The 71,730-nt window shown below is 47.0% G+C and overlaps 1 protein-coding gene across 2 annotated transcripts; it reads left to right on the top strand.

The window, feature by feature from the left end:
• The first annotated feature begins 21,811 nt into the window (after positions 1-21,811).
• On the top strand, positions 21,812-69,924 carry NAGPA (N-acetylglucosamine-1-phosphodiester alpha-N-acetylglucosaminidase). Of its 2 annotated transcripts, XM_030185769.1 has the most exons (10): positions 21,813-22,249; positions 22,402-22,887; positions 33,273-33,412; positions 37,710-37,818; positions 41,092-41,220; positions 43,038-43,243; positions 48,752-48,799; positions 55,623-55,754; positions 60,387-60,462; positions 69,554-69,924. In XM_030185769.1, the coding sequence occupies exons 1-10, from the start codon at positions 22,098-22,100 to the stop codon at positions 69,777-69,779; spliced, it is 1,704 nt and encodes a 567-aa protein (XP_030041629.1). In that variant the 5' UTR covers positions 21,813-22,097; the 3' UTR covers positions 69,780-69,924. The 2 variants fall into 2 exon arrangements, with proteins under 2 accessions (XP_030041630.1, XP_030041629.1); XM_030185770.1 differs by lacking the exon at positions 55,623-55,754 and having other exon boundaries at positions 21,812-22,249.
• Positions 69,925-71,730: the final 1,806 nt, after the last annotated feature.

Below are 71,730 nucleotides of genomic sequence, written 5' to 3'. Positions count from 1 at the left end.
CCACTGGTTCTCATACTGAGAGTGAAGCTCTGGCCGCTGGTACTTGTAAGTGTTGCCAGAGTAGAGCTGGGAAACACTGTTGATGAAGGTAACTAGTGAATTATAACTGAAGCAGTCAGGGTTATTTTGTCCCTGCATTTTAGGTTAGCATTTGCCACATAAGACAGGCCAGTCATAAGAAGAAAACAAGTAGCATGCTGTGCCATCCATTCCAGCATCATCTGACAGTGGCCTGTTCTTTTTTTTTTTTTTATTAAAATGTTTATTGAATTCTGACTGCATACAACATTAAATGCAAATAGCAAGTCTAACAGTAAGCATAACAGGTAATGTATTGCATAAGTAGACCATACTCAAAACATTCAGTGTGCAGCGGCATCTAAGAAAGCAAATAGAATTTTAGGAATTATTAGGAAAGGAATGGAAGACAAAAATGAGCATGTTCTAATACCTTTGTATTGCTCCAAGGTGCAACCACACCTTGAATACTGTATGCAATGCCTGATCACCAATTCTCAAAAAAAGAAATAGCAGAATTAGAAAAGGTACAGAGGAGGACGATTAAAACGACAAAGGGGATGGGATGACTTCCCTATGAGGAAAAGCTAAATAGATTAGGGCTCTTCAGCTTGGAGAAGAGATGACTAAGGGGAGATATGATAGATGTCTATCAAATACTGAGTGGAGTGGAACGAGTAGAGGTGAAAACTAGACTAGTGGGCACGAAATGAAGCTACTAAAACAAACCAGAAAAAAATATTTCTTCATTCACCGTGTAATTAAACTCTGAAAAACAGTTAGCTTAGCAGGGTTTAAAAGGATTTGGATAATTTTCTAAAAGAAAAGTCCATAAGCCATTATTAAGATGGACTTGGGAAAATCCACTGATTATTTCTAGGATAAGCAGCATAAAATCTCTTTACAATTCTGGGATCTTGCCAGGTACTTGTGACCTGGATTGGCCACTATTGGAAATAGGATACAGGGCTTGATGGACTTTCGGTCTGGCCCAGTACCACATCCTAAGCAATGTTCCAATTCTAATAGTATCATACTTAAGGGCTCTTTTACAGAGTGGCGATAAGCCCAACACAGGCTTACCGCTCACTCTTCCGGGACTACCACCAGCCCGACGAGGCCACAGGCAGTAGTCCCGCCCCTAGCATGCACCATTTCCAGGGAAAAAAGAAATCCCCCGGAAATGGCTTGCACAGCGGTAACCCAGCGGTTAGCGGGCATCGCTGCACACTGCCGGGTTAGTGCGGGAGCCCTTATCACCACCTCATAGCCACACAGTAAGAGTTCTCTCACTGCATGGCCATTTTCTTGGGGTGGGGGGAGGCATTTTTAACTGGTTACAGAAAAAAGGGCCCTGCCACTACTGCAGGGCTCTTTTTGCCACAGCTTAGTAAAAGGACCCCTTAATTAAAATAGTTTAAGATCTTTCCTTATATTAGGCACATACTGTTTGATTAGCTGTTTGTGTACCCCAAACTTTAAGTACCACTGGATATTCTCACCACATATGGAAAAATGGCTGTCTGACCACACACCCTCTCCAGCATAGCCCTGTGCCCTGTCTACATAGTTATTCTGCTAAGTTTCAGAGGTATAGGTATGTTCTATATAGAACTTTATATCCATTTTCTATTAAAGTTGTAGAGATATGATGTCCTTACAGTACATTTCTGAACATTTGCGACCACTCCATATCTTGTAACTTACTCCCAATGTCTGACTCCCATGCCTTCAGATGTAAGACAGTTAAAAAGTCCTGATGCCCCATGATTTTATATAGTACAGGCAAGATATGCTTGGTCCATCTTATAAACATTTTCAAAGAAAGATTCTTTCCTACTACGATCTGTTTTATTGTGGAGGAGGGCAATATAATTTAGCACTTGTCAGCAGTGGGGGGGGGGGGAAACCCGGCATCCCTGACTGGAGTTCTAAAGAGGACCCTCTCTCAGCTTCCATTATCTTAGGAAATATAGCCCTTTTACTAAGCCATGGTAAAAAGTGGCCTGCAGTAGTGGAGATATTTTAGGCCAAGTGCCGGGCCAGTTTTTACTGTGTCTGCAATAAAGCGAATGCTACATACCTGTAGAAGGTATTCTCCGAGGACAGCAGGCTGATTGTTCTCACTGATGGGGGTGACGTCCACGGCAGCCCCTCCAATCGGAAACTTCACTAGCAAAGTCCTTTGCTAGCCCTCGCGCGCCCGCGCGCACCGCGCATGCGCGGCCGTCTTCCCGCCCGAAACCGGCTCGAGCCGGCCAGTCCAGTATGTAGCAAGACAATACACTTCAAGGGAAGACACAACTCCAAAGGGGAGGCGGGCGGGTTTGTGAGAACAATCAGCCTGCTGTCCTCGGAGAATACCTTCTACAGGTATGTAGCATTCGCTTTCTCCGAGGACAAGCAGGCTGCTTGTTCTCACTGATGGGGTATCCCTAGCCCCCAGGCTCACTCAAAACAACAACCATGGTCAATTGGGCCTCGCAACGGCGAGGACATAACTGAGATTGACCTAAAAAATTTACCAACTAACTGAGAGTGTAGCCTGGAACAGAACAAACAGGGCCCTCGGGGGGTGGAGTTGGATCCTAAAGCCCAAACAGGTTCTGAAGAACTGACTGCCCGAACCGACTGTCGCGTCGGGTATCCTGCTGCAGGCAGTAATGAGATGTGAATGTGTGGACAGATGACCACGTCGCAGCTTTGCAAATTTCCTCCATGGTGGCTGACTTCAAGTGGGCTACCGACGCTGCCATGGCTCTAACATTATGAGCCGTGACATGACCCTCAAGAGCCAGCCCAGCCTGGGCGTAAGTGAAGGAAATGCAATCTGCTAGCCAATTGGATATGGTGCGTTTCCCTACAGCCACTCCCCTCTTGTTGGGATCAAAAGAAACAAACAATTGGGCGGACTGTCTGTGGGGCTGTGTCCGCTCCAGATAGAAGGCCAATGCTCTCTTGCAGTCCAATGTGTGCAGCTGACGTTCAGCAGGGCAGGAATGAGGACGGGGAAAGAATGTTGGCAAGACAATTGACTGGTTCAGATGGAACTCCGACACAACCTTTGGCAGAAACTTAGGGTGAGTGCGGAGGACTACTCTGTTGTGATGAAATTTGGTGTAAGGGGCCTGGGCTACCAGGGCCTGAAGCTCACTGACTCTACGAGCCGAGGTAACTGCCACCAAGAAAATGACCTTCCAGGTCAAGTACTTCGGATGGCAGGAATTCAGTGGCTCGAAAGGAGGTTTCATCAGCTGGGTGAGAACGACATTGAGATCCCATGACACTGTAGGAGGCTTGACAGGGGGCTTTGACAAAAGCAAACCTCTCATGAAGCGAACAACTAAAGGCTGTCCTGAGATCGGCTTACCTTCCACTTGGTAATGGTATGCACTGATTGCACTAAGGTGAACCCTTACGGAGTTGGTCTTCAGACCAGACTCCGACAAGTGGAGAAGGTATTCAAGCAGGGTCTGTGTAGGACAAGAGCGAGGATCTAGGGCCTTGCTGTCACACCAGACGGCAAACCTCCTCCAATGAAAGAAGTAACTTCTCTTAGTGGAGTCTTTCCTGGAAGCAAGCAAGATGCGGGAGACACCCTCTGGCAGACCCAAAGAGGCAAAGTCTACGCCCTCAACATCCAGGCCGTGAGAGCCAGGGACTGGAGGTTGGGATGCAGCAGAGCCCCTTCGTCCTGCGTGATGAGGGTCGGAAAACACTCCAATCTCCACGGTTCTTCGGAGGATAACTCCAGAAGAAGAGGGAACCAGATCTGACGCGGCCAAAAGGGAGCAATCAGAATCATGGTGCCTCGGTCTTGCTTGAGTTTCAACAAAGTCTTCCCCACCAGAGGAATGGGAGGATAAGCATACAGCAGACCTTCCCCCCAATCCAGGAGGAAGGCATCCGACGCCAGTCTGCCGTGGGCCTGAAGCCTGGAACAGAACTGAGGGACCTTGTGGTTCACTTGAGATGCGAAGAGATCTACCAGGGGGGTGCCCCACGCCCGGAAGATCTGTCGCACCACACGGGAATTGAGCGACCACTCGTGAGGTTGCATAATCCTGCTCAACCTGTCGGCCAGACTGTTGTTTACGCCTGCCAGATATGTGGCTTGGAGCACCATGCCTTGACGGCGAGCCCAGAGCCACATGCTGACGGCTTCCTGACACAGGGGGCGAGATCCGGTGCCCCCCTGCTTGTTGACATAGTACATGGCAACCTGATTGTCTGTCTGAATTTGGATAATTTGGTGGGACAGCCGATCTCTGAAAGCCTTCAGAGCGTTCCAGATCGCTCGCAACTCCAGAAGATTGATCTGTAGATCGCTTTCTTGGAGGGACCACCTTCCTTGGGTGTGAAGCCCATCGACATGAGCTCCCCATCCCAGGAGAGACGCATCCGTGGTCAGCACTTTTTGAGGCTGAGGAATTTGGAAGGGACGTCCCAGAGTCAAATTGGAGCAAATCGTCCACCAATACAGGGATTCGAGAAAACTCGTGGACAGGTGGATCACGTCCTCTAGACCCCCGGCGGCCTGATACCACTGGGAGGCTAGGGTCCATTGAGCAGATCTCATGTGAAGGCGGGCCATGGGAGTCACATGAACTGTGGAGGCCATGTGGCCCAGCAATCTCAACATCTGCCGAGCTGTGATCTGCTGGGACGCTCGCACCCGCGAGACGAGGGACAACAAGTTGTTGGCCCTCGCCTCTGGGAGATAGGCGCGAGCCGTCCGAGAATCCAGCAGGGCTCCGATGAATTCGAGTTTCTGCACTGGGAGAAGATGGGACTTTGGGTAATTTATCACAAACCCCAGTAGCTCCAGGAGGCGAATAGTCATCTGCATGGACTGCAGGGCTCCTGCCTCGGATGTGTTCTTCACCAGCCAATCGTCGAGATATGGGAACACGTGCACCCCCAGCCTGCGAAGCGCCGCTGCTACCACAGCTAGGCACTTTGTGAACACCCTGGGCGCAGAGGCGAGCCCAAAGGGTAGCACACAGTACTGGAAGTGGCGTGCGCCCAGCTGAAATCGCAGATACTGTCTGTGAGCTGGCAGTATCGGGATGTGTGTGTAGGCATCCTTCAAGTCCAGAGAGCATAGCCAATCGTTTTGCTGAATCATGGGGAGAAGGGTGCCCAGGGAAAGCATCCTGAACTTTTCTTTTACGAGATATTTGTTCAGGGCCCTTAGGTCTAGGATGGGACGCATCCCCCCTGTTTTCTTTTCCACAAGGAAGTACCTGGAATAGAACCCCAGCCCTTCTTGCCCGGATGGCACGGGCTCGACCGCATTGGCGCTGAGAAGGGCGGAGAGTTCCTCTGCAAGTACCTGCTTGTGCTGGAAGCTGTAGGACTGAGCTCCCGGTGGACAATTTGGAGGTTGAGAGGCCAAATTGAGGGTGTATCCTTGCCGGACTATTTGGAGAACCCACTGATCGGAGGTTATAAGAGGCCACCTTTGGTGAAAAGCTTTCAACCTCCCTCCGACAGGCAGGTCGCCCGGCACTGACACTTGGATGTCGGCTATGCTCTGCTGGAGCCAGTCAAAAGCTCGCCCCTTGCTTTTGCTGGGGAGCCGCGGGGCCTTGCTGATTCGCACGCTGCTGACGAGAGCGAGCGCGCTGGGGCTTAGCCTGGGCCGCAGGCTGTCGGGAAGGAGGATTGTACCTACGCTTGCCAGAAGTATAGGGAACAGTCTTCCTTCCCCCGAAAAATCGTCTACCTGTAGAGGTAGAAGCTGAAGGCTGCCGGCGGGCGAACTTGTCGAATGCGGTGTCCCGCTGGTGGAGAGACTCTACCACCTGCTCGACTTTTTCGCCAAAAATGTTATCCGCACGGCAAGGCAAGTCCGTAATCCGCTGCTGGACTCTATTCTCCAGGTCGGCGGCACGCAGCCATGAGAGCCTGCGCATCACCACACCTTGAGCAGCGGCCCTGGACGCAACATCAAAAGTGTCATAAACTCCTCTGGCCAGGAATTTTCTGCACGCCTTCAGCTGCCTGACCACCTCCTGAAAAGGCTTGGCTTGCTCAGGGGGAAGAGCATCAACCAAGCCCGCCAACTGCCGCACATTATTCCGCATGTGTATGCTCGTGTAGAGCTGGTAAGACTGGATCTTGGACACGAGCATAGAGGAATGGTAGGCCTTCCTCCCAAAGGAGTCTAAGGTTCTAGCGTCCTTGCCCGGGGGCGCCGAAGCATGTTCCCTAGAACTCTTAGCCTTCTTTAGGGCCAAATCCACAACTCCAGAGTCATGAGGCAACTGAGTGCGCATCAGCTCTGGGTCCCCATGGATCCGGTACTGGGACTCGATCTTCTTGGGAATGTGGGGATTAGTTAATGGTTTGGTCCAGTTCGCAAGCAATGTCTTCTTCAGGACATGGTGCAAGGGAACAGTGGACGCTTCCTTAGGTGGAGAAGGATAGTCCAGGAGCTCAAACATTTCAGCCCTGGGCTCGTCCTCCACAACCACCGGGAAGGGGATGGCCGTAGACATCTCCCGGACAAAGGAGGCAAAAGACAGACTCTCGGGAGGAGAAAGCTGTCTCTCAGGAGAGGGAGTGGGATCAGACGGAAGACCCCCAGACTCCTCGTCAGAGAAATATCTGGGATCTTCCTCTTCCTCCCACGAGGCCTCACCCTCGGTGTCAGACACAAGTTCACGGACCTGTGTCTGCAACCTCGCCCTGCTCGACTCCGTGGAACCCTGTCCACGATGGGGGCGTCGAGAGGTAGACTCCCTCGCCCGCATCGGCGAAGCTCCCTCCGCCGACGTAGTCGGGGAGCCTTCCTGGGAGGTGGCCGCGGTCGGTACCGCACGCGGTACCGACGTCGGGGACCTCAACCTGGGCGATGGGCCAGCCGGCGCCACGCTCGACGGTACCGGTGGCGCAAGCACCGCCGGTACCGGAGGGGTAGGGCGCAACAGCTCTCCCAGAATCTCTGGGAGAACGGCCCGGAGGCTCTCGTTTAGAGCGGCTGCAGAGAAAGGCTGAGAGGTCGATGCAGGCGTCGACGTCAGTACCTGTTCCGGGCGTGGAGGCTGTTCCGGGCTGTCCAGAGCGGAGCGCATCGACACCTCCTGAACAGAGGGTGAGCGGTCCTCGCGGTGCCGATGCCTGCTGGGTGCCGAATCCCTCGGCGACCCAGAGCTCTCGGTGCCGACACGGGGAGGAGACCGGTGTCGATGCTTCTTCGATTTCTTCCGAAGCATGTCACCGGAGCTCCCCGGCACCGACGAGGAGGACGTCGAATCCACCCGTCGCTTCCTCGGGGCCGAGACTGAAGAAGGTCGATCTCGGGGGGGCTGTACCGCAGGAGCCCTCAGGGTAGGCGGAGACCCACCCGAGGGCTCACCGCCACCAGCAGGGGAATGGACAGCCCTCACCTGCACTCCACCCGATGCACCACCGTCCGACGACATCAGCAGACGAGGTCCTGGTACCACCGACGTCGATGCAGCTATCCGATGTCTCGGCGCCGATGCAGAGGCCCGATGCCTCGATGCACTCGATGCAGGGGCGGCCGAGGAAGATGGTCTGGACGCTGACGACGTCGATGCACTCGAAGATCCCGGTGCCGATGCCGACGAAGAGCCCGAGAACAACACGTTCCACTGGGCTAGTCTCGCTACCTGAGTCCGCCTTTGAAGCAGGGAACACAGACTGCAGTTCTGAGGGCGGTGCTCGGCCCCCAGACACTGAAGACACGACGAGTGTCGATCAGTGAGCGAGATAACCCGGGCGCACTGGGTGCACTTCTTGAAGCCGCTGGAAGGCTTCGATGTCATGGGCGGAAAAATCACGCCGGCGAAATCAAAAGCCGAAATGGCGAAATTCGAAGCACCAAATTTAGAGGGAGAAAAAATCTCGACCGAGGCCGAAAAAAGGCCTACCCCGACGACGAAAGAAAACTTACCGGGGCAAAAAAGCTGGAAGTACGGGGAGGATTTACACGAAACCCGGCGGGGGGTTTCCGGAGCACTTCCCGACTAGGACAAAGCTTTCCCGAAGGAAAAAAACACGTTCAAACAAATTGGACGCGCGAGGTCGACTTTCCGGGGCTCGACACGGCGAAAACACGACCGTACCGAGTGCGGACAAAAGAAGACTGGCCGGCTCGAGCCGGTTTCGGGCGGGAAGACGGCCGCGCATGCGCGGTGCGCGCGGGCGCGCGAGGGCTAGCAAAGGACTTTGCTAGTGAAGTTTCCGATTGGAGGGGCTGCCGTGGACGTCACCCCCATCAGTGAGAACAAGCAGCCTGCTTGTCCTCGGAGAAAAAGGCTTTTTGTTTTTAAATGGAATGGGGAAAAGGGCATGTGATAAAACTGAATCCAGCACGTGCCTAAAACTGACTTGAGCCCTTAACGCCACCCATTGATCTAGCAGTATGGGCTCATGTGTGGTGACCGCTCGGCACATACAAACTGCCGATTACTGCCGGAAAGGCTGCGTGTGGGAGTAAGTAAATCATCCAGGTGTTATGGGAGTGCATCAAATCTGAAATTACCGCCAGGGAGGCAAGGTAGTCTCATTTTGGCATACTCGTAGAACCTAACGTGCCTTTGTAAAAGGGTCCTATAATGTTATAAAGGACCCACCTCAATTTCTCTACCATGACCCATTCAATTCTATCTACACCACCGAGATGGATGATTAGATGGCTCATTGTTGTAGCCCGACTTCCTTCTAAACCCAACGTTCTTTGGCCCTGACCAGTTGCTACAATGGTCCAACTAAAGTATGTGTGTTGAGGAGGAAGGTCATAAAATAGGGGGAAATGCCTGGATAGTTTGAATGAAGGCACATGGCATCAGATACAAACCTTGTTTTGACAGAGATGGGGAAAAAAAAGCGCAAGGTCAAAACATAAAAAACAAAGTCATGGACTCTTATTTCTTCAAAATACTGCAGTTAAGCTTCTTTCAAATGCAATAAAGTATGATCATGTTTCACCTTTGTTATGGAACAGCACTGGCTTCCCGTTTCCTTTTGATTCCAATTTAAGATTCTGCTCCTTACCCACCATGCCTATTATACGGATACTTCCTAGGCACTAGTATATTTATTGGTTCCTTAATTCCCAGCTCGTTCTGTCAAGTTAGCCAATATTAAATTTACTGATGGTTCCTTCTTCTCATACATGTCAGACCTTATTGATTTAGCTCCCAGGAACGCTAAAAACTCAGCACGTACATTCTTGGAACTCCACTTCCCTAGTTGTAAAGGTTTAAAATACAAACTAGTACATGCATCCTGCTTTTCTTACATTGGCACACAACTGTGGAATACACTACCACTTAACGTGAAAAATATTCACAACCTTACCAACTTTTGAAAATCACCTACCTTTTTAAGAAGACTTACCATAATAATCAACAACAGGAACTCCAACACATCATTACTTACTAGAGGATCTATCTGTTTTTTGATTTATTGAATTGTTTAATCAGTCTGTTTCTGATTTATTGAATTGATTATATCCATTATGTTACACTTGCTCTTTATGTAACCAATTGTTTTATCTACTCTTGATTGTCGATTGTCAGGATGTATTATTGTAAGCCACATTGAGTCTGCAAATAGGTGGGAAAATGTGGGATACCAATGCAACAAATAAATAAATTTATGGCTTGACAGTTCCTGAAATGCAACCTTTAGTTGTATAGCAGCGTCTCTGTGGAGCAACCTACCTCTGGAGATTAATTTGATCTCATCCTATCCTAAATTTAAAACTGCTCATAAAACTTGGCTTTTTAATAAGGCTTTTGTTTCTTTAATGGTATAATTAGGTGACATTTTATTCTTGTTATCCTTCCTTTTCTTGTGTGTAATGTATACCTGTTAATAATTCATTGGATTTAGGTGATTTATTATTGTATTACTCCTTATTTCAGTAGCCTCGTTTTTTTATCATCAATGTGATTGGTTGATGATTTCAGCTTTGTTTTCGAACTGTAAACTGCCTTAATGTCTTTGATGATTTGGTGGTATAACAAAAGTACCAAATAAGTACATAAGTACCGTCATACTGGGAAAAGACCAAGGGTCCATCAAGCCCAGCATCCTGTCTCCGACAGCGGCCAATCCAGGCTTCAAGAACCCGGCAAAATCCAACAAAAAAAAATTTAATAATGTTCAATGGACTTTTCCCTCAGGAATCTATCCAAACCCCCTTTAAATTCCGTAAGGCCAGCTGCTGTCACTACATTCTCCGGCAACGAGTTCCAGAGTCTAACTACATGCTGAGTAAAGAAAAACTTTCTCCTATTTGTTTTAAATCTACCATATTCTAGCTTCATCTTGTGTCCCCTGGTTTTGTTGTTGTTTGAAAGTGTAAACAAACACTTCACATCTGTCTGCTCTAATCCGCTCATTATCTTGTAGACTTTTATCATATCACCCCTCAGCCACCTTTTCTCCAAGATGAAGAGCCCTAACCTTCTCAACCTTTCCTCATAGGGAAGTCGTTCCATTCCCTTTATCATTTTCGTCGCCCTTCTCTAATTCTATCTTTTTTGAGATGCGACGACCAGAATTGGACACAATACTCGAGGTGCGGTCGCACCATGGAGCGATACAACGGCAAGTAAATAAACAACATTAACATATATTGTCTTCTGTAGAACAGAGTTTTTCAACCCCGTCCTCGGGACACACCCAGGCAGTCAGGTTATCTGAATGACTATGCAGAGATAGATTTACCATGTACTGCCTCCTTGGTATGCAAATATCCCTCAAGCATATGTGGATATCCTGAAAACCTGACCAGCTGGGTGAACCCCGAGGACATGCTTGTGCACTGAATCTTTATAATTTTTTTTTTAAATACTTACCCAGGAAGCTTGGGTTCCCACACACATTTGTGTTTATTATTGTAGTATGTCAATTTATATGTTTACTTGATGCTGCTTTTAAACTGTTATTTAATGATGTATTTATTATTATGATGCTGTTATATGTGTTAATGATCAACAAATGATACTAAAACTTATGTTTTCTATTTATGATAGTATGATTTTACATTATGATATGGTTTCATTTTATTTATGTATTGATTTTATTTGTTTTAACAGTATGTTTGCCCCTGAAGCAGCCCTTGCAGGATGAAACACGGCCATGCAGGCACACTTTTTAATTGATTTCTTCGCTAATAAAATCTCCATTTTTTTAAATTACAATTTGCTCCATCATCTTCATTCCTTCTGGAAATTGCAGACTGTCATTCTGTTTTTTTGGGACCTATCCCAAAAACCTGATTGGCTGAGGGTGCCCCAAGGACTGGGTTGAGAAGCACTGCTCTAGACTGCTATATTTCCAGAATTCATAACAAATTTTCGCCTGTGTTTACAAAGATGCATTATAGGCGTGTTAGAGTTTTTAATGAGTGTCAAACGCTAACACGCCTTAACTTTAAAGGCACATTAAAAACATGCCTTAGTAAACATACCCCTTTGTTTGTCCACAGATAACACTATTATTCGCTGGAATAAATGGCAACCATGGGTCTGCATGTGCGATCTACACAAGCAAGCACGAATTCGTCACTTTGTAGTTTCAGCCAAGACTATTACATACCCACCGATTAATAAATTCTGGGAAGAAAAGGCTTGCTCTTTAATTGACTGCCCCATGTGCAAATCAGAGGATTGCCCAAGCATCTCCCGAACATCAGCATTTTTCCACAGATTTGGTCATTCCACTGTTCCCATTTTAACCACTACTAGCCAGCCTGAGGACAATGCAGATTTTGAATTATTTGACAGTATGCCTGTAGTGGATAATAAGTGGAATGAGGAATAGAGAAATACATGTGGAATTTCAATTATATCCTTTGAGTTGATCATATGATATAATAGGCTCAATGTTGAAATAAAGGATAATCAAGTATATTAAAAAAATATAAAGTGAAACCTTTTCATTGGACTCAATATTTTTTGACTGGACTTAGGGAGTGAATGCCCCCTGCTATTAGCACCAGGAAGGCACTACAGTATGCCATCTTTTTCATGGCAGAACTGAAAGACATTTTAAAATAAACATCAATAGAAATCAAACAAAATAAAACATGGAAAAGAAAATAAGATGGTAAAATTATGTATAATCATACCTGATAATTTTCTTTCCATTAATCATAGCTGATCAATCCATAGACTGGTGGGTTGTGTCCATCTACCAGCAGGTGGAGATAGAGAGCAAACTTTTACCTCCCTATATGTGGTCATGTGCTGCCGGAAACTCCTCAGTATGTCGATATCAAAGCTCCATCCGCAGGACTCAGCACTTAGAGAATTACACCCACGAAGGGACACTCTGCCCAGCTCACCACCGCCGAAACGGGGGAGGGGAATTAACCCAGCTCATCCCCACACAAGTGGGGGAGGGGAATCTGTCCAGCTCATCCCCGCGGAGCGGGGGAGGGACACCACACCCGTCGATGCGGGGGGATCTGGCTTATCCTGCAACCGCAACCGCGGGAGGAGCTGACTGACCCTAACACCGCCGAAGCGGGAGGGGTACAAAGCTGCCCTACAGCCGCACGAAGCGGGAGGGAGTGCCGGCAGAATTTTAAGTCTCAATCCAGCCCCGTAAAACGGAGGGGAGAGGAATGCAGCAGCTCACTGTAACACAAACTCGTCTTAACTCTTGAAGAATCCAAGTGAAAAAACTTGAACACGAAGTCTTTCTGAAGTAACTGAAGACTAAACTGGAACCTGAAATGCAACCAGAATAAAAACAGTACAGATATCTGGGAGGGGCTATGGATTGATCAGCTATGATTAATGGAAAGAAAATTATCAGGTATGATTATACATAATTTTACCTTCCATATCATCAAGCTGATCAATCCATAGACTGGTGGGATGTACCGAAGCAGTACTCACCCAGGGCGGGACATTGAAATCCCTGACCTCAACACTGAAGCTCCAAACCGGGCCTCCGCCCGTGCAGCCACAGTCAAACGGTAATGCTTGGAGAATGTATGAGCCGAAGCCCAAGTTGCCGCCTTGCATATCTCTTCCAAGGAGACGGATCCGGCCTCTGCCATCGAGGCCGCCTGAGCTCTCGTGGAGTGAGCCTTCAGCTGGATAGGCGGCACCTTCCCCGCGGCCACATAAGCCGCTGCAATGGCTTCCTTGACCCATCTTGCCACTGTAGGCTTAGCAGCCTGCAGACCCTTACGAGGACCTGCAAACAGGACAAACAGATGATCCGATTTCCGGAAATCATTGGTCACTTCCAAGTATCTGATGATGACTCGTCTCACATCCAGATATTTAAGAGCAGAGTACTCCTCTGGGTAGTCCTCCCTATGAATGGAAGGGAGACAGAGCTGCTGATTCACATGGAAGCGAGAAACAATCTTGGGCAGGAAGGAAGGCACTGTGCGAATAGTCACTCCTGCCTCAGTGAACTGCAGAAAAGGCTCTCGACATGAGAGCGCCTGGAGCTCGGAAACTCTTCTGGCTGAAGTGATAGCCACCAAAAAGACTGCTTTCAACGTCAGGTCTTTCAGAGATGCCCTCGACAAGGGTTCAAAAGGCGGCTTCTGCAATGCTCTTAGTACCAGGTTGAGATTCCACGCAGGCACCACTGAGTGCAGAGGAGGGCGCAGGTGATTAACTCCCTTGAGAAAGCGCACCACATCTGGCTGCGAAGCCAGGGAAGCACCCTTCAGGCGGCCCCTGAAGCAAGCCAGAGCCGCTACCTGGACTTTAAGGGAACTGAGCGACAGGCCTTTCTCCAGACCTTCTTGCAGGAACGCCAACACTGAAGAAATTGGAGCAGTGAAGGGAGAAAGTGAGCCTGCTTCACACCACGCTGCAAAGATACGCCAAACCCTGGCGTAAGCAGTAGAAGTAGAGCGCTTCCTCGCTCTCAGCATAGTGGCGACGACCTTGTCTGAGAAGCCCTTCTTCCTCAGACGCTGCCGCTCAATAGCCAGGCCGTAAGACCAAAGGGGGAGGGATCCTCCATCACCACGGGACCCTGATGTAACAGGCCCTGCTCCACTGGCAGCCGCAGAGGATCGTCGACTGAGAGCCTGATCAAGTCTGCATACCAGGGACGCCTGGGCCAATCCGGACCCACCAGGATTACCCTGCCGGGATGCTTTGCCACCCGGTCTAGCACCCTGCCCAACATGGGCCAGGGCGGGAACACATAGAGAAGCTCTTGTGTCGGCCACTGTTGGAGAAGAGCATCTACTCCCAGGGATCGAGGGTCCCGTCCTCTGCTGAAAGAGCGCGGCACTTGGCAATTGGCCGATGACGCCATCAGATCTAGGCTCGGCTGGCCCCAGCGCTTCGTGATGTCCAAGAACGCCTGAGCAGATAGCTGCCACTCTCCGGGCTCCAAGGTATGGCGACTGAGAAAGTCCGCCTTGACATTCATGACTCCGGCAATGTGGGCCGCTGAAAGCTGCTCCAGGTTCGCTTCCGCCCACTGGCAAAGATTCATAGCCTCCTTGGCTAGAGGGGTGCTCTTGGTACCTCCCTGGCGGTTGACATAGGCCACAGCCGTGGCATTGTCCGACAGGACCCGTACAGGCTTCAACACCAGTACCGGGATGAACTCCAAAAGCGCCAACCGAATGGCTCTGAGTTCCAGGAGGTTGATAGACCACTTTGCCTCTGCAGGAGACCAGAGCCCCTGCGCTGTCCTTCCCAAGCAGTGGGCTCCCCAGCCCGACAATGAGGCGTCCGTCGTGACGACAATCCACTCTGGGGTCACCAGAGGCATTCCCGCAGACAACTTGTCTGTCTGCATCCACCAGCTCAGCGCCTTGCGCACTGCTGGGTCCAAGGGAAGGCGCACAGCATAATCCTCCGACATCGGAGTCCAGCGCTGCAGCAAAGAGTGTTGAAGTGGTCTCATATGAGCCCTGGCCCAGGGCACAACTTCCATCGTGGCCGTCATAGAGCCCAACAGCTGCACATAGTCCCAAGCCCGAAGGGGAGAGGCTACTAGGAACTGGTCCACCTGAGCCTGAAGTTTGACAATCCGATTGTCTGGCAGGAACACTCTGCCCACTTGGGTGTCGAATCGAACTCCCAGGTACTCCAGGGACTGAGTCGGGCGCAGCTGGCTCTTCTCCCAGTTGATGATCCATCCCAGGGAGCTCAAAAGAGCAACTACCCGGTCCACAGCTTTGCCGCACTCTGCATAAGAGGGGGCTCGGATCAACCAGTCGTCCAGATAAGGATGGACTTGTACCCCTTCCTTTCGTAGGAAGGCCGCGATGACCACCATTACTTTGGAAAAGGTCCGCGGAGCAGTAGCCAACCCGAAAGGGAGGGCTCTGAACTGGAAGTGTCGTCCCAGGACTGCAAAACGCAGAAAGCGTTGATGAGGAGGCCAGATGGGAATATGCAGGTACGCTTCCTTGATGTCCAAGGATGCCAGGAACTCTCCTGCCTTCACTGCCGCTATAACAGAGCGGAGAGTCTCCATGCGAAAGTGCCGCACTTTCAAGGCCCGATTGACCCCTTTGAGGTCGAGGATAGGCCGGACAGAACCTCCTTTCTTTGGTACCACAAAGTAAATGGAGTAACGTCCCTTGCCAAGCTGACTTTCTGGCACCGGAACGACCGCGCCCAGGCGGATCAGGTTGTCCAAGGTCTGCTGCACTGCCACAGCTTTGACCGAAGACTTGCAGGGAGAGAGTACAAACCCGTCTTTTAAGGGTCGGCAGAACTCTAGTTTGTAGCCGTCTCTGATGACTTCCAGCACACACGCGTCTGAAGTTATTGTGGTCCACTCGCCCAGAAACGAGGACAGCCGTCCTCCAATCTGCACTGGGGCGTGGACCAAGACCCCGTCATTGGGTACGAGACCCTGGGGGAGGACCGGAGGGAGCACCTCCGGGACGGCGGTCTCTGCGAAAGGAATGCTGCTTGGGGGAGAAATTCCTCTTGAAGGAAGAGGGGGCAGAGGAACCCGACTTGCCCGGGCGGTACCGACGGGCTTCCTGCAACCGTCCTCTGGAGGTACCGGGACGAGTACTAGCCCGAGCCCTGACCTCTGGTAATTTCTTGCCCTTAGACGTGCCGAGATCGGTCACGATTTTGTCCAGCTCGACCCCAAAGAGCAGCTTGCCTTTCAAAGGCAACCTAGCCAGGCGGGATTTAGAGGCGTGGTCAGCAGACCAATGTTTCAGCCAAAGCCACCGCCGCGCAGAGATTGTCTGAGCCATGCCTTTCGCTGAGGCCCTCAAGACATCATACAGCAAGTCTGCCAAATAGGCTAAGCCCGATTCCAGGGCCGGCCAAACAGCCCTCAAGGAATGATCCGAGGAGGAAGCCCGCTGCACCATAGTCAGGCACGCCCTGGCCACATAGGAGCCGCAAACTGAGGCCTGCAAACTTAAAGCAGCCGCCTCAAAGGACGACCTTAAGGCCGCCTCCAATCTTCTGTCTTGGGCGTCCTTTAGGGCCGTGCCACCTTCCACTGGCAACGCCGTTTTCTTAGTCACCGCAGTGATTAAAGAATCCACGGTAGGCCACAGAAAGGCCTCACGTTCACTCACAGCCAAAGGATAGAGGCGGGACATAGCCCTAGCCACTTTAAGGCTCGCTTCTGGGACATCCCATTGAGCCGAAATTAAGGTGTGCATGGCATCATGCACGTGGAAGGTTCTAGGCGGGCGCTTCGTCCCCAGCATAATGGCAGAGCCAACAGGGGCTGAGGGAGAGACGTCCTCCGGAGAGGAAATCTTCAAAGTGTCCATGGCCTGTAACAACAGGTTGGGCAAATCCTCTGGGCTAAAAAGCCGCGCTGCAGAGGGGTCATCCGCTCCATCCGAGCGGGGATCCGTCTCCTCCAAGGAATCCGCAAAGGACCGTTGGGAGACCTCAGACACGCTGCCCTCATCTACATCGGAGGAGACAAATTCCTCCAAGGCCTGGGAATCAACCCGAGGGCGTTTACCTCTGGGAACCTCAACCTCTTTACCAGACAAGGGAGCAGGGGCAGCGTTGTGCATGAGGAAGGCCTGATGCAGCAGCAAAACAAACTCGGGGGAGAAACCCCCCAGACTGTGCACTTCCGCAGCCTGGGCAACAGCCCTAGACGCACCCTCAACCGGCGCTCGCAATAGCGGGGGAGAGACATGCTGCGCATCCAAAATGGCGTCCGGCGCGAAACTCCGCGAAGGAGCCGCGCGGGAAGAACGGCTCTTAACTTTAGCCGCTTCTGTGCCGTCGCCCAAATTAAGGGCGTTCATGGCATTAATGTCTCCAACCTCAAGGGCGGCCCAAGAAGAAGCCGTCCGAGCCGCGTGGCCGGCCAAGATGGCGGAGGCGAGGAGCGGGGGATGGGCGTTTATGGCGGGAAAAACCGCCACGCCGGAGGAAGGACCGGGACATTCATCGGTCACGAAACTGTCACCCAACAAGGGCGAATCAGGCTTTAAGACCCCCGCATCCCCTCTAGAAGCGCTCAAGCGACCCGGGGAGCGACCCTTTGCGCCCTCGCCCTCCGACGCCATATGCCACGAGGAGAAGAATCGGGGAACCCCCCTGCCCGCTATAAAAAGGTAAAAATTACCTGCTGTCCGCTCCGAGTTGTAACGACCTGGTGTCCCAGTGAGTAGCTGCAATAGACGCTTAAATAAACGTCGAAATAAACGCCTTTAAGGACGTTGAAAATTTTTTTTTTTTTTTTTTTTAACGGAGCCAGCGGGAGGGGGGAGAAAAGGAGGGACCTGGCACCACCAGGTTTGCACTTGCTCAAAAGAGCCCTCAACCCCAGGCACTCAACAAAACCTAAAAATTAGGCTTGGAGGCCTAGCCAGAGCTGCTGCTGTGTGTGACCACCACCTGCTGAGATAGAGAACATACTGAGGAGTTTCCGGCAGCACATGACCACATATAGGGAGGCAAAAGTTTGCTCTCTATCTCCACCTGCTGGTAGATGGACACAACCCACCAGTCTATGGATTGATCAGCTTGATGATATGGAAGATACCTTTTTTATTGGACATAACTTAATACATTTCTTGATTAGCTTTCGAAGGTTGCCCTTCTTCGAAAGCTAATCAAGAAATGTATTAAGTTATATCCAATAAAAAAGGTATCATCTTATTTTCTTTTCCATGTTTTATTTTGTTTGATTTCTATTGATAACCTTGAGAGTGGACTAACACGGCTATCACACTCCTCTACTTAAAATAAACATCAAACTAAATCCTTCAAATATTACAAGTATATTGATGACATTTTTATGATTTGGACTGAGGGAGAAGAGGCCCTCAAACAATTTTAAACTCTTTTAATGCATCCCATCCTTCAGTCAGATTCAAAATTATCCACTGCACAGAAAAAGTAAACTTTCTCAACACAATTTCTATCAAGAACAGACATCAACAAATATCTGCATGCTGGAAACCAACTGACAAATGCAGCTCCCTTCACAATTCCAACTTTCACTTTCCACACAAAGTCCGTTTGTCAAGCCACATACCACCTTATATACTCTGACCCAACAGAGAGGAACACCTCAAAGTCCTGAATGAATCCTTCAAACAAAAAAGCTAAAACCACAAACATCTCCAGGAAGCTTGTTTCTTCACTTAAGACACCCAGAGAAAACCTACCATAGACAAAGTATCCCTTTTAGTAGCATACAATCCAGGTGGGCAAAACTGATAAAAGTCATAGGACTTACAGCCATTACTCCAGAACAGTGCTGGCTTTAAGTATCGGGCAGACTAGGTGATTGCCACAGGTGGTAAAGTCAAGAGATAAACAACAGGTCATGACAGCCACACAAACTCAAAGAATCATCTGTGGAAACTTACCTGCAGGAAAAATGAGAAGTTTCCAAACAGCCCATTTACACAAGAAAATGGCCGAGGATTGTTCTGGGAGAGATGGTGTTAGGGTGATCATAATTGTAGTGTTTAATGATCAAAATCTCACATTCAGGAGGCTAAGGGCCTGATGAGAGAAATGCAAGACTGCAGGTTCTCCTAGGGGGTGCTAAATAGCTTTGCATTGGCCCTGCAGAAGGATACATTCTATATTGTTCAATTCAGAAAATGTGAAGGATGCTACCAAGAGAGACTGGACAGATTTTAAAGAGAAGATGTAAATCCCCTTTACTGCCTTGATTAGTAGAGAGGTAAAAGCAGACAGACCAAGTTACGGTTCTATGGCAAAACACTTTTTGAAACCGGGGCACTATATCGAAGCCCTTATGAAGGGAACTTCAGGAATATAAGACTTTTGACACTGAATGATCAGATACTTAGAAACTACAAAGAATACAGATAATTTCTTCAGTCCTAATCATAAAATTCACTTTCTGATCACCTAGCCATCTCTTTCTTTCCTCTCCCCTTTTTCAGACTATGATTGGAATGTTTTTATGATTCAATTAGGTTTTCTAGTATTACCATCTTTGGCAAATTCTGTCCTGACCTGACTTGAGGAATGGGGTTTTTGGCTCCCAAAAGCTAGTCAAAAATGTATTGTTAGCCCAATAAAAAGGAATCACCTTATACTTTTTTGTTGTTATTATCGAGTAAATTTTACTTCTAGATATTCAAGTGGACTATTACAGTAACCACATCACTATGTCAATGTTATTAGGGCTTCTGAATTTGGTTATCAGCTTATGTACTTAATGGGCCCAATGCTCAAAACTCCAGCGCTAGAGGCAAGAGTGCACATCCTATAACACAAGAACAGTGCAGTGCGTTAGTAAAGCAAAAGCAAGGAGGAGGAACATGATGCATGTGTATAAGAGCTGCGCTTACCGCAAAACTGTGTGCATGCACTAGGCAAAACAGGAAGTGCAACAGCACATTGGCACCCTTCCCCTGCACCCTGAAATATAATCCCCCCCAAAAAAACATTTTATTTATTTTAGTTACATTTGTACCCTGTGCTTTCCCACTCATGGCAGGCTCAATGTGGCTTACATGGGGCAATGGAGGGTTAAGTGACTTGCCCAGAGTCACAAGGAGCTGCCTGTGCCTGAAGTGGGAATTGAACTCAGTTCCCCAGGACCAAAGTCCACCACCCTAACCACTAGGCCACTCTTCCAATTTAAATCCCCTAAGAGGCTCACACCAAAGCGCAAGAAAATGGGAGCCAATGCCCGTACTCACCCCCAGCTTTACTCAGACTCACAAACATTTTTTTTTCACTATAAGCTACACAGGCGTCTTTCTTCTTTCAAAAGAAGCCAAAAACAGGCAACTGAATGTGAAAGATGCCAAATAAATCATCCCCGACTTGGTGGTGTGTTTTTGGCATTAAGGCCAACATTCTACACTGTCTTCTGAGTGTTGGAGTGAATACATAATCACCCTGATTTGAATCCATTTCAGTGCATTTAAATACAATTTGCTCTAATCTTCAGCACAAAGATTGGAACTGTACTGGGTTTTGTGCATGTTGCACACATTAACTTGAGTGCAGTTCCTGTGCTAATCTCTCAGCATTAGGTTTTGAGCATCTGGGCCAATGTGTTTTAACTCACGATAAGGACTATAAATCTAGTCCTTAGGGGCCCTTTTACTAAGTTGCAGGAAGGCTAACACACCAGTAGCACACACCAAATCAGCTCTACTGCTGGGCTAGCATGTGTGCCTGGTGGTAATTCTGAGTTTGGCGCATGCTAAATCCTACAGTAGAAAATAATTTTCTATTTTCTACTATGGGGGCATTCCTGGCAGTAATCAGCAGTCAGCATGCACTGCATGGTTACAATGCAGGTAGCATGTGAACCCTTACCGCTAGGTCAATGGGTGGCGGTATGGGCTCAGGTCATAAATAGGTGCGTGCTAGTTTTAATTTCACCTCATGCCCATTTTCTGGTACATTAAAAAAAGCCTTTTCCCCAGCTGCAGTAAAACATAGCCCAGCGCATGCCTAAAAGATGCGCCCACACTACTGTAGGCCACTTTTTACTGCAGTTTAGTAAAAGGACCTCTCAGTGAGGAAGCCATGAGCCCAGATATGAAGAACTGCATGGCCAGAATCTTAGGTTACACCGACAGAGCATTAGCACAAAAAGCTCTTCTACTAACATTTTAGGATTTTCTTAAACAATAAACTGTTTATTGATCTCAAGGGCAAGCCAGCACCATAATAGTGACATGATTGATATATGTATTTGTTTGCTAATATGCCAATCTCACTTTCTAACACAATTTTTTTTTAACTTTTTCGTCCTTTACATTAAACTCTTTCCCCCAACCCATCCCAATTCCACCCCGAGTGAAAGATCATAAAATAAACGCTACAGAGAGCCTTGTGTGTCTTATGGCCATCTGCGATTAACCATCCAACCAGTAGTTCAACAATTCCCACCGTCCCTCCCATATCCCAACAAATATAACCAAGGTGGGCTTCGGGGGGGATCCAAGAGATACCTGAAGGGAGAAATATCAGACGCATACATCCGTTTGCAGTGCCCCCCCCCCCGATGCTGTTTCCTGGATGAAGCGCTGAAAACGGCATCAAATCCAACAGCTATTTTCACACCGTTTGCCTGCTCTAGGAAGAAACCTCTCCAACCGTCCAACACGACAACTTTTCTGCAAATGTACAGAAAACGGGTTTCTAGAGAGGTAAGCAACCTGCAGCCTTCTTACTCCCCCTTACCAAGGGACAAACTCGGTTGCACGACGAGTCCACACAGCACAATCTACTAGGAACCAGCCAATGAGGTTTAATGACCTCGGAACCCGCCAATAGAAGTTATGGAACCAGAAGCAGTAGATATTGTAGTACAGCCCCAAGAGCCCGCCCTCACCGGTAGGCAGCCCAGGACAGTTCCGCGTTGGTGCGCTTGCGCAGATGATGGCTGCATGCTTTCCTCATTCCCGTTTTCTTGGACGAATTGAATGTGGAAGAAAAACAGGGAGAATCGTGGCTGATTGTTTAGGAGCCTCGAGTTAAACAAACAAAAAAAAAAACAACCCAGGTTGACTGCAAAATCTCTCGTTTGGAAGGACTGCCTGAGGTCATCAGCTGACAATCATATGATCTACTGGCAACGTCGTCTAAGAAGAGCAGAGAGAGAGAGAGAGATTCTCATGTGACTATGGTGTTCAGAGCACTATGGCTGACCTCAAACGTACTGTGGCTAGAACACAAGGAATGCTGCAGTATTTTGGAGAACCAGTGAGGTTTGCAGGACGAAAAAGAATCGGGGTTCGAGTACTGCTTCCGCTGTTTCTCCTTCTGCAGTGCTGTCACAGGATCAGTGCTAGGTGAGAGCTTATTGTAAATCACAAAATGGTCTTCTAGTTTTGTGGGGAAAACCTTAAAGCCTGACAAATTGAAAGTAATAATATGTATATTCTTTTATCGTTCTATAATCGAGCTGTAATCATCGGTTATTCGTGTGTATTTTTTTTTTCAGAAATTCACTGAATGATGACTTGCTGCTTCCCTATCTTCCTGTTCCGTCTGGCGATCTCCAGCACCGTCACAGAGTTGTTAGAGACTGCCGGACTGTTCTTGGTAATAGTTCATATGAAACATGGCCCAGCAATAATAATACAGAGTTTCCAGTAGCTACCACAAAAGTATTCGTATCAAAGTTTTCGGAAGAAAATGGGAATCAGAAAACAGTTTATGGGCATTTTACTTTTGTAAATGACCCTCTGAGGACATTCTCAGTGTTGGAACCTGGTGGGCCAGGAGGCTGTAGTAATAATCGAACAGCAACTGTTGAAGAAACTGCCAAATTCAGAAAGTGTCTTGTGGCCCAAAATGGGGGTTATTTTAATGTCGAAACTGGAGAATGTCTGGGAAATGTTATAAGTGATGGGAAACTGGTTCATGATGCTAAAGGAATGCAGAACGCTCAGTTTGGCATCAGGACAGATGGTACTCTGGTCATTGGGTAAGAACTTAAGAGAAAACATCAAACCTGTCATTTTTTTTTTTTTTTGGATCCTGCAGTTTCCTCTTGCTCCTTTTTGGGCTTTAAGCTTGATAAGGTCTGTAAATTGAATCTTGGTATTATAAATTTTCGTTTGTAACTACTGTGATGAAACATCTAGCCACGGCCACTTTGAGGGTTTATCCCCAGCACAGGTCAGGTCTGCCTGTACCTGCCGCGCATGCTCTACACTAGCACCCTCCTCCCACTGACTGGATTACAACTGCCTCTATGCGAGTCTCCTGCTCTGAAATTATTCCCAGTGATTTATAGGTTACTGGAGCCACACTCGCAGTGGTCCCACAGTTCCTAGAAAGCACTTACAGACCCAACACACAAACCTCCAGGATTCTTTATCAGCCCAGACAGACAGAACGAACAAACAAATGTGTTTATTCTCAGAACTTGGAACAGTGGCCAAAAAAATATGTGCAAATAGCAAACAGTAACAAGTAACTGACATGGATCAATTAGAAAACTAAATAAACATCTATATACTGTCTAAACTAGCCATTCCCAATCCCAACTCAGTCCTCAGGGCACACCTAGTCCCATCGGGTTTTCAGGATATCCCCATGAAGATTCATGAGTTAGATTTGCTTTCAAGTCTCATGCATATTCATTTCAGATATCCTGAAAACCCAATTGGACTAGGTGTGCCCTGAGGATTGGATTGGGAATGGCTGGTCTAAACACTACCTGGGAAGGTCAGGATATATAACTGTTCACAGAAGAGATCTGTCTCTGTTTCCTTCCGGGCTAAGACTGAAGCAACAGCCAGTATCTGCTAGGTAATTTCAAAACTACAGGCCAGTCAAAGCCCAGAACAGTCAAGTTTTAAATAAAAACTGGTTACATCACTACAGGCCCTTCCTATTATCTGTGTACCAACTAAAATAAAGAGAAGTCAGACCTCAACAGCTTTAAGCATAAACATGCACCATCTGCTGGTCAGACTAGAGAAATACTCTTCAGAATATAATCAATGCAGGAAAATATCCAATACATTTTATAGGCTTGAAACACACTGTTTCATCACAACTACCCATGAGTTTTTCTGCCCATTATGGACTAAATTTATAAATGGCACCTAAAAAAAATCAACCCTGAAAAAAATAGTGCTTAGCACTTTTCTATATTCAGCACTTAAAATTAGGCATCATTTATACAATAGAGCTTAGCACCGGGAACCATGACTACATTTAGTTGTGACTATTTACATCAACGAAACCTTGGTGTAAATCCCTGTGCCATGTGCAGATCCCCTTTAACCTATAACAACACGCATAAATTGGGAATGCCTCTGATCTGCCCATGCCCTCCCATGGCCATGCCCCTTTTTGGACCTGCTCCAAAATTTAGGTGTGTAATTTTAATCAAAGCCAATTAGCACCAATAATTGTTAAAATTCTAATTATTAGCACTAATTGGATTGCTGTTCATTTAAACTGCGTGCAAATTAGCACACGCAATTTAAAGCACCATTTATAGAATTCGGGGTTGTATGTAATTTAGTCATTGCAGTACGAGTATATGACCAGGCCATGTACTAGAGATCCTTCCAGACTGGATAAGCCATATGATCTTCATTGGCCTTCAAAGTTTCTCTGTAGAGCCCTGGAGTCATTGGTCCAAAGTCTGGCAACTAGACATTGTTCTTGAGTTATGATTATGACTCCATCCCCTTCCAGGGGCCGTAAAAGCTGCCTTTCTGCAGCATATTCATCTGCCTTTGGGAGTGGGAAAATTGGCAGAGAATCAAACTAAGGACTTCTGTCTTAGAGGTGAAGTCTGGAGCTCACAGATTCAGGTAGATGGTGACTTTCTGTTAATAATGTGAACTAAAAGAATTTTAAAAATGTTGCTTTTGCTGTAATATGTTGCTTCTTCTTTCTTAAGGCTTTAGCAGCATGGGAATTGTTATAGTTTTATTTCTAGCTTTTCTTTTCTGCTAGAAAGTAAATGCAGCTCTTGCAAGTCAACCCTCAAACTTGTATTCAGGGCAAGATGTTATGTATTCCACTATGATAAAGAGACAAAAAAAAAAAAAAAACCTTTGCAAAATGCAAACCAAAAAGTTACAACAGCAAAGGTGACAAAAAGGAATCCTAAAAGCGGTCGTGGTGATGAACAGTACTTTCCATATCATCAAGCTGATCAATCCATAGACTGGTGGGTTGTGTCCATCTACCAGCAGGTGGAGATAGAGAGCAAACTTTTGCCTCCCTATATGTGGTCATGTGCTGCCGGAAACTCCTCAGTATGTTCTCTATCTCAGCAGGTGGTGGTCACACACAGCAGCAGCTCTGGCTAGGCCTCCAAGCCTAATTCTTAGGTTTTGTTGAGTGCCTGGGGTTGAGGGCTCTTTTGAGCAAGTGCAAACCTGGTGGTGCCAGGTCCCTCCTTTTCTCCCCCCTCCCGCTGGCTCCGTTAAAAAAAAAAAAAAAAAATTTTGAACGTCCTTAAAGGCGTTTATTTCGACGTTTATTTAAACGTTCATTGCAGCTACTCACTGGGACACCAGGTCGTTACAGCTCGGAGCGGAAAGCAGGTAATTTTTACCTTTTTATAGCGGGCAGGGGGTTCCCCGATTTATCTCCACGTGGCATATGGCATCGGAGGGCGAGGGCGTAAAGAGTCGCTCCCCGGATCGCTTGGGCGCTTCTAGAGGGGATGCGGGGGTCTTAAAGTCTGATTCGCCCTTGTTGGGTGACAGTTTTGTGACCGATGAGTGTCCCGGTCCTTCCTCCGGTGTGGCGGTTTTTCCCGCCATAAACGCCCATCCCCCGCTCCTCGCCTCCGCCATCTTGGCCGGCCACGCGGCTCGGACAGCTTCTTCTTGGGCCGCCCTTGAGGTAGGAGACATTAATGCCATGAACGCCCTTAATTTGGGGGACGGCACAAAGGCGGCTAAAATTAAGCGCCGTTTTTCCCGCGCGGCTCCTTCGCGGAGTGTCGCGCCGGACGCCATCTTGGATGCGCAGCATGTCTCTCCCCCGCTCTTGCAAGCGCCGGTTGAGGGTGCGTCTAGGGCTGTTGCCCAGGCTGCGGAAGTGCACAGTCTGGGGGGTTTCTCCCCCGAGTTTATTTTGCTGCTGCATCAGGCCTTCCTTATGCAGAACGCTGCCCCTGCTCCCTCGTCAGGTAAAGAGGTTGAGGCCCCCGGAGGTAAACGCCCTCGGGTTGATTCCCAGGCCTTGGAGGACTTTGTCTCCTCCGATGTAGATGAGGGCAGCGTATCTGAGTTCTCCCAACGGTCCTTTGCGGATTCCTTGGAGGAGACGGATCCCCGCTCGGATGGAGCGGATGACCCCTCTGCAGCGCGACTTTTTAGCTCAGAGGATTTGCCCAACCTGTTTGTGCAGGCCATGGGCATTTTGAAGATTTCCTCTCCGGAGGACGTCTCTCCCTCAGCCCCTGTTGGCTCTGCCATTATGCTGGGGACGAAACGCCCGCCTAGAACCTTCCACGTGCATGATGCCATGCACACCTTAATTTCGGCTCAATGGGATGTCCCGGAAGCGAGCCTTAAAGTGGCTAGGGCTATGTCCCGCCTCTATCCTTTGCCTGTAAGTGAACGTGAGGCCTTTCTGTGGCCTACCGTGGATTCTTTAATCACTGCGGTGACTAAGAAAACGGCGTTGCCGGTGGAAGGTGGCACGGCCCTAAAGGACGCCCAAGACAGAAGATTGGAGGCGGCCTTAAGGTCGTCCTTTGAGGCGGCTGCTTTAAGTTTGCAGGCCTCAGTTTGCGGCTCCTATGTGGCCAGGGCGTGCCTGACTATGGTGCAGCGGGCTTTCCCCTCGGATCATTCCTTGAGGGCTGATTGGCCGGCCCTGGAATCGGGCTTAGCCTATTTGGCAGACTTGCTGTATGATGTCTTGAGAGCCTCAGCTAAAGGCATGGCTCAGACAATCTCTGCGCGGCGGTGGCTTTGGCTGAAGCATTGGTCTGCTGACCACGCCTCTAAATCCCGCCTGGATAGATTGCCTTTTAAATGCAAGCTGCTCTTTGGGGTCGAGCTGGACAAAATCGTGACCGATCTCGGCACGTCTAAGGGCAAGAAGTTACCAGAGGTCGGGCTAGTACTCGCCCTGGTACCTCCAGAGGACGGTTTCAGGAAGCCCGTCGGTACCGCCCGGGCAGGTCGGGCTCCTCTGCCCCCTCTCCCTTCAAGAGGAACTTCTCCCCCAAGCAGCATTCCTTTCGCAGAGACCGCCGTCCCGGAGGTGCTCCCTCCGGTTCTCCCCCAGGGTCTCGTACCCAATGACGGGGCCTTGGTCCACGCCTCAGTGCAGATTGGAGGACGGCTGTCCTCGTTTATGGGCGAGTGGACCACAATAACTTCAGACGCTTGGGTGCTGGAAGTCATCAGAGACGGCTACAAGCTAGAGTTCTGCCGACCCTTAAAAGACGGGTTTGTACTCTCTCCCTGCAAGTCTCCGGTCAAGCTGTGGCAGTGCAGCAGACCTTGGACAATCTGATCCGCCTGGGGGCGGTCGTTCCGGTGCCAGAAAATCAGCTTGGCAAGGGACGTTACTCTATTTACTTTGTGATACCAAAGAAAGGAGGTTCTGTACAGCCTATCCTCGACCTCAAAGGGGTCAATTGGGCCTTGAAAGTTCGGCACTTTCGCATGGAGACCCTCCGCTCTGTTATAGCGGCAGTGAAGGCAGGAGAGTTCCTGGCATCCTTGGACATCAAGGAAGCGTACTTGCATATTCCCATCTGGCCTCCTCATCAACGCTTTCTGCGTTTTGCAGTACTGGGCCGACACTTCCAGTTCAGAGCCCTCCCGTTCGGGTTGGCTACTGCTCCGCAGACCTTCTCCAAAGTAATGGTGGTCATCGCGGGCTTCCTGAGGAAGGAAGGAGTTCAAGTCCATCCTTATCTGGACGACTGGTTGATCCAAGCCCCCTCTTATGCAGAGTGCGGCAAAGCTGTGAACCGGGTGGTTGCTCTTTTGAGCTCCCTGGGGTGGATCATCAACTGGGAGTAAAGCCAGCTGCGCCCGACTCAGTCCCTGGAGTATCTGGGAGTTCGATTCGACACCCAAGTGGGTAGAGTGTTCCTGCCAGACAATCGGATTGTCAAGCTTCAGGCTCAGGTGGACTAGTTCCTAGTAGCCTCTCCTATTCGGGCTTGGGACTACGTGCAGCTGTTGGGCTCTATGACGGCCACGATGGAAGTAGTGCCCTGGGCCAGGGCTCATATGAGACCACTACAACAATCTCTGCTGCTGCGCTGGACTCCGATGTCGGAGGATTATGCTGTGCGCCTTCCCTTGGACCCAGCAGTGCACAAGGCGCTGAGCTGGTGGACGCAGACAGACAAGTTGTCTGCAGGAATGCCTCTGGTGACCCCGGAGTGGATTGTCGTCACGACAGACGCCTCTTTGATGGGCTGGGGAGCCCACTGCTTGGGAAGGACAGCGCAGGGGCTCTGGTCTCCTGCAGAGGCAAGTGGTCTATCAACCTCCTGGAACTCAGAGCCATTCGGTTGGTGTTGTTGGAGTTCATCCCGGTACTGGTGTTGAAGCCTGTACGGGTCCTGTCGGACAATGCCACGGCTGTGGCCTATGTCAACCGCCAGGGAGGTACCAAGAGCGCCCCTCTAGCCAAGGAGGCTATGAATCTATGCCAGTGGGCGGAAGCGAACCTGGAGCAGCTTTCAGCGGCCCACATTGCCGGAGTCATGAATGTCAAGGCGGACTTTCTCAGTCGCCATACCTTGGAGCCCGGAGAGTGGCAGCTATCTGCTCAGGCGTTCTTGGACATCACGAAGCGCTGGGGCCAGCCGAGCCTAGATCTGATGGTGTCATCGGCCAATTGCCAAGTGCCGCGCTTTTTCAGCAGAGGACGGGACCCTCGATCCCTGGGAGTAGATGCTGTTCTCCAACAGTGGCCGACACAAGAGCTTCTCTATGTGCTCCCGCCCTGGCCCATGTTGGGCAGGGTGCTAGACCGGGTGGCAAAGCATCCCGACAGGGTAATCCTGGTGGGTCCGGATTGGCCCAGACGTCCCTGGTATGCGGACTTGATCAGGCTCTCAGTCGGCGATCCTCTGCGGCTGCCAGTGGAGCAGGGCCTGTTGCATCAGGGTCCCGTGGTGATGGAGGATCCCTCCCCCTTTGGTCTTACGGCCTGGCTATTGAGCGGCAGCGTCTGAGAAAGAAGGGCTTCTCAGACAAGGTCATCGCCACTATGCTGAGAGCGAGGAAGCGCTCTACTTCTACTGCTTACGCCAGGGTTTGGCGTATCTTTGCAGCGTGGTGTGAAGCAGGCTCACTTTCTCCCTTCACTGCTCCAATTTCTTCAGTGTTGGCGTTCCTGCAAGAAGGTCTGGACAAAGGCCTGTCGCTCAGTTCCCTGAAAGTTCAGGTAGCGGCTCTGGCTTGCTTCAGGGGCCACCTGAAGGGTGCTTCCCTGGCTTCGCAGCCAGATGTGGTGCGCTTTCTCAAGGGAGTTAATCACCTGCGCCCTCCTCTGCACTCAGTGGTGCCTGCGTGGAATCTCAATCTGGTGCTAAGAGCATTGCAGAAGCCGCCTTTTGAACCCTTGTCGAGGGCATCTCTGAAAGACCTGACGTTGAAAGCAGTCTTTTTGGTGGCTATCACTTCAGCCAGAAGAGTTTCCGAGCTCCAGGCACTCTCATGTCGAGAGCTTTTTCTGCAGTTCACTGAGGCAGGAGTGACTATTCGCACAGTGCCTTCCTTCCTGCCCAAGACTGTTTTTCGCTTCCATGTGATTCAGCAGCTCTGTCTCCCTTCCTTTCGTAGGGAGGTCTACCCAGAGGAATACTCTGCTCTCAGTTTCTGGATGTGAGACGAGTCATCATCAGATACTTGGAAGTGACCAATGATTTCCGGAAATCGGATCATCTGTTTGTCCTGTTTACAGGTCCTCGTAAGGGTCTGCAGGCTTCTAAGCCTACAGTGGCAAGATGGGCAAGGAAGCCATTGCAGCGGCTTAGGGTCCATCTCCTTGGAAGAGATTTGCAAGGAGGCAACTTGGGCTTCGGCCCATACCTTTGCCAGGCATTACCGCTTGACTGTGGCTGCTCGGGCGGAGGCCCGGTTTGGAGCTTCAGTGTTGCGGTCAGGGATTTCTATGTCCCGCCCTGGGTGAGTACTGCTTCGGTACATCCCACCAGTCTATGGATTGATCAGCTTGATGATATGGAAGGTAAAATTATGTATCATACCTGATAATTTTCTTTCCATTAATCATAGCTGATCAATCCATAGCCCCTCCCAGATATCTGTACTGTTTATATTCTGGTTGAATTTTAGGTTCAAGTTTAGCCTTCAGTTACTTCAGGAGGACTTCGTGTTCAAGTTCTTCTTTCACTTGGATTCTTCAAGAGTTGAGACGAGTTTGTGTTACAGTGAGCTGCTGCATTCCTCTCCCCTCCGTTTTACGGGGCTGGATTGAGATTTAAATTCTGCCGGCACTCCCTCCCGCTTCGTGCGGCTGTAGGGCAGCTTTGTACCCCTCCCGCTTCGGCGGTGTTAGGGTCAGTCAGCTCCTCCCGCGGTTGCGGTTGCAGGATAAGCCAGATCCCCCCGCATCGGCGGGTGTGGTGTCCCTCCCCCGCTCCGCGGGGATGAGCTGGACGATTCCCCTCCCCCACTTGTGTGGGGATGAGCTGGGTTAATTCCCCTCCCCCGTTTCGGCGGTGGTGAGCTGGGCAGAGTGTCCCTTCGTGGGTGTAATTCTCTAAGTGCTGAGTCCTGCGGATGGAGCTTTGATATCGACATACTGAGGAGTTTCCGGCAGCACATGACCACATATAGGGAGGCAAAAGTTTGCTCTCTATCTCCACCTGCTGGTAGATGGACACAACCCACCAGTCTATGGATTGATCAGCTATGATTAATGGAAAGAAAATTATCAGGTATGATACATAATTTTACCTTATTGTGTGGAAAGAAAGACTCTACACAAATTTGTGTTTCAGCTACAAAGCCTTCATTGGGAGTCTGATCTCACAACATCATCAGATAGTAAAGTATGCAACTGGAAACATAGTCATACAATTTCTTGAAGACACAAAACAAGTCCATACGATGAAAGCGCTAAAGCTTCTGACTGAAACCACAGTGCTGCAATCGCTAAGTCACCATCAAAACTGGTGAAAACCATTGGACCCCCTCTAAAAGCAAGGCCCTGGTGGCCTAGTGCCCTCCCCCAAGCTCCCCCCCCCCCCAGGATGGTGACATCCAGCCCCCCCTCCCGACATGAGGGCACAGGGGCTGGAGGTCCGGTGGATTTCCAGCCCCCCTAGCGCCCCCCCCCCCCCATCCAAAAGAACATACCTGGTGGCCCAAGTGGCAGCACCTGGCAATCCGATTCACTGGACAAGGCAGAGTGCCGCCATTTTGAAGACTGCGCTGTAAAGAGGAGGGAGTGCTATTCCCTTCTCCAATGCGGAGGTACCGGTCGGGGTGGGTTAACCACTAGACCACCAGGGAGGGTGGGGGGGTTGGGTCAGCCCACGGGCCACCAGATATGTTCTTTTGAATGTTGGGAGGGTTAGGGGGGCTGAAGATCCACCAGACCTCCAGCCCCCATGTCCTCATGTTGGACCTGTCAAACAAGTGCGGGAGGATTCAGGCATAATCCTCTGCACTTTCCCTGGACGATCAGTGCTAATAACGCGCTTAAATTTGCATGTTATTAGCGTTGATTATTGGGGAGCTAATTCCCCACACATTTCCGGTGCTATTTTTAGGGCGCTGTTTTGGAACAACGCAGGGAATTGATCATCGGAGTATCGGTGCTTTACCAGTTTTTAATTTATATTTTAAAGAAACTATGAAGTCTTGTTTTTAACTATTACAGAAAATGTCACGTCATAACATTGCAAAGTTAGTATTTGAATTGACTGGAAAAAGCACCCAGAAACGGTGTCTGTGTACTGTGAAAACACTAATAAACGCAAAGTTTTAGTACTCTCAGAGAAACCTCAGCAGCTCTCTTTAGAATTCAAATTGTATTCTGCTTATGCCCAGAGGATTTTGTGAGATAATATAGAATGAAGGGGATCCTAAAAACGTGTAAATTGAGAGGTCTAGATTGGTATAAATTTCTCTCTGTATTCTACTTGCATCCTTGTGAACAGAGGAAGAAATAAAATGTGACCATATTTATAGTCAGTAGACTGGATCAGTTTTTTAAATTCTCTTTTTATTGATATATCAAGGAGCATCCAAATTACAGTATAAGAGTTTGAACACCACAAGTGTCGACAATAACAACGGTTAAACAAGCTTTATCAGAAATCCATCTTAACAGCCGTCCACTTTAATATATCCATTTATCTCCTTATTTTCCCCTCCTCATTCTGATCCCACTCACTCTTCCTGCAGCACTCATATATCCCTTGTCTTGCCTACCTGTCCACTCCCTGAAGGGTTCCCAAACATACTTAAACTTGTCCAACGTATTTTGGCGTAGAAAATTTGATGGCAATAAGGTTTTGACTCGTACCTCTCGCCATCCAAGTGAAATTTTTTTTTTTTAATTATTTATTAGTTTCAATAATACAAACGAATAATCATTTGTAAGGCATTACAGAGAAATTATTTACAAGAAAATGAAAAGAAGACAAAGAAAATCTAACAAAGATTTCCAGAATACAATTATTTATACTCTGCCTCAGACCACAATCTAGGAAGGGGGGGTAGTGGGTTGTAAGTACAATTTCAAGGAGAATGTAACTTAAGAAGAAACTATTTTAATAACGTATAGGTAAGTCCTGATCTTTATCCCAAGTTATTATTGCTGATAGTTCTGATCTTTTAGAGTCCAGAAACGTCTTTAGTTGAGATGGTTCAAAAAAAATATATTTTGTCCCAGACAGGCAAATCAAACATTTACAAGGGTAGGCCAACATAAATGTTGCACCTAATCCCTTGACTTCGTCTCTCATAAGTAAAAATTGTTTTCTCCTTTGTTGTGTAATCTTTGCCACATCCGGGAACATCCACACTTTCTGACCACAAAATGTATTAGAAGAATATTTGAAATACAGTTTCATCAACATATTTATATCTTGTTCGAAAACTAAAGTTATAATCAAAGTTCCTCTGGATGTGATCTGATCCATAGATTCTTCCAGAATAGCTGTTAAATTTTGAATGTCAGTAGCGGGCATAGTTTTCACTGGTTCTGAAACTTCTCTATTTTTTTGAACATTTGGCAAATAATAAACTTTACTGCAAGGAGGTATATCTGTTGAAGATAGATTCAGTATTTCATCCAAGTGAATTTTTAAGGTGATATGAGAAAATAGAAACATTTTTTGTGAACTAAAATGCTCACTGTAAGTTTTTTTTATTGCAGATACCTATCAGAAGAGGATCTTTTGGATAAAGTGAATCCATTTTTGCACTTGCTGAGCGGCGTTGTTTGGCTTCTGAGAAATGGAGAAGTTTATATAGAACAGAGCAAAGAAGCTGAATGTGATAAGACCCAGACAACAGGTAGATTGCATGTAATAGCGTTTGCTTTAAGTAAATTAAGAAATTGTCAGAGAGTGTAATATATTAAAACTAGTAAAAAAGGCCCGTTTGAACTGGTACACAGCAAGTGACTGGCAGGAATGTGTTTCTTTGATATACTAGTGCAAATGCTAAGACGAAATTGACGAGGCTTGGTAGAAATTGTCTCAGGAGCAATATTGCCTGCTGAAGCCTCGTTTGCTTGTTCTCGTCAGTTAATTCAGTTGCTTTTAACTTGTTTTTTTTAGCATTTCAAGCAAAGGTCGTGGCAAACAATTTCATTTACGGATGTCTGGGAAATTCCAGAATCCCATGGAATTTCTTGCTGCGTTCTGTGAATCTGTGTCTGGTCTTCCTGATTCAACACAAGATCATGAATAAGATAAATGTTTGTGACCACGCGAGTGGTACATGACCAGCCACTACCCTTCCGCTATTCTGCTGTACAAGTTTCATCAATCTTTTTCAGAAGCTTTTTAAGGCCCCCAATATGCAATTCTTTGTCAGATATTTAACAACTAGTAAAAAAAGGCCCGTTTCTGACACAAATTAAACGGGCGCTAGCAAGGTTTTCCTGGGAGTGTGTATGTTTGAGAGAGGGTGTGTGAGAGAGAAAGAGTGAATGTGCGAGTGTGTGTGTGTGACAGAGAGAGAGTGAGACTGTGTGCTAGTGTGTCTCTCAGAGAGAGAGAGTGTGTGTGTGTGAGAATGAGAGTGTGTGCCATGGGCCCCCCCTCCCTCCCTCCAAAATCCAGGGTCGTCGTCCCCCCTCCCTCCCTCCGAGTTCCATGGTCGTCCCCCCCTCCTTTCCTCCCTCCCTCCGAGTTCCAGGGTTGTCCGTCCCCTCCCTCCCTCCGAGTTCCAGGGTCATCCCCTCCCTCCCTCTCTCCGAGTGTCAGGGTCTCCCTCCCTTTCAGTTCCAGGATCCCCCCTCCCTCCCAGTTCCAGGGTCGTCGTCCCTCCCTTCCTCCCTCCCTCCCAGTTCCAGCACCCCTCCCTCCGAATTTTAGAAGTCATCTTCACTTACCAAGTCGGGGTTATGGCGGCCGTCAGCAGCGGTAAAAGGCGTGCAGGCTCGGCCCTTCTCTCTCTCTCAGCTCTGGTCCCGCCCTCATTTCCTGTTTCCGCAAGGGCGTCGCGTTCCTTTGCCTGGCAACTCTGCAGCGTTCCCTTCCAGTGATTGGTCACTGCTGCTTGTGACGAACCAGGAAGCACTCAAACGTCAGGACAGGAGATGGATACAGCAGGCAGCACGAACCCTTCAAACCCTTCACTGCAACGGAGTTAGCTTCAGAACGTTGGAGGTGCTTTTTATTATAGTAGATAGGGAGTTTCATACCATAATTTCAAGTTTGCTACAAAAACTTGATAACAACTGGAATAGGATGTAGTGAGTGAAATGACTAGATATGCAAATTGATGCATTTTATTTAAACATGATTGAATTATGAGGGATCACAGGAAAATCATGCAAAATTAAACATAAGGAGGGCAATTCTCAAAAGACATTTACCCCAACTGTATAGGCTGTCTGAATACTACCCACACTTTCCCCAGGTAAAAGTACTTGTGAGGATCAGCATTGTGCATGCTGGACAAAAAATGCGGGATGAGGCCAGAGGAGGCAATAGTACATGTACTGTAGTTTTTAATTTTCAGAGCTATGGGGGTTATTTACTAACACTGTGTGCTAAGGCAGTTATTGTGCCTTATCTACCCCATTGTGCACTGTTTATATGACCCAGTTGTTCTGAAAATGCAAAGCTACAGTACATTCACCACAGTATTGATCCCCACATCCACATATTAGTAAATGTCCCTCTATGTTCATTATTTTTCATAGAAAAAATACTTGCAGCAAAAGTAGGTACACTTTTCTGTACGTACTTTTTCCTGAGTACTTTTCAAAGGGAGAATTGTTTGAGGATTGGTGCAAAGTAAAAGGACCCAGGAACTTTGTACCTGATGTGGCATTTTGAAAATTGCATTCTAAGTGGTAGGTGACTCGATATAAACCAATGCAAAGTGATGCACATAGGCAAAACTAATCCTAACTGTATGTGTGTGCATAATATGTTGAAATCCCTGGCTCAGTATGCAGTGATGGTCAGAAAAACAGATAGGAATTATTCAGAAAAAATAGAATAGAATAATGTCTCTCTCGATATGTGGTGCAACTGGATCTTGAGGATTATGGGGGAGATCTATATACGGTGCCTGGAAAATCTGCGTGGAAATCATTTTCGCCTAAGCGTATTCTATAAGATTTAGGCGCGATATATAGAATTACGCTTAGTTGATATCCCAACAACTAAAACTGTGCGCCTCCATTTACACCAACAAAAACGTGGCGTAAATCTCTGTTCGTAGATTTACACGGACTGGGCCATATTCTGTAACAGCATGCATACATTTGGGAATGCCCACAAAACGTCCATTTCCCCAACCTTAGCCACACCCCTTTTGAACTTAATGGACCAGTCACACAGACATCCCAGCAGAGCAGCCTAAGGGGCATTGCTGTGGCCTTCACATCAAAGGTGCCAGGTATAAATCTCACTGTAATCCCCTTATTTTGTATTGTAAGCCCTCCAGGATCCCCCCCAAAAAACTACTGTACCTAACTGTACACCACAACAATAGCCTTCAAGCCTGTAGGTGTCTCCTATATATAGGTACAAGTAGGTATTTAGTGTTTTGTTTTTTTTTGGGGGGGGGGGCACATAATTTCCACCATAAGTGTACTAGTTAGAGTGGGATATAGGCCTGGGTCCCCTTCTCTAAAGTCCACTGTACTGACCACTAGGCTACTCCTTGGACCTGCTTTTTGCTCTAATAGGAATGGCCATAATGTCTTCAGCTGTCTTAGAGCTAGGTATGTCCTGTCAGTGACGTATCTTTGGGGGGGTGGAAGAGGGTCAATGACCACTGGAGGATTAGGGGAGGGGTCATTCCTTGATCCCTCCAGTGGTCATCTGGTCCAAATTCTGGGCCTGCTTTGATCCTGCCCTAATCCCACCCCCAACATGCCCTCTTGCGATTTAGGTGAACTGCAGAGAAAAAGACTTAAATATAGGTTTTTAAAATCACAATTTGGATGAACATTCATCTAGTACTTTAGGCGTTTTTGGATGTTTTTTTTTTTTTGTTTGTTTTGAAAGTGAGCCCCAATAGTAGCAATTTGTTTGCTGGTTGGTTTTTAATCAAATGCCCCCATTGGTGCTCTTCATAGACAGAGTTAACATTGCGTTGTTTACCTGGAGGCCTGCGGGATATAAATAAATAAATAAACATAAACCTTTTCCTGCTTGTGATGGCTCCTGTGGTAAACAGGGCCCTGTTTACTAAGGTGCATTACTGTTTTTAGAGTGCCTACACTTAGCGCATGCGCTAACCATGTAGGCACCTATATGGATATTGTGGGCACGTATATGGTTATCGCGTGTTAAAAATGTTAACACGCCTATAACACTGCTTAGAAAACAGGGCCTTAGGAGAAGCATATGGGAAAGTTAGTAGATGATATCTCTCCTCATAAGACATGGTTAGCAAAGGTGTTTCCTAGTTTACAGGTGAGCTACAGAAGGTTAGAAAGACAGTAGTGAAAATCTAGTTTGGAGAGTGATACGGAGTTTCATAAGCAGGTGAGACTATAACAATAGAGTTAAGGAAATTAAAAAGGAATATTTTGCCATGCAGATAGCGCAAGCTAGTAATATAACACAAGAACTTGATAGTATTGCTGACTCCTTAAAAAACCCTCCCTAGGCATCACCATTTTTTGGTTCAGAAGATTGTGTTAAGTTTTTGGCAGCTGTCATAGCCTGGTGTTGTACTAAGAAAATACAGAATTTATACAGAACCTTAGAGGGAGGTTTTAAAGTTTTAGGTTTAGAAAAGATGCAGGATTATGGAGGAAATGAGATTTTACCCCTAGCTGGTATTTTAGAATCAAATGAACTTTTCCTAGGACAAGCAGGATGAGTCAGTCACAAGTAGGTGATGTTATCTGATGGCGCCAATTGGAGAGAAACTCTCCCATTGCTCAGAGAGACCTTGTAAATAGGTCTCTCTGAGCATGCGTGACTGGACCGTAACCCAGCGGCTGCCTACTTCCTCCCTCTGTTTTCTATCTGCCCAACCTAACGTAAAGAGGGAACAAAAGGAACTTGCACTTTCAGTTTATGAATCTGTTAATTTATTTGAAAATTGTGTATATTGTATTATGTTTCCTTTACTTACAGGCTTTCTTTTGTGATTAAATTCCCCTTTTGTGCAGGAACTTTTGAGCAATTTATTAATGTTATCTCAGCCAGGACTGCCGTGGGACATGATCAAGATGGGCGAATAATTTTATTTCATGCGGATGGACAGACAAGTGACAGAGGGTGAGAGCAAACCTTTAATTATGTCATTTTATGATTTTCTTTATGTAAATAAGATTCAGTTTGCTTCTTTAACATTTAAAAGAGAAAGGAACATAAAAAATGTGTATATGGCGCCATTAGAAGTTGGGAGAAAGAAATAAGGGAAATATGGGTACAAATGCTTGTAGCAAGAGAGGAGTTACAGGATTAATATGACAAAGTGTTTGTTGTAGATGAAGGTAATTGGGAAGTAAAAGAGTTTGCAAACTCATAGAATGAGGGAGGAGAACTAGACAGAGTTGATTGGAGCTGCCTGGGATAGAGAAATATATGCAAGCAACTGCTAGAAGCGGAGCCTTGAGATAGGAAATTGGAATGAGAAGAAGATAGAGTCAAAGCTTCATATTCTTGCATGTAAATAACATAAAACTTGCAAGTATCTTTGATAGAAACAGAGAAAATGATGGCAGATAAAAACCATATTGCCTATCCAGTCTGCCCTTCCATACCATCTATTCTCTCTACTGTCCTTTCCTCTCCCTTAAAGAATCCTCTGTGCTTGTCCCATGCTTTCTTGAATCAGACACAGTCCTCGCCTCTGCCGTCTCCACTGGGAGGCTGCTCCACAACCCACTGCCCTTTCCATAAAGAAATATTTCCATAGATTCACCTTCATTGATATCCAGCTGTTCTTTCCCTGGCCCATATGCTTTGACCACTCACCGTTTTAGTAACTGCCTTTCCTGTTCATATCTTTTTGAAGATTACGTCTCCAGAATTGTACACATTACTCCAAATGAGGACGGAGCAGAGAAGTACACCGAGGCACTATCGCCTCCTTTTTCCTGCTAACCATTCCTCTTCTGTGCACCCAAGCATCATCCTGGCTTTTTCCGTTGCTTCTGTTTGTCCACCTTAAAATCATCCCTTATACAGAAACATGATGCCTTAGAGGTAGTGAAAATAAAAATAAAAAAAGGTGGGAGTATGAACCAGGCTATCCAAAGACTGAAACCAAGGTAAAATTAAAATATATGACGTTTAATAGTTTTAAAACAAATAATAATAAAACAATTTTACATAGAAAATGACTTGACACAACGTTGTGTTTCAGCCAGATGGCCTACATCAGGAGTCTGATCACTAAGGTAAACAACGAATTGAGATTATCAATGGTTATAATCACAAAATCTCAATGCTCGAAAAAAATGCCAAATGAAAGAGCGGCAGACAGATCACTCATTGAACGGTCTTTTTCAAGACCATTTTTAAGATCCTGTCTGCAGATCTGAAAGAGGGATAGGGCTCAGGGCTCTCAGACAGGAGGGAAAGGAAGCCAAAAGCAGACAGGGTTAGACTCAAAGCAGAGGTGTCCACAGGCACGCAGACAAGACAAGGCTGAAGTGCAAGTAGCTGACAAACACAGACCAGTACAATAGCTGAAGCTCAAGAAACTGACAAACACAGAGAAAGAACAGAACAATGGCTGAAGCTCAAGTAAAGCAAGGCAGAATTGCTCCTAACAGCCCACCAAAACAGAAGTGCTTCTATCAGCACCACAAAGGAAAAGCAGGGAAGTTCAAACAAAGCAAGGCAGAAGTGTTCCTAACAGCACAAACACTAACCTGGACCTTTGGCGTTGCAAAGGCAAAGCAGAAAATTTCCAGGTGGTTAATAAGCCCATCAGCAGCTGAGGCTCAGCTGCAGCAATCTCAAGGCAGATAAGGGTGAGGCTAGCTGCCAAACTTCCAAGCAAGACTGGAGGGCTAAAATATCTGGACCAGACTGAAAAGGGAATCTGGAAAGTCTAGGGAGACAGCAAGACAGTCAATGGCAGCCACCGGTTCTGGCCACCAGAGGGTGAGGCGAGCACAGCCAAGGAAAACAGTCCCAATCGTGACACTTTGTCCTCTTAAAGCATCCTTTGTAGTCCCTGGTCATCATAATGGCCCTCCCTCTCTCCGCCTTCCCCTGATTCATGTTTTTGACATACTTAAAAGTATGTTTTATTTATATTTATATAATGCCTTTTTTGTAAGTCTCTCTTGGCCTACTTTTTATGTTTTACATTGTTAATGTACCATTTACTATGCTTTTTTCTATTTTCCTTATTAGATCCTTCTTTATGTTTTCTTTAAGGATGCTTTTTTATTTTAACAGCCTTTTTCACTAAGCAGTTTAGCCATGCTGGCTATCATTGTTCTTCCTTTGATCTCTTTTAACTTTAAGAAAACATTCCAAGGGCAATTTTCATAGCAATTTTCGAGTGTAAAAAGCTTTTTATTTGCATAAATGGACTTAAGATTTATGCAATGGCCTTAAATGGACTTAAGATTTATACTTTTACCCATCCACAAAGAAAGCATACAATTCCAATAAACACATACAGTATTTATGATATCTAGAAACTGAACTTCCCTGGCATTTTTTGAGAAAACATTAGATATTAGAATAATTGAAATCTCCCAAAGTTTCCAATTTTCATAGCCTGTCTTATCTCTATTTAACACTTCACAGTATGTTTCCCCACCCTGCTGATGTGGATGGTAATATACCCCCACTGCTGTACTGTTCTTCATCATGCATGACAAATATAATCATGGAGACTCCAGAGTACAGTGTGTTTCCTACAGAATATGACTCTGTAGCATTCTTAAAATATAGTGCCACCCTTCCAACTTGATTCAAGGTTCAGCTTTAAGATACCACAAATCAAAAAAATCTAAGCAGTTTACACTTAAAAAACAAACACGGAGGAGAAGAAATGGGAGAACCATATTAAGAAGCTGGGTTACAAATTTTCATATAATAAGAAAGGGAGAAATAAAATCTACCCTAACAAGGAAATACAAGGAAGGGAGGTAGTGATAAAGCTACACACACTAGTGAAAGTGCTATCCAGGGCCACGAGCCTGGATATCTTCTCAAAAAGAAAAGCATACCGCAGTGCTGTCGGCTAACTATGCCATATGCCTTGGTAAAGTAGCTCAATCTTGTATTTTATTCCTGTGAGGGACTAATAATAATGACTAGTATTGGTCATCTTTGATTCTGTCTACTTTTCACATGGGTAAAAGTATTTGTGTTGTTGATCCCTGTACCTACTCTTACCCACGATCAGGAACTATAGTCTTCAGACAACCTGTTTACCCAGGTAAATAGTGTTTGAAAATTGCACTAGTAGCAAAGTTTAACAATAATTGACATTGACTTCAGTGACAAGATTTTCAAATATTTTGGGAGTCATAAAGATGGTGATGAAGTGTAAATTCTAATGCTAATTATTTTTTTCAGCCTTAATCTCTGGGAAATGGCCAATTTTTTAAAGGAACAAGGCGTTATTAATGCTATAAACCTGGACGGTGGTGGGTCTGCTACTCTAGTTTTAAATGGAACTCTTGCCAATTATCCATCAGATCATTGGTATGTATATAATGTTATCTCTTCTACTATAATTATTGTTTGTCAGTTGGTAGCATGGACCAGATATGCAAAGTATTTTTCCCAGAGTCCCAAATAGGAAAATCCTTTCAGTACATCTTGCTCTTTAATAGAAAAATCAAGCAAACCTCTATTTTAAGAGTTCCATGTGCTTTCTAATCTTATTATAATTAAGAAATATGTCTGATAAAAAAAATATTTCAACATTTGCATTAAGTTCAATTTCTATATTGGAATTTTACAAATAGAACAAGACAGGAACAAACCAAGAAAGTAACAAATGACAAGGAGGAAGAGCAATATCATAAGATTATTCCAATTGATAGATTACTAAGTGTAAATAAAAATGAAAACAAAAATGATTTTAGTCTGTTTGAACATACGTGTCAACCGGCTGCCTATTTCCTTTATCTGCAGCCACCAGTTCAGCTCGCATTTGTGATTTTTAAAATGCTTTTGGTAATTCAGGGAAAACATGCATAATCCAAAATGATTTGTCTACACCAAGCCTTGTTCCAGCTCCTGCCTTGTTCCTGTTCCAGCCTTGCCTTGTTCCCGGATCTTGCCTTGGACCCAGCCTGCCAAGTTTCTGCCAAGCTGCAGGCCTGCCTTGTCTCCAAGTTCCTGCCAAGCTCCAGCCCTGCCTTGTCTCTGACTCCCTGCCAAGCTCCAATCCTGCCCTGCCTCCAGACTTTGCCTTACCTTGGACCTGGCTAGTCTTGCTGTGCCTTGTACTCTTGTTCCTGCCCTGACTTGCATAGACCTTGCCTTTCTTCTTACCTTGGTTTGCCTTCAGCATTTAGTCCTAGTCTTGTCGGTCTTGCTCATTGTCTTGTTCTGTCTGGATCCAGTTCTTGCCTTGCCTCTCTTTGCCTTTCTGGACCCAGTTTTAGCCTAGTTCCTTGTGCTGTCTGGGGTCCAGTTTTAGCCTCACTGCCTTGCTTTTCCTTTCATCATTTGGATCCGGTTTCTGTCTTGTCTGTCTTGCCTTGTCCAGCTGTGTCTTGCCTAGCCTTGCTTTGCCCAGCCTAGCCTTGTCCTGTCTAGTTTTGCCTTGCCTTGTGTTCTCATCAGAAAAAAAACAATTCCACAACCCAAATATTTCCCTACTTAAGGGGTCCTTTTACTAAGGTGTGCTAAATGCACTAAATGATAAGACATCCATTATATTCTTATGGATGTCTTATCATTTATTGCACGCTAAATCTGTTAGCGTACCTTAGTAAATGGACCCCTAAGTGTCAATCTGATATAGTAGAATTAGGCTATGATGAGAGTAGTTGGGTGTTATGCCTGACTTATAGCCAGTAGATAAGTGTCTCATACACCTAGTGCAGATGAAAACAGAAAACTTCACAAAATTACCCCTTTTCAATTCAAACTTTGTATCAAAATTATCCATGAATTTGGCTTTCTTATAAGTGTTGTAAGTGTGACATGCATCACGTGTTGCTTTTTCACTTAACCACTTCTGTCAGCTGAGAAAATAATTTATAGATAAATAACAATAAATTACTATAGGTCTTTACACAAAGCAGGATGTTGTACTGATTCTCTTAATATCTTCTGTAAGACACTCAAGCTTGACAATGTTATGAACTAGCTAAAGGAAATGTTAAAAAAAACATTACATGTATTTAATAAGAAATGCTTGCCTTTTATTATTAACAAAATATAAAAGTGAAAAAAATATCTGCTGAACACACAAAAAAAACAGTGATTAACAGAAAAATTGCATAATCAGATAGTAGAAATAAAGAAAGATGACATCTGTGCTTTCAAATCTTTTGTCTCTGCAGCAGTACGAATCCTATGTGGCGATGTCCCCGCAGCATCTCTACCACTGTATGTGTTCATGAGCCTCTCTGTAACCCTGCAGATTGTGGGGCTCATGGACATTGTGTGCTGGGAGAATGTCAGTGTGTGGGCTTCTGGACTGGCCCAGCTTGCAGTGTACTTGATTGTAAATCTTTGAACTGCAGTGTTCATGGGATCTGCACCCAGGGTAAGCATTTATGGTTTTGGAAGTGTTTATACAGACAAAAAGGAAGTAAAAAAAAATGGTAACGGAAGGACCCCAGAAAGAGAGGAATATATAATAGATTTACCTACACTAATACATTGATTAATTGTCGACTCCTAAGTTTAGTTTACAGTTTATTGTTACTTGCTATACTGCTCTAACTGACTAAGCTGAGCAGTGTTGTGGCAAAATGGTGAATTTTCCAGCATGAGAAATATGAGTACTAGTAAAAGAGGCCCGTTTCCAACAGAAAGGAAATGGGCGCTAGCAAGGTTCCAGGGCCCCCTCCCGACCCCCCTCCCCCCCTCTCTCTCATCTCAGGATCCTCCCTCTATCCGCGCCCCCTCTCTCCTCCCATTTCCACCAGCCAGCGCCTCCCTCCCTCTGTCTCTGTGGCCTCCGACAGTAAGGAGGACGTGTGCGGGTGCCCCAGCCCTTCGTATGTGGCAGCTGCTGTTTTACCTCCTGCTCGTCCGGCAACACTGAAGTGCAGCAAGTACAGACGCCACTTGTTTCAGCTGTTCCTCTGGTCCCACCCTCATTTCCTGTTTGCAGAAGGGCGGGACCACAGGAACTGCAGAAACAGAAGCAAAACCACAGCCTGTCTGAAGTGGTGTCTGTTCTTGCTGGACTTCAGTGTTGGTTGCCGAGCAGGAGGTAAAACATTTTAAACGGCAGCTGCCACGTATGAAGGTCTGGGGCACCTGCACACGTCCTTCTTGCTGTCGGAGGCAGAGGGAGGGAGGCGCTGGCCGGCGGACATGGGAGGAGAGGGGGGGCACGGACATCAAAGAAGATGTATGGGGGGCGGCGGGACTTGAACTGGGAGGAGATGGAGATGGTGGTGCGAACTCGTAGCGCCCGTGCTTGAGACGCGTCGCGGTTTCCCAGGCAACACAATGATGTCACCGGAAGGCTTCAGACATTACGAACCGGGCTTCAACTTCCTGGTAGTCAGCTTCAGAACGTTAGAGGTGCAAATTATTATATAGGATTTCATGAAGTATTTTTAACCACTAGGCCACTCCTCCACTGAATGTCCAAGCTATTTGATAGATCATGTAGATTTTCTCTCTAAATCTAGAGACAGAAGAACATGCCATAATTCCATCCATTAAGGGTGTAAAGAGATTTACAATATTTGATAGACTTTTTAGCAGTTCAAGCGTTTAGGCTTTGGAGCGATTTTTATATTTGTTTTACTATACAGTCATCCTACTCTTAATTCAAGAAAAAATGTGAAAACCCATCTTTTTAAGAGATTTGTTTAGAATTAGTTTGATGTCAGTTATTTGGGTTTGTATTATTCTTCCCAAGACATGCCTTGTTTTTGTTTTTTTACTTATTGCAAACCACTAAGAACTTGGTGATTTTAGCGATATAGTAATATATTGTAATTGTTGTATTGCATCGATGGGGAAGGAATCTGTCTCTCTGAAGGATTCATTGCTTGCTTGAGAGGGAATAGGCAGGAACTTATGACATATGTAACATGAATGCTTACTACAAGTTATGATTGGTAAAGCAACTTTGGCCTTTCTTGGAGTAAAAGGGAAGGGGGAAGGGAAATGGAACTAGATATACTTCTTTTCTGTGGTTTGTGCAACTACACTCAAAATGGTTTACATACAGGCATATTTTCAAAGCACTTAGCCTTCCAAAGTTCCATAGAAACCTATGGAACTTTGGAAGTCTAAGTGCTTTGAAAATATGCCTCATAGTATATACAGGTACTTATTTGTACCTGGGGCAATGGAGGGTTAAGTGACTTGCCAAGAGTTACGAGGAGCTGCAGTGGGAATTGAACCCAGTTCCCCAGGATCAAAGTCTGCTGCACTAACCACTAGGCTACTCCTCTTCCTTCAAAAGGGCCTTTGAAGTCATATTGCAGACATTGGTAGTGAGCATTCTGGATGAGTACAACATCCTATATTTTGGGTTACCATAAATGTTGAAAAAGTTGCAAGTAATCTAGGACACAGTGCCATGGTTCTTGACAAGGGCAAATAGGAGGGAGAGTGCTTTGCTATCTTTAGCGAGAGAGAAGTAAATTTCAGCTTATACTGATAATGTTAATGCTTTATGTATACCCAAAAGCTTTTCTATTTGAAGGAATAGTTGCAAGGGTATATGCCAGGTTGATGTTTGCGATCATCCTAGAGTAACCTGTTGGGTATTCATTCAATAAGTATTTACTGTAAGAAGATGGGCTAGTGAGCTATGGAGTGCCCTTTCTGGGAGCTACTTGCAGAAGAGAATCTCCTGACTTTTTGGAAGCTTCTAAAAGCTTTCCTTTTCCCATACCAATAGAAAATTTTGAGGGTCTAATTTAGCCTAGCACTGTATATTCTATTGTCAGAGAAACTTGCAACATAAGGGTCAACAAACAAGTACATAAGTATTGCCATACTGGGACAGACCAAAGGTCCATCAAGCCCAGCATCCTGTTTCCAACAATGGCCAATCCAGGTCACAAATACCTGGCAAGATCCCCAAAAAGTACAAAACGTTTTATGTTGCTTATCCCAGAAATAAGCAGTGGATTTTCCCCAAGTCCATTTTAATAATGGTCTATGGACTTTTCCTTTAGGAAGCCATCCCAACCTTTTTTTTTTAAACCCCATTAAGCTAACCACCTTTACCACATTCTCTGGCAACGAATTCCAGAGTTTAATTACACGTTGAGTGAAGAAAGATTTTCTCCAATTCGTTTTAAATGTACTACTTTGTAGCTTCATTGCATGCCCCCTAGTCCTTGTATTTTTGGAAAGAGTAAACAGATGCTTCACGTCTACCCATTCCACTCCACTCATTTTATAGACCTCTATCATGTCTCTGCTCAGCAGGGGAGATATGATAGAGGTCTATAAAATAATGATACAGTTTTATTGGAATATTGATTGTATGATTTGTGACTAGTTTTCAATAGTTATCCTCTCAAAACTAGTCACCCTCTCTTCCATCAGATTGATGGAGCGACTGCGCAGTTGCATAGGATTTAAATAGTAGAGGAACATCTAGTTCTTATGCTGCCTGAATATTGTGATAAACACAGTGGTTGCCCTACCCTGAGGAGGCCGCTAGATGGCGCCCTCCTACCAGAAACATGAAAATGCCCTGATCTGGCCACTAGAGGGAGCCAAAGAGGATAGACCATTGTAGTGTCCAGAAGGGACGGCTAGGGGGTGCTCGTGGTATAGGACCTGTCCTTCCCTGGAGAGGCCACCAGGGGGAACTCTCCGAGTAGAAGCTGGAAAGTTGGAGAGACTTCTAGGTGCGGACCTTTCTGGAAGGAGGTGGGGAGGCCTAAAGAGGTGGGGTGGATTATTGGTCACCCTATAAAAAGCACCCTCTAAGCCAAGAGAAGGGAGAAGATGGGGGGGAGGGACCTGCAACGCCCAGAGCATGAGGAGTACAAATGAGGAGTACTGGGATGATGCCAGAGAAAGAGAGAGAAGGAAACTCTGAAAGCTGGGAAGGTACTTACCAGGCTATGTTGCTGAGGAACTTGTGACTTGTGTAAAATGAACTAACAGCCGTGGTGTGGAGGATAGGACTGTAAGGTCAATGCAAGTGAAGAAGTCCTATCCAGGGGTGGTGGCTGTTTTACCCTGAGACCCCTGTCTCAAAGTAAAGGGGCTCAGGCAGTGTATTTGCGAGTGAAGGATACTTGGAAGGAAGTTGTGCCCCACAAGACTAAATCCAAGTCCTAATAAAGTGAATTTGCATTTTGATGACTGTCTCATTTGTATGTATGGGAAGGCTAGAGAATCCTAGTTGAAGTTCCAGGAGAGTGCGAGGGATCACGGCCCGTGGATCAGAGGGGTGACCGGGGCACCCTGGACTGGACAGGAGAAGATTTCCAGCTGAGGAAAGGCATGCCCGAGCAGTCACCCTGAGTAAGGCAGGAGCCCCAGATATAGAGGTGGGTGCTTGCAAGTGACTGGGAGAAGACCAGCCGAAGTCCTGCTCAGGAGCATGGGGCCAGTGAGGCCGGGTAAAGAGCAGAAAGGGTACATGTCTTTACAGACGGTCCTGAAGCAAAGTGCCAGGGAGCCTCAAGAGGGTTTAGTTGAAGAATACCTTGAAAGATAAAGGAAACCCCCTTGTTCTGAACTGTTTGCTTCTGTGCTGTTTTTGTTGGAGTTATCATGGATTTACCACAAGTTGTGTTTGAACTGCTCTGGTTGGAACTGTCTGGCTGAGCAGTTTGCCTGGCCGGTTGCAATACATAGCATGGCTTGGGAGCCAAGGGAACTCCGAAGACACTGGTAAGTGAGACCCCGGCCAGCAGAGGGCTGCATTTCTGAATCACCCAGCGGCCGGGAGCTTCACAATATGCCATTATGGATAAAAGTGGGAGGTTGGCAGAAGATGAAAAGTAAAACTTTACAGTTGAAGGGATTTCTATCTGATAATGGATGCAAATGATCAAGGAAACCTACAAAACCTAGGGGCCCTTTTGCTAAGCTGCGGTAAAAAGGGTCCTGCGCTAGCAGCGGGGGACGTTTTTGCCACACACTGAGGCCCTTTTTACTGCAGTGGGTAAAAAGGCCAAAAAAAAGACATGGCCATGCAGTAAGATTGCTGTTTTCTCATGGCCATATGGGGGAGGAGCTCTTACCGCTACCCACTGAGGTGGCGGTAAGGGCTCCCTCACTAACCTGGTGGTAACCAGGTAGCATGCGGCGCTGCCCGACTACCACCAGGTAAGCCCCTGCTGAAATATTTTTTAAATATTTCTGCTATCACCGGAAATGCTGCGCACTGGAGGTGGAACTACTGCCGGTGACTGCATTGTGCCAGCGGTATCTCCAGATTGGTGCGCAGTAAGCCCGCTGTGGGCTTATCACTGCTTAATAAAAGGGCCCTCTAGTTCAAGATCTGCTACTCCAATGAAAAATAACTGAAGAAAACAATATCTGAAACAAAAATCTACAGCTGAGACATCTGGGAATGCTGCCAACCTAACTTTCTTCAAGGTCCCTCATGAAGTCCTGAAATGGTTCGGAGTAGTAAACCTGAATTAATGTTATAGAGAATGGAAAAATGATTTCAAATACATTAGACAAGCCTTGCTTAAGAAATTACTGAAATTTTACACAGTGCTTATGGTGGAGAGGGGGCAATTTTCAGACAGCTTATTTATCTGCCACTTTTAGCTACATTGAGAGATGTTCACAAGGGTGTGTTTAGATTGGGAGTGGGAAAGTGCATGTGTAAATACATTTTCAAATCTACACAGATACTTATCAAAATTCTTCCATCACAAAAAGCATACTATGTACCCCCAGCAGTTATCAAAGTAAAATTTCTTATGTATTTGCCCTTTGAAAACTGATGCAAAGACCTCATAAAAGGTATGCATGAACTTTGCATTAATACAGGCAATTTGGATATTGCCCTCTTAAACAATAATGATCAAATTGTCTTTTGTTGTGTTTTATTTTCATCTTTTATCATCAGAATCCTTTTTTTTTTTTTTTGCAGATGGATGTCTTTGTGATGTTGGCTGGATAGGCACTAGCTGTGACAAAGGTAATTTTAGCTTTCATTATCCTATCTACTGTCATAGTAGTATTTTTTTTTTTTTTTTGCACCTTATGGAACTACTAGTAAAAAAGGCCCGTTTCTGTCAGAAATGAAACGGGCGCTAGCAAGGTTTTCCTCGGAGTGTATGTTTGAGAGAGTGTGTGTGTGAGAGATGTAGAGTGTGATAGACAGAGAGTGTGTCAGAGACAGTGTGTGTGATAGACAGAGAGTGAGTGTGCACCCTCTCCCCCCTCCCTTTATAGTCTGAGGCCTCCCTTCCACCCCCACCTTTCTGCTTAGGACCCCCCTCACCCCTACCTTTCTGGTCTTAGGTCCCCCTACCTTTCTGGTCTTAGGACCCCCTCACCCCCCCCCCCCCCCCGCAGCCACCCATGTCCACTGACCTTCCCCTCCCCCCCTGCAGCCACCCATGTCCAGTGACCCTCCTCTCCCCTGCCCCCCTCCAGCCACCCATGTCTTGCGACCCTCCTCTCCCCCCTTGCAGCCACCCATGTCCAGCGGTGACCCTGCTCTCCCCCTGCCGCCCCTGCAGCCACCCATGCCCAGCGACCCTGCTCTCCCCCTGCCCCCCCTCCAGCCACCCATGTCCAGTGACCCTACTCTCTCACCTGCCCCTCCTTCATCCACCCAGGTTGTGTTTAACGAAATCTTCGTGACAGGCAGGAAAGATCCACGTTCCTGCCTGCCCGCTGCTGACGCTCCCCCGCTGCCGGATCGCTGTTGAAAATGGCTGCCGAGACTTCTGTTAGAAGTCTTGGAGGCCGCCCTTGTAAGTATCGGTGGCCATTTTGAACAGCGATCCGGCATCAGCGGAGCGTCAGCGCCAGCAGCAGGCAGGAACGTGGATCTTTCCTGCCTGCCCCGAAGATTTCATTAAACACAACCTGGATGGATGAAGGAGGGGCAGGTGAGAGAGCAGGGTCGCAGGACATGGGTGGCTGGAGGGGGGGCAGGGGAAGAGCAGGTCGCCGCTGGACATGGGTGGCTGCAAGGGGGCAGGGGGAGAGGAGGGTCGTAGGACATGGGTGGCTGCAAGGGGAGATGTGCTTGGGGGGGGGGGCAAGCTTGGGTGATGCGCCAAGGGGGGGGGGGTTCTTTGTTTCCGCGCTTGTAGTTTTTTGATGTGCCGCTCCCTGCCACTTGCTCCGAAGTGGCAGGGAGCGGCGCATTGACAGCTGATTCCTAGGCAGGGGAAGGAGTAGGGAAACATGCTCCTTCCCCCTTGTTTCCCTACTCCTCCCCTTGCCTGGGAATCAGCTGTGAGTGACGTCATCCTGGCTACGGAGCCTAGCTCAGCAACTCCAGGAGTCACGGACACAGGCAGTCCCACATTAGAACGTTAGTGGTGAGAATTATTATATAGGATAATGCCAACAGGGAAAAATATCCAGGTATTCCAGGATATATTGTAAAATGCCATAGAAATATGGCAGGTCGTCTGCTTCCATAGGCAAATGTTCATTTTTTTTTTTTTAATTTTTGTTACATTTGTACCCCGCGCTTTCCCTCTCATGGCAGGCTCAATGCGGCTTACATGGGGCAATGAAGGGTTAAGTGACTTGCCCAGAGTCACAAGGAGCTGCCTGTGCATGAAGTGGGAATCGAACTCAGTTCCCCAGGACCAAAGTCCACCACCCTAACCACTAGGCCACTCCACCACACATTAAAGGCATTTGTTTCATGGTCTTTATTGCATTATGAGCTATGGTAACTAGTACTTCATAATATGATTACTTACTGAATAACAAATTACAGTAGGGGATTGCAATATGGAAAATTGTATTTTATATCTAATTTGGTAGATTTGTGTGGTGTTTATTCAGGCTTGGATCTTATTGGTCATCTGGTGATTGAATTTAGTGCTTCAAGCTCCCTCCCCAAAACTGGTCCATGAGGGTTTGAATTTACAGAGAAATCACAGTAAACTGATTTTAGCGTTTACTGTGTGTCTGGACACTAACTAAGGAATTCTTGATATGGCGCCTAGTGTTAAGCGCTATTTCCATGCTGGTTGTTTGGCACAGAAAAGCGTTATAACAGAAGCAAGATGCCAAAACGGCTCAAAAACAGCAGATCGATGCGGAACTATTGTAGAATAGCAGTTAAGTGTTTCTGCGCAGATCTGAAAAGGGGGCGTAATGATGGGAGGGACATGGGCAGGTCAGGGTCATTCCCTTAAAATGCGCGCAGTGTTATAGAATTCAGGGCATCCTCACCCATCTTGCATGCTGGGATTTACACCTGGGTTTCAGTGGTGTAAATCCTCACACCCAAAATTGAACATGGATCCCAGAGCTAGGCGCTATCCTATAAATGGCTCCCGAATCACAGTGCCATTTATAGAATAGCGCTTAGCGCTCATTTTTTTCAGGGTCCAAATTTGGGTATCATTTACTGAATCTAGTCCTAAACACATAATCTAGTATGCAAGTACTATTACTACTACTAATCATTTCTATAGCGCTGCTAGATGCACACAGCATGTACACATTATATGCAGGTACTTTCTCTGTCCCTAGCGGGCTCACAATCTAAGTTTTTTGTACCTGAGACAATGGAGGGTTAAGTTCCCAGGATTACAAGGAGCTGCAGTGGGAATCGAACTCAGTTCCCCAGGATCTCAACCCGCTGCACTAACTATTAGTCTATCATTAGTCCATCTTAAAAAGAAATATTGTGTGCTGAAAGGAATTAGCATGTAGTAAATGCAGTTCAATGGTTTTACAGATAAGTGGGTGGAGGAGTGGCCTAGTGGTTAGAGTGGTGGACTTTGGTCCTGGGGAACTGGTTTCAATTCTCACTGCAGGCACAGGCAGCTCCTTGTGACTCTGGGCAAGTCACTTAACCCTCCATTGCCCCAGGTACAAATAAGTACCTGTATATAATATGTAAGCTGCATTGAACCTGCTATGAGTGGGAAAGCACAGGGTAACATAGTAGATGACGGCAGAAAAAGACCTGCATGGTCCATCCAGTCTGCCCAAGACAAACTCATATGTGTATACCTTACCTTGAATTTGTACCTGTCCTTTTCAGGGCACAGACCATATAAGTCTGCCCAGCAGTATTTCCCGCCTCCCAACCACCAGTCCCGCGTCCCATCACCGGCTCTGGTACAGACCATATAAGTCTGCCCTCCCCTATCCTCGCCTCCCAACCACCACCCCCTCTTCCCCCCACCTGCTCCGCCACCCAATTTCAGCTAAGCTTCTGAGGATCCATTCCTTCTGCACAGGATTCCTCTATGCATATCCCACGCATGTTTGAACTCCGTTACCGTTTTCATCTCCACCACCTCCCGCGGGAGGGCATTCCAAGCGTCCACCACCCTCTCCGTGAAAAAATACTTCCTGACATCTTTCCTGAGTCTGCCCCCCTTCAATCTCATTTCATGTCCTCTCGTTCTACCGCCTTCCCATCTCCGGAAAAGATTTGTTTGCGGATTAATACCTTTCAAATATTTGAACGTCTGTATCATATCACCCCTGTTCCTCCTTTCCTCCAGGGTGTACATGTTCAGGTCAGCAAGCCTCTCTTCATATGTCTTGGAATGTAAATCCCATACCATCCTCGTAGCTTTTCTTTGCACCGCTTCCATTTTTTTAACATCCTTCGCAAGATACGGCCTCCAAAACTGAACACAATACTCCAGGTGGGGCCTCACCAACGTCTTATACAGGGGCATTAAAACCTCCTTTCTTCTGCTGGTCACTCCTCTCTCTATATGGCCTAGCAATCTTCTAGCTATGGCCACCGCATTGTCGCACTGTTTCGTCGCCTTCAGGTCCTCAGATACTATCACCCCAAGATCCCTCTCCCCATCCGTGCCTATCAGACTCTCCCCGCCTAACACATACGTCTCCCTTGGATTTCTACTCCCTAAGTGCATCACTTTGCATTTCTTCGCATTGAATTTTAATTGCCAAACGTTAGACCATTCTTCTAGCTTCTTCAGATCTTTTTTCATGTTTTCCACTCCCTCCGGGGTGTCCACTCTGTTGGAAATCTTGGTGTCTTCCGCAAAAAGGCAAACTTTACTTTGTAACCCTTCGGCAATGTCACTCACAAATATATTGAACAGAATCGGCCCCAGCACCGATCCCTGAGGCACTCCACTACTCACCTTTCCCTCCTCCGAGCGAACTCCATTCACCACCACCCTCTGGCGTCTGCCCGTCAACCAGTTCCTAATCCAGTTTACCACTTCGGGTCCTATCTTCAGGCCGTCTAGTTTATTTAAGAGCCTCCTGTGGGGAACCGTGTCAAAAGCCTTGCTGAAATCTAAGTAGATGACGTCCATAGCACGTCCTTGATTTAATTCTCCTGTCACCCAGTCAAAGAATTCAATGAGATTCGTTTGGCACGATTTCCCTTTGGTGAAACCATGTTGTCTCGGATTTTGCAACTTATTGGCTTCCAGGAAATTCACTATCCTTTCCTTCAGCATGGCTTCCATTACTTTTCCAATAACCGAAGTGAGGCTTACCGGCCTGTAGTTTCCAGCTTCTTCCCTATCCCCACTTTTGTGAAGAGGGACCACCTCCGCCGTTCTCCAATCCCTCGGAACCTCTCCCGTCTCCAAGGATTTATTAAACAAGTCTTTAAGAGGACCCGCCAGAACCTCTCTGAGCTCCCTCAGTATTCTGGGGTGGATCCCGTCCGGCCCCATGGCTTTGTCAACCTTTAGCTTTCCAAGTTGTTGATACACACTCTCTTCTGTGAACGGCGTTCTATCCACCTCATTCTCAGGTGTACTTTTGCCAGTCCCTCTCGGTCCTTCCCCAGGGTTTTCTTCAGTGAAAACAGAACAAAAGTATCTATTTAGCAAATGTAACAAAAATAAATAACCCTCAATTTGAGCTTTTTGGATCTAGTGCAACAAGACATCAGTATTTACCTGTGCACAAGTAGACTAAGCTGAAAGCCAATGAAGTTCACAGATTTTAGCACGTGATTAAACAGGCTATCCCCACTGGCCTGGTGGACAACTGCGCTAACCAATTCCAGTGTGAAAATGGATCAACCTTCATGTCTGTAAGACCATCCAGTTGATGTTTGCTAAGTACACATACTGGACTAAATTCTGTGAAAGGCGCCAAAAAAATCAGCATCGAAAAAAGCTCTAACCGTTATTTTATAAACAGCGCTCAGAGAGGTCCTTTTACCAATTATTTTCCGGCACGCATAGCGGACGCGCATAAAAAACAAAATTACCGCCCAGTCCACATGGTAGCCGGGCGGTAACTCCAAATTGATGCGCATAGGACATGCATATGTGCCTGTGCGGCTTAGTAAAAGGGCCCCTGAGACGGGGGGGGTCCTGTCAGGGACAGGGTTGCAGGAAGATTAAAACTGAATTCCAAGAGACTTTGTTATGTTTATCAAGCCTGTGAAGGGAACAAGGTTTAACATAAGAAGTTTCTCATTTTATGCTCTGAGGCATTAGTGTTAGGGGCCAATTTGTTTTCTTAAATTTCCTTCTAAGTATATGTACATCTCCACACAATCCCAGTTATTTGAAAGATTTCCTTCTGAGTGAAATAACCTAAGACATGTTAGTTCTGGATAGTGGAGTGGGTGACTGTAGGATAACTCGTGGTATTGAAGCTACAAACACAGATTTATTCCTTTTTGCTTTAAATGGTTGCATGGGTATTCCCTTCACCCTCACTTGTTTTTCTTATGTGAGATGATTTCTGTAGGATTTTTTCTTGATATGTGAGTGGGGCAGTTAAGGAGGTAGCTTTTGAGGGTTCGTTCATATTATGGGGAGATGGGGGCAATCGCAAGGGGGGAATTTTTGAGGGTGGGGTAGTTTGTTGGGTGGTGGGGCAGTTGCACAGGTATATGTTGGAGGATTGGTAGAATCGGCACCTGGCCGGTTAAATGCCCCATAACTGGCTATCTGGCGATATTCAGCGGGAAGTAGCCAGCTTTCTGATTACTAGGAGGTAGTGTCTGCACCAGGGCTGTGTCGGGGTGCATTACCCACATGTGAGATACTAGGTACTGCTTGTCCTCGAAAAAAGACTAATACATGGTACTAAAGAATGCTAGTGGGAAATGCATTTCAGAACACAAATTGGTGAAAGAAATGTTCAAACTGGGCAGGAAAATGCAGGACAGGAGGTGCTACTGTGCAATTTCCCATTTGAAGCCACTGTTCTCAGTTGCAGCCTTGATCAGAAATGCCCATAAGTCTTGATTAAGAATAGAATACTATGTTGAGACATATCAATGGTCCATCAAGCTCAGCATCCTGCCTCCAACAGTGGTCAGTCTTGCTCATTTGGAAGTACCTGGCAGATTCTGATGGGGAGAGTCGTTCCATGTTGCTCACTCTCAAAATTAAGAAGTGGTGATCCTCATGTCTGTTTGGCTCCAGGAACTTTTATTAGCGTTAATCATGTCCTCCAGCAGCATAATCCACAGCTTAATTGTGCATCAGTTAATAAATACTTTCCTGAATTTGTTTTACATCTGCTACCAGTTAGTCTCATGTAGTGTACCTTGGTCTTAGTCCTGTTTGAAATTTGACTCTTGTAGAAGTTAATAGAACAGGAAGGACATTTCCCATTCCCTTATACAGTCACACACTTTACATATAGCTGTAAGTATGTAAATGTATTTCAAGAACAGACAGTCCTTCTAGATATGAAAATTGTTAAAGCCTGGTTTAAAATCCCTCGGTTGGCATTTTAACTAGTAGAATGAAACTTAGATTTTTCATGTGTTGCTACCAAATATTGTTCTGAACAGTATTGAACTGGATATGTGACATCTATAATAACTCTGTTTCTTTCTGAAGAGTGTCCTATGGGATGGTTTGGCCTAAACTGTAAGCAGAGGTGTCAATGCAAAAACTCGTGTCCCTGCCATCGAGAGACCGGCAGCTGCAACGTGGTCTATGAACCGGAAATGAATAATACTTTATATGAAGGTACTTTTCCCATTAGGCCAGGGGTGGGTAACCATGGTCATCGAGGGCCACAATCCTGCCGGGTTTTCAAGATTTTCACAATGAATATGCATTAGATCTTTGTACATACAATAGAAGCAGTACATGCAAATCAATGTCATGCATATTCATTCTGGAAGTCTTGCAAACCTGACTAGGTTGTGGCCCTTGAGGACCACAGTTGCCCACCCCTGCATTACCCTCTTCAGTTCTATACAAAGCCTACACATTGATTTGCATCAAATTCAACATTTTTTTTTTAGCCTGGATCTTATTGGACTGATTTCTGTTGACACTGTTGTATTGGGACACTGCCTGGTATGGCTGCAGTGTGATGTTCACCTATACTCTTACTACGTTTTCTTTTCCCTTGTATTAGATGTTCTTGCCCATTTTCTCCCATTTCTGTTGTATAAATCAATTACTACCCTTTCCTTTACTCCTCATTAAGGCAGAGGGTGTGCGGATGTGCATTACTGTAATACATATACTTTTCAGGTGTGCTGAAGAAAAGGGTAGTGGTGCTCCCCACAAAAAGACATTTAAAAAATACACCACCACTTACTACTGCTGCAGTCACCTCCAAGGACCTGAGCTTTCTGTCTCTTCTTTTCCTCCATCTTTCTCTTCTCATCTTACATCTGTGTTCCCCTCTTTACTATATCTTCTATTCTTACTTCTGTGCCACTTTTCCAAAATCTTTTAGTTCACTTTCCAGCTTATTTTCGAAACAGAAAGACGCCCATATTTCGACCCAAATCGGGAGATGGGCGCCTTTCTCTCATTGGTGCCCAAATTGGTATAATCGAAAGCCGATTTTGGGTGCCTCCAACTGCAGTGTGTCGCGGGAACGAACAAAGTTGACGGGGGCATGTCGGAGGCGTGGTGAAGGCGGGACTGGGGCATGTTTATCGGCCGAGGAGAGATGGGCGCGCTTGGCCGATAATGGAAAAAAGAAGGGCGGCAGTAGCGAGAATTTGGGCCGCTTTTTTTGGACCCTTTTTTTTTTTTCACGAACAAGTCCCCAAAAAGTGCCCCAACTGCCCAGATGACCACCGGAGGGAATCGGGGATGACCTCCCCTGACTCCCCCAGTGGTCACTAACCCCCTCCCACCAAGAAAAAGAACTTTAAAAACTTTTTTTTTTCCAGCCTGTATGCCAGCCTCAAATGTCATACCCAGCTCCATCACAGCAGTATGCAGGTCCCTGGAGCAGTTGTTAATGGGTGCAGTGGACTTCAGGTAGGTGGACCCAGGCCCATCTCCCCCCTACCTGTTACACTTGTGCTGATAAATGGGAGCCCTCCAAACCGCCCCCAAAACCCACTGTACCCACATCTAGGTGCCCCCTTCACCCATAAGTGCTATGGTAATGGTGTAGAGTTGTGGGGAGTGGGTTTTGGGGGGGCTCAGCACCCAAGGTAAGGGAGCTATTTTAATTTTTTTTTTTACTTTTTACAAGTGCCCCCTAGGGTGCCCGGTTGGTGTCCTGGCATGTGAGGGGGACCAGTGCACTACAAATCCTGGCCCCTCCCACGACCAAATGCCTTGGAGTTGTTCGTTTTTGAGCTGGGCAGCTTCGGTTTCCATTATCGCTGAACACCGATACCGCCCAGCTCAAATCCGCCCAAATCCAATGCATTTGCCTGGCATCAACCATATTATCGAAACAAAAGATGGACACCCATCTTTTTCGAAAATATGGTCTGTCCCGCCCCTTCGCGGACCCGTCCTCGGAGATAGTCGCCCATGGAGATGGGCGTCTGCGTTCGATTATGCCCCTCTTTATGTATCAGTTCACTTCATCATTCTCCCTGCTGTACTTTCTTCCCTTTTTGTCTCCTGAGTTCCAGCGTCACCTCTTTCTCTTCTGCCTCCATGTTGACTTCATATCCCTATTTCTTACCTCTTTCCTCCACTAAACTTCCTTTTCTCTCCCCCATTTCTCCAGTATCCATTCTTCACCCTCCCTTAGCAATCTTAAATAAGTGGTGGAAGCCCATCCCTCCACTTCAGACCACTCTGTGTAATCTGCTGGCACTTTAATCATTTTCAAAATTCATGGGCTAGCAGGAGCCAGGTAACGCTAGCATGCAAGTTTGAAAGTGCTCACAACGCCAAATGAACAGTGAAGAAAAGTTGATAGTAGAGGAATGGGTTTGTGGGGCCTGGAGAAAGGATCTGGGGGAGGGGCAAAGGAGGAAAACAGAGATTAGCTTTCTTTCAGCTCTGGCCCCTAAAGGGATTACCAGTTGTTGGTGAACATGGTAACAGTGCAATGGTCCGGGCTGGGTAGCATGGTTTGTAGTAGATTTGGAGGGGGGGTATACTGGGGTTTCACTTGAATAACAATTTAATCTAGAAAAAGTGTGAGCATAGCTTACACATTGGACAAAATTCTATATATGGTGCTGAAAAAAATGAGCGCTAAGCACTATTCTATAAATGGCGCAACAAGTTGGGCACTGTTTATAGAATAGCGCCTGGCACTGAGATCCACAACTAACTTTTAGGCATAAGGATTTACAGCAACCGAAACCTGGTATAAATTCCTGTGCCTAAATTAGACACAGATCGGGCATAACAGTGTGCACAAATTCTTGGAACGCCCATGACCCTCCCATGGACATTCCCCCTTTTGAGTTGTGTGCATTAGAATTTACATGCACATCTTTATAGAATACGCTTAGCGAGATGCGTGCATAAATTCTAATTTTTGCCAGTTAGCCTTTTGATAATTGATTATAAGCACCCAATTGTCAGCACTAATTGATTTCTTATTCAGTTAAATTGCCTGTGGAATTTGGGCATGAACCCAAATTTCCATGAGCAGTTTTGAGCACCGTATATTTAATCTGAAGGATTGTGTCATGAGTTACTGATTATAAAGTCAATCATCTCTGTTTAGAGGTTAGCAAGGAACTTGAGGCAAGTAACTATTCAGAAGGATCAGGTGGGTATTTTAGAAAACAACCTAAATTAGAAAAGATCCTCCTGGTGGAAAATAAAGGAGACAAACAATAATGAGGGACTTCATGCAGACCCTTTCTTTGCAGTGAAATGCATTACCTTCCTCAATTAACACATGATATTCCTGTTTGACTCGCTCTAACATCTGCAGCCTCTGACAAGTACATGGAGCATGCTCAAGAAGTGATCAGCATGATTTAAGCCTAAGAAGCAAAAAAAATAAAAAAAAGTTTGCCTACATTTCAGTTGCATCTTTAGCTTATTTAAATATCATCTCAAACACTGGAACTTTAGGATAAAATAGGGATAAATCCAGCATCAAGACCAAGATACAGCATGCCTTATCAATGTCCAGAAACAGCTACAATGGCTTAGCAGTGGGGCATGGCTGCCACTGCCGCTACTCCCCCCCCCCAGGACTGGTGCTGCCACCCCCCTGGACCGCTGCGTAGCCAGACCACAAAAATTTGCCCCACCTCCCTCCCCCTCTCCTGCTGCAACCACATACCTTGGCTGGCGCATTCACGATGTCAGGGGAAAAGCAGTTGCAGGGCAGGTAACAAGGTAGCAAGGCTTCTGCTGACAGGGCTTAGGAACCCCCACCAGCCAAACCAGAGGCCCCGAAGCCCTATGTCTGCTCCTCTCCAGCCTCTAAGGGGGGGCCCAGCGCTGGAGTTTTTCTCTCCTGCTCCAGTCGGGATGCGATCACCCGATTCATGTCAGGATCAGGAGAGTTACAGACCATGGCACCAGGCCCCCCTTGGAGGCCGGGCCTGGGGGAATCTTGCCCCTCCTCCCCCCGCTCCACCTCTCGGTGGCCCTGCAGTGTACAAAGTATGAAGAACTGTTGGAAGGTCAGTATATGTCAGAATATTACAAAACGCCTTCCCCCCTCTATGAAAACCAGTTTTTTTCATTAGCAAAATGGTGGCTGATGTGGCCATTGAGCTACAGCATTACCTTTCTACCATCAAAGCAGACCTTTTCCAGTACACAGCCCCTATACTGCTTCTGTTTACATAGGCATATAGTACCCTAAACTAAATTAACAAATTACGTACAGGTAATTAGACGGTCATATTAGATATGAGTTTGGAAAGCACTGATTTACTTAAGTAAAAGTTAATTGTTCAGCACTAATGGCCTCCCCTAGCTCGGGCACAAGGTACGGGGTGAATGGAGGGGGAGGGAGGTCTGGGGGGTGGAGGGGGGGTACCAATGCGAGCATGAAGGCCAAGAAGAGGCGACAGGTTAAGGTGGCAGGAACATGGCCTTACAGAGCACTATGGATCAAGCAGCTTTTTGCCACCCCTGGACTAAGTTTAAACATGAATGCATTGGCGGGGTGGGGTGGGGGGGGGGGGGCTAGGGACATTTCAGAAAATTTTGATGATGGTTTAGGTACATGGGTCAGAGAAGTAAGCAATGTAGATCATATTGTATGTATGTGTTATTACCAGTGATGGAGTTGTATATTGCTCATTATCATCAATAAAAAAGTTGAAACATAAGTAAATTTTGTTAAAAATCCAGTAGTAATAGAGAGAATGAATAATATAATTTATATGCAACAAGATCCATAGTCCAGTGTGCTAATTTGGCATAACAACCACACTGTAATGTATGTTTTGTTTTTTTTTATAGCTGGTATGTGTCTGGCCTCCATGTTTACATCCCACATCAAAAAGAATCAGAGTCTAGGAAAGCCACTTTTGACAGAGTAAGGTTTGCATTTTTATGTTCTTATTTATAAATCAGAGGATCACTAAAGTTAATACTAATTGTAGGACTTGCACCTAAGAATGCGAAGGAAGGGTGGTGGAAAAGGAGCATTTAGAAGGTGCACTAGCATTTTTAGCGTGCTAAATGTTAGCAACATCCATATATTCCTATGGACGGTGCTAACGTTTAGCATGCGCTAAAAACACTGGTGCACCGTGCTGGGGGACCGTTGACGACATTAGCTTACCATCAACTTTCACATTACATTAATGGGCTTCCCAACACGAGTCTATCACCAGAATTTGGAAAGAATATAAGGGAATTCCTAGCTGGGGCCGCAGCAGGCCAAATCTCGGTGTCATGGTTCCATAAAGTATTGGAAGGGAAAAGGCCTAAGGCTCGATGGACCCTTGGTCTTTTCCCAGTGTGGCATTACTTATGTACTTATCCGCTACTAAATGGACTTGGAAAAAATCCACAATTCCGGGAATAACATGTATAGAATGTTTGTACGTTTGGGAAGCTTGCCAGGTGCCCTTGGCCTGGATTGGCCGCTGTCGTGGACAGGATGCTGGGCTCGATGGACCCTTGGTCTTTTCCCAGTGTGGCATTACTTATGTACTTATGTATGTAAGGACGGTCGCTGAAAGATGGAGCCAAGAAATGGGAAGGAGGATAGCAGAGGGGACGATATTGGCAGCGCTTCAGGGAGGTGCACGGATGGTACATAGCGCAGAATTGCAGGAATGTCACTTCAGGACTATACATAGAGCCTACTTTTCAGTTAAGCAGGCTTGGTATGCGGGAGTGGTGGGAACACATGCGTGCCCAAAGTGTGCAGTGGAGAACGCATCGTTTTACCATGGGATGTGGCACTGTAGGGACATCCGGGGGGTTCTGGTTGGCTCTCTTCCGATTTCTGAGTTGGGTCCTGGGATATCAGGTGGGCTTCTCATTTGAGCGGGTGTTATTTAGCTCAGTGGCTGCATAGGATAGAGGGCCACTGGAAGAAAAGATACTACTTAGTAAACTTTGCATTTTGGGGAAAAAAAATGTATTCTCAGTCATTGGATATCGGATAAGGCCCCATTCCATATCATCATGCTGATCAATCCATAGACTGGTGGGTTGTGTCCATCTACCAGCAGGTGGAGATAGAGAGCAAACTTTTGCCTCCCTATATGTGGTCATGTGCTGCCGGAAACTCCTCAGTATGTTCTCTATCTCAGCAGGTGGTGGTCACACACAACAGCAGCTCTGGCTAGGCCTCCAAGCCTAATTTTTAGGTTTTGTTGAGTGCCTGGGGTTGAGGGATCTTCTTGAGCAAGTGCAAACCTGGTGGCGCCAGGTCCCTCCTTTTCTACCCCCTCCCGCTGGCTCCGTTAAAAAAAAAAAAAAAAAAATTTTGAACGTCCTTAAAGGCGTTTATTTCGACGTTTATTTAAACGTTTATTGCAGCTACTCACTGGGACACCAGGTCGTTACAGCTCGGAGTGGAAAGCAGGTAATTTTTACCTTTTTATAGCGGGCAGGGGGTTCCCCGATTGATCTCCACGTGGCCTATGGCGTCGGAGGGCGAGGGCGCAAAGAGTCGCTCCCCGGATCGCTTGGGCGCTTCTAGAGGGGATGCGGGGGTCTTGAAGTCTGATTCGCCCTTGTTGGGTGACAGTTTCGTGACCGATGAGTGTCCCGGTCCTTCCTCCGGTGTGGCGGTTTTTCCTGCCATAAACGCCCATCCCCCGCTGCTCGCCTCCGCCATCTTGGCCGGCCACGCGGCTCGGGCGGCTTCTTCTTGGGCCGCCCTTGAGGTAGGAGACATTAATGCCATGAACGCCCTTAATTTGGGCGACGGCACAAAAGCGGCTAAAGTTAAGAGCCGTTCTTCCCGCGCGGCTCCTTCGCGGAGTGTCGCGCCGGACGCCATCTTGGATGCGCAGCATGTCTCTCTCCCGCTCTTGCGAGCGCCGGTTGAGGGTGCGTCTAGGGCTGTAGCCCAGGCTGCGGAAGTGCACAGTCTGGGGGGTTTCTCCCCCGAGTTTGTTTTGCTGCTGCATCAGGCCTTCCTTATGCAAAACGCTGCCCCTGCTCCCTCGTCTGGTAAAGAGGTTGAGGCCCCCGGAGGTAAACGCCCTCGGGTTGATTCCCAGGTCTTGGAGGACTTTGTCTCCTCCGATGTAGATGAGGGCAGCGTATCTGAGTTCTCCCAACGGTCCTTTGCGGATTCCTTGGAGGAGACGGATCCCCGCTCGGATGGAGCGGATGACCCCTCTGCAGCGCGGCTCTTTAGCTCAGAGGATTTGCCCAACCTGTTAGTGCAGGCCATGGGCATTTTGAAGATTTCCTCTCCGGAGGACGTCTCTCCCTCAGCCCCTGTTGGCTCTGCCATTATGCTGGGGATGAAGCGCCCGCCTAGAACCTTCCACGTGCATGATGCCATTCACACATTAATTTCGGCTCAATGGGATGTCCCGGAAGCGAGCCTTAAAGTGGCTAGGGCTATGTCCCGCCTCTATCCTTTGCCTGAAAGTGAACGTGAGGCTTATCTGTGGCCTACCGTGGATTCTTTAATCACTGCGGTGACTAAGAAAACGGCATTGCCGGTGGAAGGTGGCACGGCCCTAAAGGACGCCCAAGACAGAAGATTGGAGGCGGCCTTAAGGTCGTCCTTTGAGGCGGCTGCTTTAAGTTTGCAGGCCTCAGTTTGCGGCTGCTATGTGGCCAGGGCGTGCCTGACTATGGTGCAGCGGGCTTCCCCCTCGGATCATTCCTTGAGGGCCGATTGGCCGGCCCTGGAATCGGGCTTAGCCTATTTGGCAGACTTGCTGTATGATGTCTTGAGGGCCTCAGCTAAGGGCATGGCTCAGACAATCTCTGCGCGGCGGTGGCTTTGGCTGAAGCATTGGTCTGCTGACCACGCCTCTAAATCCCGCCTGGCTAGATTGCCTTTTAAGGGCAAGCTGCTCTTTGGGGTCGAGCTGGACAAAATCATGACCGATCTCGGCACGTCTAAGAGCAAGAAGTTACCAGAGGTCAGGGCTCGGGCTAGTATTCGCCCCGGTACCTCCAGAGGACGGTTTCAGGAAGCCCGTCGGTACCGCCCGGGCAGGTCGGGCTCCTCTGCCCCCTCTTCCTTCAAGAGGAACTTCTCCCCCAAGCAGCATTCCTTTCGCAGAGACCGCCGTCCCGGAGGTGCTCCCTCCGGTCCTCCCCCAGGGTCGCGTACCCAATGACGGGGCCTTGGTCCACGCCCCAGTGCAGATTGGAGGACGGCTGTCCTCGTTTCTGGGCGAGTGGACCACAATAACTTCAGACGCTTGGGTGCTGGAAGTCATCAGAGACGGCTACAAGCTAGAGTTCTGCCGACCCTTAAGAGACGGGTTTGTACTCTCTCCCTGCAAGTCTCCGGTCAAAGCTGTGGCAGTGCAGCAGACCTTGGACAACCTGATCCGCCTGGGTGCGGTCGTTCCGGTGCCAGAAAATCAGCTTGGCAAGGGGCGTTACTCCATTTACTTTGTGGTACCAAAGAAAGGAGGTTCTGTACGGCCTATCCTCGACCTCAAAGGGGTCAATCGGGCCTTGAAAGTTCGGCACTTTCGCATGGAGACTCTCCGCTCTGTTATAGCGGCAGTGAAGGCAGGGGAGTACCTGGCATCCTTGGACATCAAGGAAGCGTACTTGCATATTCCCATCTGGCCTCCTCATCAATGCTTTCTGCGTTTTGCAGTCCTGGGCCGACACTTCCAGTTCAGAGCCCTCCCGTTCGGGTTGGCTACTGCTCCGCGGACCTTCTCCAAAGTAATGGTGGTCATCGCGGCCTTCCTGAGGAAGGAAGGAGTACAAGTCCATCCTTATCTGGACGACTGGTTGATCCGAGCCCCCTCTTATGCAGAGTGCGGCAAAGCTGTGAACCGGGTGGTTGCTCTTTTGAGCTCCCTGGGGTGGATCATCAACTGGGAGAAAAGCCAGCTGCGCCCAACTCAGTCCCTGGAGTATCTGGGAGTTCGATTCGACACCCAAGTGGGCAGAGTGTTCCTGCCAGACAATCGGATTGTCAAGCTTCAGGCTCAGGTGGACCAGTTCCTAGTAGCCTCTCCTCTTCGGGCTTGGGACTATGTGCAGCTGTTGGGCTCTATGACGGCCACGATGGAAGTAGTGCCCTGGGCCAGGGCTCATATGAGACCACTACAACACTCTCTGCTGCAGCGCTGGACTCCGATGTCGGAGGATTATGCTGTGCGCCTTCCCTTGGACCCAGCAGTGCGCAAGGCGCTGAGCTGGTGGACGCAGACAGACAAGTTGTCTGCAGGAATGCCTCTGGTGACCCCAGAGTGGATTGTCGTCACGACGGACGCCTCTTTGTCGGGCTGGGGAGCCCACTGCTTGGGAAGGACAGCGCAGGGTCTCTGGTCTCCTGCAGAGGCAAAGTGGTCTATCAACCTCCTGGAACTCAGAGCCATTCGGTTGGCGCTTTTGGAGTTCATCCCGGTACTGGCGATGAAGCCTGTACGGGTCCTGTCGGACAATGCCACGGCTGTGGCCTATGTCAACCGCCAGGGAGGTACCAAGAGCGCCCCTCTAGCCAAGGAGGCCATGAATCTATGCCAGTGGGCGGAAGCGAACCTGGAACAGCTGTCAGCGGCCCACATTGCCGGAGTCATGAATGTCAAGGCGGACTTTCTCAGTCGCCATACCTTGGAGCCCGGAGAGTGGCAGCTATCTGCTCAGGCGTTCTTGGACATCACGAAGCGCTGGGGCCAGCCGAGCCTAAATCTGATGGCGTCATCGGCCAATTGCCAAGTGCCGCGCTTTTTCAGCAGAGGACGGGACCCTCGATCCCTGGGAGTAGATGCTCTTCTCCAACAGTGGCCGACTCAAGAGCTTCTCTATGTGTTCCCGCCCTGGCCCATGTTGGGCAGGGTGCTAGACCGGGTGGCAAAGCATCCGGGCCGGATAATCCTGGTGGGTCCGGATTGGCCCAGACGTCCCTGGTATGCGGACTTGATCAGGCTCTCAGTCGACGATCCTCTGCGGCTGCCAGTGGAGCAGGGCCTGTTACATCAAGGTCCCGTGGTGATGGAGGATCCCTCCCCCTTTGGTCTTACGGCCTGGCTATTGAGCGGCAGCGGCTGAGAAAGAAGGGCTTCTCAGACAAGGTCATCGCCACTATGCTGAGAGCGAGGAAGCGCTCTACTTCTACGGCTTACGCCAGGGTTTGGTGTACCTTTGCAGCGTGGTGTGAAGCAGGCTCACTTTCTCCCTTCACTGCTCCAATTTCTTCAGTGTTGGCGTTCCTGCAAGAAGGTCTGGAGAAAGGCCTGTCGCTCAGTTCCCTTAAAGTCCAGGTAGCGGCTCTGGCTTGCTTCAGGGGCCGCCTGAAGGGTGCTTCCCTGGCTTCGCAGCCAGATGTGGTGCGTTTTCTCAAGGGAGTTAATCACCTGCGCCCTCCTCTGCACTCAGTGGTGCCTGCGTGGAATCTCAACCTGGTGCTAAGAGCCTTGCAGAAGCCGCCTTTTGAACCCTTGTCGAGGGCATCTCTGAAAGACCTGACGTTGAAAGCAGTCTTTTTGGTGGCTATCACTTCAGCCAGAAGAGTTTCCGAGCTCCAGGCACTCTCATGTCGAGAGCCTTTTCTGCAGTTCACTGAGGCAGGAGTGACTATTCGCACAGTGCCTTCCTTCCTGCCCAAGATTGTTTCTCGCTTCCATGTGAATCAGCAGCTCTGTCTCCCTTCCTTTCGTAGGGAGGACTACCCAGAGGAATACTCTGCTCTTAAATATCTGGATGTGAGACGAGTCATCATCAGATACTTGGAAGTGACCAATGATTTCCGGAAATCGGATCATCTGTTTGTCCTGTTTGCAGGTCCTCGTAAGGGTCTGCAGGCTGCTAAGCCTACAGTGGCAAGATGGGTCAAGGAAGCCATTGCAGCGGCTTATGTGGCCGCGGGGAAGGTGCCGCCTATCCAGCTGAAGGCTCACTCCACTAGAGCTCAGGCGGCCTCGATGGCAGAGGCCGGGTCCGTCTCATTGGAAGAGATATGCAAGGCGGCAACTTGGGCATCGGCCCATACCTTCTCAAAGCATTACCGCTTGACTGTGGCTGCTCGGGCGGAGGCCCGGTTTGGAGCTTCAGTGTTGCGGTCAGGGATTTCAATGTCCCGCCCTGGGTGAGTACTGCTTCGGTACATCCCACCAGTCTATGGATTGATCAGCATGATGATATGGAAGGTAAAATTATGTATCATACCTGATAATTTTCTTTCCATTAATCATAGCTGATCAATCCATAGTCCCTCCCAGATATCTGTATTGGTTATATTCTGGTTGCATTTCAGGTTCAAGTTTAGTCTTCAGTTCCTGTTCAGGAGGACTTCGTGTTCAAGTTTTTCAATGGATTCTTCAAGAGTTTAGACGAATTTGTGTTACAGTCAGCTGCTGCATTCCTCTCCCCTCCGTTTTACGGGGCTGGATTGAGACATAAATTCTGCCGGCGCTCCCTCCCGCTTCGTGTGGCTGTAGGGCAGCTTTGTACCCCTCCCGCTTCGGCGGTGTTAGGGTCAGTCAGCTCCTCCCGCGGTTGCGGTTGCAGGATAAGCCAGATCCCCCCGCATCGGCGGGTGTGGTGTCCGTCCCCCGCTCCGCGGGGATGAGCTGGACGGATTCCCCTCCCCCACTTGTGTGGGGATGAGCTGGGTTAATTCCCATCCCCCGTTTCGGCGGTGGTGAGCTGGGCAGAGTGTCCCTTTGTGGGTGTAATTCTCTAAGTGCTGAGTCCTGCGGATGGAGCTTTGATATCGACATACTGAGGAGTTTCCGGCAGCACATGACCACATATAGGGAGGCAAAGGTTTGCTCTCTATCTCCACCTGCTGGTAGATGGACACAACCCACCAGTCTATGGATTGATCAGCTATGATTAATGGAAAGAAAATTATCAGGTATGATACATAATTTTACCTTGTATTGGTACTGGAGGAATAGGCTCCATGAGCTTATGTTATGGGAAATGCGCAATGCCCGCAATACGCCAAAGAGGCGGCAAAGTTTCATTAAAGTCTGGGGGGCTTACTTGAACAGAATATCCTCACGGGCACGAAGACAAGTCCTGAATGTTTTAGGATAGTCAGTATGGTCGAATGGAGTATGATACGAGTGATTGTGTGACGAGAGTTAATGTAGGCGGTTCAGATCCTGGTGCAAGAGGTGATCATGAGGGGGGAGGTAAGGGGGGGGAAGTGGGAGGAGGGACCATAGTAGACAGTGATGGGTGAACAATAGCCTATCCGGCTATAAGTTGGTATGGCCTACTCTTTTACTGCATTTACGCCTTGGAGAATTTAAACAGGTCATGCCCTTGAATGCTAAATACTATGGGTCAGTCGCCAGACCAAGAATGGCAGAGCCGTGTGGCCAGAGGTCAATGCAGGATTAGAAGACTCCATGTATTAGTCACTGAGAAGAAGTGAAAAGGTTCTGCAATGCTGTAATTGGGCCTGGCGGACCACACGAGTAGAGCTGGATAATAGTAGCTATACAATGAGTTCATTGAAAGATTCAACATATTCGTTGGTAAATGAATAAAGTTGACATGTCATTGGAGGGAGGGGGGGGGGGGGGGAATGTTAAAAGTTAATGTTGGCTGGTGGCCAGTCAGGTCTCTGGCATGTTGCAGAATGGGCTGTTGTTTAATGTGTTATATGAAAGTATGTAATGACACATTATGCAGAAATGCCAATAAAAACCGTTTAAATATAAAACACTGGTGCACCTTAGTAAAAGAAACCCTGAGTTAGGAGCATGAGAAACATGATTGTGTGTTAAAAGTAATCAGTCTTGTGTAAATAAATTAACAGTGTGCTGCGCTGTATAAGATAGCAAATAGAATGTTAGCTATTATTAGGAAAGGAATGGAAAACAAACATAAGGATGTTATAATGCCTTTGTATCGGTCCATGGGGCGACCGCACCTCGAATATTGTGTTCAATTCTGGTCGCTGCATCTCAAAAAAGATATAGTAGAATTAGAAAAGGTACAGAGAAGGGCAACAAAAATGATAAAGGGGATGGGACGACTTCCCTATGAGGAAAGTTTGAAGCGGCTAGGGCTCTTCAGCTTGGATAAAAGACAGCTGAGGGGAGATATGATAGAGGTCTATGAAATAATGAGTGGAGTGGAATGGGTAGATGTGAATCGTTTGTTTACTCTTTCCAAAAATACTAGGACTAGGGGGCATGCAATGAAGCTACAAAGTAGTAAATTTAAAACAAATCGGAGAAAATCTTACTTCACTTAATGTGTAATTAAACTCTGAAATTCATTGCCAGAGAATGTGGTAAAGGCGGTTAGCTTTGCGAGGTTTAAAAAAGGTTTGCACGGCTTCCTAAAGGAAAAGTCCATGGACCATTATTAAAATGACTTGGGGAAAATCCACTGCTTATTTCTGGGATAAACAGCATAAAATGTTTTGTACTTTTTTGGGGGATCTTGCCAGGTATTTTGTGACCTGGATTTGCCACTGTTGGAAACAGGATGCTGGGCTTGATGGACCTTTGGTCTGTCCCAGTGTGGCAATACTTGTGTACTAACTTGTCGCGCAAGTCTTCGCTATTATATAAAGAGCACTTTCTGAATCACAGTCTCAGACATTACTAATATAAAGACGTTGGCTGTAGCCTTGACTGATTTGCTCTTTACCATCAATGCTGCCTACTGGAGTTTATTATTTTCAAACTTGCTATCCTCTACTTGAATTTATCACTGTTCAGATTCATCAGAGTTTGTCCTACCCTTTCCTTTAATTCCAAAACTTCATCCCTTTTTGTAAATTAATTAGGGCTGTGTTTACTACGCGTTTTTAACGTGCCCTTAAATTTAGTGCGCATTAAATGCTAACACACCCATAGATTCCTATGGGAGCATTAGCATTTAACGCACGCTAATCATTAACGTGCATTAAAAATGCTAACGCGCCTGTGGCGTGCCTTAGTAAACAGAGCCCTTAGTTTGGTGTATATTTAATATAATTTCACTCCTTCCCTGGTACCTCTAATTAACTATGTTTTTAAAAATGTTCATATTTCTTTTTGCAGGAAAACCTGGCTCATATTGAGCTGTAGCCTGTTTCTACTACTTTTGATCAGTGCCATAGGAAATTTAAGGATGTTGCCATGTAGAATGAAGGAGAAACATGGACTTAAGTATGCTTATCATCGGTTAGAAGAACAAAATGAATATGTGTGTCCTGTTGAGAATTCTGAATACTTGGAACAACGGGAATTCAATGTTGCTTCGAAGCAGCTCCTTTCGGAGCCATAGATGTTTTGAATTAGAGAGGAGGAACTCAAAATCCTGCCTTAAAAAAAAGACAATGTAACGACCTTAAACTCAGGAAATATTTTCAGCAGGGCACCATGAAACCAAGTTGAATTCTCAAATAAATATCCTTTAGTTTTCAACTGCACAGTTTTGTAAGACGAATCATGGTATTTTTTTAAACTGTTGATTTAGTTCAGAGAAAAAAAGTTTAATAATCATCTACTAGTATTATTAAAGATGCGGCTAATTACATAAGATTTCCCTTAGAAAATGTCCTAAGTAGTATACTGAAATAAGACAGAATTAAACCTGCAGAGCAAGAACAAACCTGTTGCACTAAGGAACCTTTTAACTAAAGTCCATTTAAACTTTTGCATTTATTACATGTTAATGGTCGTAATTAATGGGTGGTAACTGCACACCTCTGCATTTTTCCATACATTAAGGCGCAGACAGTATACCTAGTATAGGTTAACTGCATTGCAGATAACACAGATGTTCTTACCACTTCCTAGTGTGGTGGCATTAACTGCTCTGTGTTAGCTGCTACATTAAGTTAATGTGCAGCACTGTATGGTATGTTAGGTTTGAGTTGCAGTTGTAACACAGGAATTAAAGTATACTAAGAGTGTAACTCTATGAGGAGGCCTAGATTTAGGTACTAGGAAGGTTCTTATTTAAAGCCTGTTCTAATGTCCACCCACAAAATACACACCATCTCATCTAGTTGCATACTTTCAGAATACTGCTTATTTCCATATATGTGTTCACATATGTGAATAAATGACTAGAATACTGGCATACACACATTGTTGTCACCTAAAGCTAGGCGGCTGCTTATAGAATTGCCTCCTTGTGATAACTAATACCCCCGCATTAAGAGGGCATTTCCGTAAAGGAGTGCCAATGCGGATCCTCTTACTTTCAATCATTTTTATTGAGAATAAAGCATAAATGAATCAATACATCCAACCCCAGTCAAATCCTTCTCATCCCCGTTTGCAAAGTAGACCAAAATGAAAGGGAAAAGAAATTGTGAGAGGTCTGATTTCTTATAACCCCCCCCCCACACACACACACACACACTTCCAGCTATGAAGTTGGAGCCTCTTTTATAAGGGAAAAGTAGGCACCTACTTTGCTTTATAGAACAGTGGTGTAGCTACGGGGGGGGGGGGGGGGGGGGTTGAGGACCCCCACTAGCTGAAGCGTTTGTCCAGCATTGGTCTCCGCCACATTGCCTGCCCTTCTCTTCCCCTCACATTGCGCGCATGCTCGTTTTAATGAAATTGGAGCATTCTACTGGAGGGGGGGAGGAAGGGAAGCAGAATGAGGATTGAGTGAGACTGAAGTTATGATGATAAAGGCGGGTGGGGGGATTAGGAGGAGAGGGGGGAAAATGGAGGTGCCATGGGGTTGATATTAAATACTGAAATACTGGTCTGTAATTTGTAGTTTGTATTTAAGCATGGGGCTATTAATGATGTACAGGCTGAAACCCTGAGTTATTGAAACTGTTTGAAGTATGTTTAATAAACTTCATAAATTTAAAAAAAAAAAAGAAATTGGAGCATGCGCGAAGCTCAATTTTCATTAAAACGAGCATGCACACGATGTGAGGGGAACAGCAGGGCAGGCAATGTGGTAGAAACCAGCACTGGACAAATGCTTCAGCTGGCAGGGGTTGGGGACCCCCACCAGCCACGGTATGTGAAGGGGATGCGGGCCAAAATGTGCCCCCCCCCCTCCCCACACACACTATCATCTCTGGACCTCCTCCACATCGAGGTCTGGCTATTCTACCGTTATAGAATACAAGCATAGCAGTGCAAATAAGTGCTTATAATGCACAGCCATAAATCTGATGTACTACTACTACTATTTAGCATTTCTATAGCGCTACAAGGCGTACGCAGCGCTGCACAAACATAGAAGAAAGACAGTCCCTGCT

The sequence above is a fragment of the Microcaecilia unicolor genome, chromosome 13 (genome assembly GCF_901765095.1).
Source record: "Microcaecilia unicolor chromosome 13, aMicUni1.1, whole genome shotgun sequence".
In the NCBI taxonomy this organism is placed as follows: Eukaryota; Metazoa; Chordata; class Amphibia; order Gymnophiona; family Siphonopidae; genus Microcaecilia; species Microcaecilia unicolor.
Note: the sequence above shows the minus strand (reverse complement) of the source record. Positions and strands in the feature narration are given on the sequence as shown.

Excerpts from the sequence above, each read along its gene's own strand:
- NAGPA (XM_030185769.1), top strand. The coding sequence starts at position 22,098 with ATGGCTGACCTCAAACGTACTGTGGCTAGAACACAAGGAATGCTGCAG. Across the intron at positions 22,888-33,272 it reads GATGGTACTCTGGTCATTGG|ATACCTATCAGAAGAGGATC; the intron begins GTAAGAACTTAA and ends TTTTTATTGCAG. Across the intron at positions 43,244-48,751 it reads TCATGGGATCTGCACCCAGG|ATGGATGTCTTTGTGATGTT; the intron begins GTAAGCATTTAT and ends TTTTTTTTGCAG.